This window comes from Heterodontus francisci, unplaced genomic scaffold (genome assembly GCF_036365525.1).
Source record: "Heterodontus francisci isolate sHetFra1 unplaced genomic scaffold, sHetFra1.hap1 HAP1_SCAFFOLD_561, whole genome shotgun sequence".
NCBI lineage: Eukaryota > Metazoa > Chordata > Chondrichthyes > Heterodontiformes > Heterodontidae > Heterodontus > Heterodontus francisci.
Window position 1 is genome coordinate 401,926 of NW_027140389.1, and position 72,089 is coordinate 474,014.

Below are 72,089 nucleotides of genomic sequence, written 5' to 3' on the forward strand. Positions count from 1 at the left end.
ACACTGACACCCAGTAACACAGACACACACTGACACCCAGTAACAAAGACATACACTGATACCAAGTCACAAAGACATACACTGATACCCAGTAACACAGACACACTCTGACACCCAGTAACAAAGACATACAATGATACCCAGTTGCACTGACACACACTTACACCAAGTAACACAGACACACACAGACACCAAGTAACAAAGTCATACACTGACACCATGTAATTTGACATACACTGACACCAAGTAACAAAGACACACACTGACACCCAGTAACAAAGACATACACACACACCAAGTCACAAAGATATACACTGATACCCAGTATCACAGACACACACTGGCACCCAGTAACAAAGACATACACTGATAACAATTCACAAAGACACACACTGATACCCAGGAAAACAGACACAGACTGACACCAAGTAACAAAGACATACAATTACACCAAGTAACAAAGACACACACTTACACCAAGTAACACAGACATACACTGACACCGAGTAACAAAGACATACACTTACACCAAGAAACAAAGACAGACAATTACACCAAGTAGCAAAGACATACACTTACACCAAGTATTTTGACATACACTGACACCAAGTAACAAAGACATACACAGATACCCAGTAACGCAGACACACACTTACACCAAGTAACAAAGACATACACTGACACCAAGTCACAAAGACACAAACTGACTCCCAGTAACAAAGACAAACACTGACACCAAGTCACAAAGACAGACACTGATACCCAGTAACACAGCCACACACGAACACCAAGTAACAAAGACACACACTTACATCAAGTATTTAGACATACACTGATGCCCAGTAACACAGACACACACTGACACCAAGTAACAAAGACATACACTGACACCAATGAACAAAGACGTACACTTACACCAAGTAACAAAGACACACACGTACACCAAGTAACACAGACATACACTGACACCAAGTAACAAAGACAGACAATTACACCAAGTAACAAAGACATCCACTGACACCAAGTATTTTGACATACACTGACACCAAGTAACAAAGACACACACTGACACCCAGTAACAAAGACATACACTGACACCAAGTCACAAAGACATACACTGATACCCAGGAACACAGACACACACTGACACCCAGTAACAAAGACATACACTGATACCAAGTCACAAAGACATACACTGATACCCAGTAACACAGACACACTCTGACACCCAGGAACAAAGACATACACTTATACCAAGTCACAAAGACATACACTGATACCCAGTAACACAGACACACACTGAAACCCAGTAACAAAGACATACACTGATACCAAGTCACAAATACATACACTGATACCCAGTAACACAGACACACACTGACACCACGTAACAAAGACATACACTGACATCAAGTAACAAAGACAGACAATTACACCAAGTAACAAAGACATACACTTACACCAAGTAACAAAGACATACACTTACACCAAGTAACAAAGACAGACAATTACACCAAGTAACAAAGACAAACACTTACACTAAGTAATTTGTCACACACTGACACCAAGTAACAAAGACATACACTGATACCCAGTAACACAGAGACACACTTACACCAAGTAACAAAGACATACACTGACACCAAGTCACAAAGACACAAACTGACACCCAGCAACAAAGACATACTCTGACACCAAGTCACAAAGACATACACTGATACCCAGTAACACAGACACACATTTACAACAAGTAACAAAGACATACACTGACACCAAGTAACAAAGACATCCACTTACACCAAGTAACAAAGACAGACAATTACACCAAGTAACAAAGACAAACACTTACACCAAGTATTTTGACACACACTGACACCAAGTAACAAAGACATACACTGATACCCAGTAACACAGACACACACTTACACCAAGTCACAAAGACACAAACTGACACCCAGTAACAAAGACATACAATGACACCAAGTCACAAAGACATACACTGATACCCAGTAACACAGACACACATTTACACCAAGTAACAAAGACACACACTTACACCAAGTAACAAAGACATACACTTACACCAATTATTTTGACAAACACTGACACCAAGTCACAAAGACACACACTGACACCCAGTAACAAAGACATACACTGACACCAAGTCACAAAGACATACACTGATACCCAGTAACACAGACACACACTTACACCAAGTAACACAGACATACACTGACACCAAGTAACAAAGACATGCACTGATACCCAGTAACACAGACACACACTTACACCAAGTAACAAAGACAGACACTGATACCCAGTAACACAGACACACACTTACACCCAGTAACAAAGACATACACTGATACCAAGTCACAAAGACATACACTGATACCCAGTATCACAGACACACACTGACACCCAGTAACAAAGACATACACTGATAACAAGTCACAAAGACATACACTGATACCCAGTAACACAGACACACACTGACACCAAGTAACAAAGACATACACTGACATCAAGTAACAAAGAAGTACAATGACACCAAGTAACAAAAAAACACACTTACGCCAAGTAACACAGACATACACTGACACCAAGTTACAAAGACATACACTGACACAAAGTAACAAAGACATACACTTACACCAAGTAACAAAGACAGACAATTACACCAAGTAACAAAGACATACACATACACCAAGTATTTTGACATACACTGACACCAAGTAACAAAGACATACACTGATACCCAGTAACACAGACACACACTTACACCAAGTAACAAAGACATACACTGACACCAAGTCACAAATACACAAACTGACACGCAGTAACAAAGACATACACTGACACCAAGTCACAAAGACATACACTGATACCAGTAACACAGACACAGACTTACACCAAGTAACACAGACATACAATGACACCAAGTAAGAAAGACATACACTGATACCCAGTAACACAGACACACACTTACACCAAGTAACACAGACATACACTGACACCAAGTAACAAAGACATGCACTGATACCAAGGAACACAGAAACACAATTACACCAAGTAACACAGACACTCACTTACACCAAGTAACAAAGACATACACTTACACCAAGTAACACAGATACACACTCATACCAAGTCACAAAGACATGCACTGACAACCAGTAACACAGACACACACGGACACCAAGTAACAAAGACACACACTTACACCAAGTAACACAGACATACACTGACACCCATTAACAGAGACCACACTTACACCAAGTAACACAGACATACACTGACACCAAGTCACAAAGACACACACTGACACCCAGTAACAAAGACAAACACTGACACCAAGTCACAAAGACATGAACTGATACACAGGCACACACTTACACCAAGTAACACAGACATACACTGACACCAAGTAACAAAGACATACACTGATACCCAGTATCACAGACACACACTTCCACCAAGTAACAAAGACATACACTGACACCAAGTAACACAGACATACACTGACACCAAGTAACAAAGACAGACAATTACACCAAGTAACAAAGACATACACAGACACCAAGTCACAAAGACATACACTGATACCCAGTAACACAGACACACACTTACACCAAGTAACAAAGGCATACACTGATACCCAGTAACAAAGGCATACACTGACACCCAGTAACACATACATACACGGACACCAAGTAACAAAGACATACACTTACACCAAGTAACAAAGACAGAAAATTACACCAAGTAGCAAAGTCATACACTTACACCAAGTATTTTGACATACACTGACACCAAGTAACAAAGACATACACTGATACCCAGTAACACAGACACACACTTACACCAAGTAACAAAGACATACAATGACACCAAGTCACAAAGACACAAACTGACTCCCAGTAACAAAGACATACACTGACACCAAGTCACAAAGACATACACTGATACCCAGTAACACAGCCACACACGAACACCAAGTAACAAAGACACACACTTACATCAAGTATTTAGACATACACTGACACCAAGTCACAAAGACATACACTGATACCAAGTCACAAAGACATACACTGATGCCCAGTAACACAGACACACACTGACACCAAGTAACAAAGACATACACCGACACCAATGAACAAAGACGTACACTTACACCAAGTAACAAAGACACACACTTACACCAAGTAACACAGACATACACTGACACCAAGTAACAAAGTCAGACAATTACACCAAGTAACAAAGACATCCACTGTCACCAAGTATTTTGACATACACTGACACCAAGTAACAAAGACACACACTGACACCCAGTAACAAAGACATACACAGACACCAAGTCACAAAGACATACACTGATACCCAGTAACACAGACACACACTGACACCCAGTAACAAAGACATACACTGACACCAAGTCACAAAGACATACACTGATACCCAGTATCACAGACACACACTTACACCAAGTAACAAAGACATACACTGGCACCAAGACACAAAGACATACACTGACACCAAGTAACAAAGACAGACAATTACACCAAGTAACAAAGACATACACTGACACCAAGTATTTTGACATACACTGACACCAAGTAACAAAGACACACACTGACACCAGTAACAAAGACATACACAGACACCAAGTCACAAAGACATACACTGATACCCAGTAACACAGACACACACTGACACCCAGTAACAAAGACATACACTGATACCAAGTCACAAAGACATACACTGATACCCAGTAACACAGACACACTCTGACACCCAGTAACAAAGACATACACTGATACCAAGTCACAAAGACATACACTGATACCCAGTATCACAGACACACACTGACACCCAGTAACAAAGACATACACTGATAACAAGTCACAAAGACATACACTGATACCCAGTAACACAGACACACACTGACACCAAGTAACAAAGACATACACTGACATCAAGTAACAAAGAAGTACAATGACACCAAGTAACAAAAAAACACACTTACGCCAAGTAACACAGACATACACTGACACCAAGTTACAAAGACATACACTGACACAAAGTAACAAAGACATACACTTACACCAAGTAACAAAGACAGACAATTACACCAAGTAACAAAGACATACACATACACCAAGTATTTTGACATACACTGACACCAAGTAACAAAGACATACACTGATACCCAGTAACACAGACACACACTTACACCAAGTAACAAAGACATACACTGACACCAAGTCACAAATACACAAACTGACACGCAGTAACAAAGACATACACTGACACCAAGTCACAAAGACATACACTGATACCAGTAACACAGACACAGACTTACACCAAGTAACACAGACATACAATGACACCAAGTAACAAAGACATACACTGATACCCAGTAACACAGACACACACTTACACCAAGTAACACAGACATACACTTACACCAAGTAACAAAGACATACACTTACACCAAGTAACACAGATACACACTCATACCAAGTCACAAAGACATGCACTGACAACCAGTAACACAGACACACACGGACACCAAGTAACAAAGACACACACTTACACCAAGTAACACAGACATACACTGACACCCATTAACAGAGACCACACTTACACCAAGTAACACAGACATACACTGACACCAAGTCACAAAGACACACACTGACACCCAGTAACAAAGACATACACTGACACCAAGTAACAAAGACATACACTGATACCCAGTATCACAGACACACACTTCCACCAAGTAACAAAGACATACACTGACACCAAGTAACACAGACATACACTGACACCAAGTAACAAAGACAGACAATTACACCAAGTAACACAGACATACACAGACACCAAGTCACAAAGACATACACTGATACCCAGGAACACAGACACACACTGACACCCAGTAACAAAGACATACACTGATACCAAGTCACAAAGACATACACTGATACCCAGTAACACAGACACACTCTGACACCCAGTAACAAAGACATCCACTGATACCAAGTCACAAAGACATACACTGATACCCAGTATCACAGACACACACTGACACCCAGTAACAAAGACATACACTGATAGCAAGTCACAAAGACATATACTGATACCCAGGAACACAGACACACACTGACACCAAGTAACAAAGACATACACTGACATCAAGTAACAAAGACGTACAATGACACCAAGTAACAAAAAAACACACTTACAGCAAGTAACACAGACATACACTGACACCAAGTAACAAAGACATACACTGACACCAAGTAACAAAGACATACACTTACACCAAGTAACAAAGGCAGACAATTACACCAAGTAACAAAGACATACACTTACACCAAGTATTTTGACATACACTGACACCAAGTAACAAAGACATACACTGATACCCAGTAACACAGACACACACTTACACCAAGTAACACAGACATACAATGACACCAAGTAACAAAGACATGCACTGATACCCAGGAACACAGAAACACAATTACACCAAGTAACACAGACACTCACTTACACCAAGTAACAAAGACATACACTTACACCAAGTAACACAGATATACACTCACACCAAGTCACAAAGACATGCACTGACAACCAGTAACACAGACACACACGGACACCAAGTAACTAAGACACACACTTACACCAAGTAACACAGACATACACTGACACCAAGTCACAAAGACACACACTGACACCCAGTAACAAAGACATACACTGACACCAAGTCACAAAGACATGCAACGATACACAGGCACACACTTACACCAAGTAACACAGACATACACTGACACCAAGTCACAAAGACATACACTGATACCCAGTAACACAGACACACACTGACACCAAGTAACAAAGACATACACTGACATCAAGTAACAAAGACGTACAATGACACCAAGTAACAAAAAAACACACTTACAGCAAGTAACACAGACATACACTGACACCAAGTAACAAAGACATACACTGACACCAAGTAACAAAGACATACACTTACACCAAGTAACAAATGCAGACAATTACACCAAGTAACAAAGACATACACATACACCAAGTATTTTGACATACAATGACACCAAGTAACAAAGACATACACTGATACCCAGTAACACAGACACAAACTTACACCAAGTAACAAAGACATACACTGACACCAAGTCACAAACACACAAACTGACACGCAGTAACAAAGACATACACTGACACCAAGTCACAAAGACATACACTGATACACAGTAACACAGACACAGACTTACACCAAGTAACACAGACATACACTGACACCAAGTAACAAAGACAGACAATTACACCAAGAAACAAAGACATACACTGACACCAAGTCACAAAGACAAACACTGATACACAGTAACACATACACACACTGACACCCAGTGACACAGACACACACTTACACCAAGTAACACATACACACACTGACACCCAGCAACACAGACACACACTGACACCCAGCAACACAGAAATACACTGACACCAAGTAACAAAGACATACACTGATACCCAGGAACACAGACACACACTTACACCAAGTAACAAAGACATACACTGACGCCAAGTCACAAAGACATACACTGATACCAGTAACACAGACACAGACTTACACCAAGTAACACAGACATACAATTACACCAAGTAACAAAGACATACACTGATACCCAGTAACACAGACACACACTTACACCAAGTAACACAGACATACACTGACACCAAGTAACAAAGACATGCACTGATACCAAGGAACACAGAAACACAATTACACCAAGTAACACAGACACTCACTTACACCAAGTAACAAAGACATACACTGACATCAAGTAACAAAGACGTACAATGACACCAAGTAACAAAAAAACACACTTACAGCAAGTAAAACAGACATACACTGACACCAAGTAACAAAGACATACACTGACACCAAGTAACAAAGACATACACTTACACCAAGTAACAAAGGCAGACAATTACACCAAGTAACAAAGACATACACTTACACCAAGTATTTTGACATACACTGACACCAAGTAACAAAGACATACACTGATACCCAGTAGCACAGACACACACTTACACCAAGTAACACAGACATACAATGACACCAAGTAACAAAGACATGCACTGATACCCAGGAACACAGAAACACAATTACACCAAGTAACACAGACACTCACTTACACCAAGTAACAAAGACATACACTTACACCAAGTAACACAGATATACACTCACACCAAGTCACAAAGACATGCACTGACAACCAGTAACACAGACACACACGGACACCAAGTAACTAAGACACACACTTACACCAAGTAACACAGACATACACTGACACCAAGTCACAAAGACACACACTGACACCCAGTAACAAAGACATACACTGACACCAAGTCACAAAGACATGCAACGATACACAGGCACACACTTACACCAAGTAACACAGACATACACTGACACCAAGTAACAAAGACATACACTGATACCCAGTATCACAGACAAACACTTACACCAAGTAACAAAGACATACACTGACACCAAGTAACACAGACATACACTGACAGCAAGTAACAAAGACAGACAATTACACCAAGTAACAAAGACATACACAGACACCAAGTCACAAAGACATACACTGATACCCAGGAACACAGACACACACTGACAACCAGTAACAAAGACATACACTGATACCAAGTCACAAAGACATACACTGACACCCAGTAACACAGACACACTCTGACACCCAGTAACAAATACATACACTGATACCAAGTCACAAAGACATACACTGATACCCAGTAACACAGACACACACTGACACCAAGTAACAAAGACATACACTGACATCAAGTAACAAAGACGTACAATGACACCAAGTAACAAAAAAACACACTTACAGCAAGTAACACAGACATACACTGACACCAAGTAACAAAGACATACACTGACACCAAGTAACAAAGACATACACTTACACCAAGTAACAAATGCAGACAATTACACCAAGTAACAAAGACATACACATACACCAAGTATTTTGACATACAATGACACCAAGTAACAAAGACATACACTGATACCCAGTAACACAGACACAAACTTACACCAAGTAACAAAGACATACACTGACACCAAGTCACAAACACACAAACTGACACGCAGTAACAAAGACATACACTGACACCAAGTCACAAAGACATACACTGATACACAGTAACACAGACACAGACTTACACCAAGTAACACAGACATACACTGACACCAAGTAACAAAGACAGACAATTACACCAAGAAACAAAGACATACACTGACACCAAGTCACAAAGACAAACACTGATACACAGTAACACATACACACACTGACACCCAGTGACACAGACACACACTTACACCAAGTAACACATACACACACTGACACCCAGCAACACAGACACACACTGACACCCAGCAACACAGAAATACACTGACACCAAGTAACAAAGACATACACTGATACCCAGGAACACAGACACACACTTACACCAAGTAACAAAGACATACACTGACACCAAGTCACAAAGACATACACTGATACCAGTAACACAGACACAGACTTACACCAAGTAACACAGACATACAATTACACCAAGTAACAAAGACATACACTGATACCCAGTAACACAGACACACACTTACACCAAGTAACACAGACACTCACTTACACCAAGTAACAAAGACATACACTTACACCAAGTAACACAGATATACACTCACACCAAGTCACAAAGACATGCACTGACAACCAGTAACACAGACACACACGGACACCAAGTAACAAAGACACACACTTACACCAAGTAACACAGACATACACTGACACCCATTAACAGAGACCACACATACAACAAGTAACACAGACATACACTGACACCAAGTAACAAAGACATACAATTACACCAAGTAACAAAGACACACATTTACACCAAGTAACAAAGACAGACACTGATACCCAGTAACACAGACACACACTTACACCAAGTAACAAAGACATACACTGACACCAAGTAACACAAACAAACACACACTGACACCCAGTAACACAGAGAAACACTACTAAACAGTAGCAAATGCATACACTGACACCAAGTAACACAGACAAACACTTACACCCAGTAACAAAGACATACACTGACACCAAGTCACAAAGACATACACTGATACCAAGTCACAAAGACATGCACTGATAGCCAATAACACAGACACACACTGACACCAAGTAACAAAGACATACACTGACACCAAGTAACAAAGACATACACTTACACCAAGTAACACATACAGACAATTACACCAAGTAACACAGACACTCACTTACACCAAGTAACAAAGACATACACTGACAACAAGTCACAAAGACACACACTGACACCCAGTAACAAAGACATAAACTGACACCAAGTCACAAAGACATACACTGACACCCAGTAACACAGACGCACACTTACACCAAGTAACACAGACATACAATGACACCCATTAGCACAGACACACACTGACACCAAGTAACAAAGACATACACTGACACCAAGTCACAAAGACATACACTGATACCAAGTCACAAAGACATACACTGATGCCCAGTAACACAGACACACACTGACACCAAGTAACAAAGACATACACTGACACCAAGTAACAAAGACATACACTTACACCAAGTAACAAAGACACACACTTACACCAAGTAACAAAGACACACACTTACACCAAGGAACACAGACATACACTGACACCAAGTAACAAAGACAAACAATTACACCAAGTAACAAAGACGTTCACTTACACCAAGTATTTTGGCATGCACTGACACCAGGTCACAAAGACACACACTGACATCCAGTAACAAAGACATACACTGATACCCAGTAACACAGACATACACTGACACCAGGCGACAAAGACATGCACTGATACCCAGTGACACAGACACACACTTACACCAAGTAACAAAGTCAGACACTGATACCCAGTAACACAGACATACACTTACACCAAGAAACACAGACATACACTAACACCAAGTAACAAAGACATACACTGATGCCCAGTAACACAGACACACACTTACACCAAGTAACAAAGACAGACACTGATACCCAGTAACACAGACAAACACTTACACAAAGTTACAAAGACATACACTGACACCCAGTAACAGAGACATACACTGACACCCAGTAACACAGACACACACGGACACCAAGTAACAAAGACACAGACTTACACCAAGTAACACAGACATACACTGACACCCAGTAACACAGACACACACTTACACCAAGTAACACAGACACACACTGACACCAAGTAACACAGACACACACTTACACCAAGTATCAAAGACATACACTTACACCAAGTAACACAGACATACACTGACACCAAGTAACAAAGACATACAATTACACCAAGTAACAAAGACACACACTTACACCAAGTAACACAGATATACACTGAAACCAAGTAACAAAGACATGCACTGACACCCAGTAACACAGAGACACACGGACACGAAGTAACAAAGACACACACTTACACCAAGTAACACATACACACACAAACATCCAGTAACACAGACACACACTTACACCAAGTAACACAGACTTACACTGACACCAAGTAACAAAGACATACACTGATACCCAGTAACACAGACGCACACGGACACCAAGTAACACGAATAAACACAAACTGACACCCATTAACACAGACAAACACTAATAAACAGTAAAAAAGACATCCACTGACACCAAGTACCAAAGACATACACTGACACCCAGTAACAAAGACATACTCTGACTCCCAGTAACACAGACACACACGGACACCAAGTAACACAGACAAACACTGACACCAAGTAACAAAGACATACACTGATAACCAGTAAGACAGGCAAACACTGGGGGTGGGTGGGGGGGGGGGGTGGGGGGGGGCAGTTTGGCGCAGTGGTTAGCACCGCAGCCTCACAGCTCCAGGGAACCGGATTCGATTCTGGGTACTGCCTCTGCGGAGTTTGCAAGGTCTCACTGTGTCCGCGTGGGTTTCCTCCCGGTGCTCCGGTTTCCTCCCACATGCCAAAGACTTGCAGGTTTTTAGGTTAATTGGCCATCATAAATTGCCCCTAGTACAGGTAGGTGGCAGGGAAATATATAGGGATAGGTGGGGATGTGATAGGAATACGGGATTCGTGTAGGATTAGTGTAAATGGGTGGTTGATGGTCGGAACAGACTCGGTGGGCCGAAGGGCCTGAGTAAGTACTGTATCTCTGATATAAACTAAATACTGACACATAGAGTCACAGACACACACTGACACCCAGTACCACAAACAAACACACACTGGCACCCAGTAACACAGAAAAACACTGATAAACAGTAACAAAGACATGCACTGACACCAAGTAACAAAGACACACACTGACACCCAGTAAAAAAGACATACACTGACACCAAGTCACAAAGACATACACTGATACCAAGTCACAAAGACATACACTGATGCCTAGTAACACAGACACACACTGACACCAAGGAACAAAGACATACACTGACACCAAGTAACAAAGACATACACTGATACCAAGTCACAAAGACAGACACTGATGCCCAGTAACACAGACACACACTGACTCCAAGTCTCAAAGACATCACTGATACCAAGTCACAAAGTCAGACACTGATGCCCAGTAACAAAGACACACACTTACACCAAGTAACAAAGACATACACTGACACCAAGTAACAAAGACATACACTTACACCAAGTAACAAAGACATACACTTACACCAAGTAACAAAGACATGCACGGATACCCAGTCACGCAGACATACACTTACACCCAGTAAAAAAGACATACACTGACACCAAGTCACAAAGACATACACTGATACCAAGTCACAAAGACATACACTGATGCCCAGTAACACAGACACACACTGACACCAAGTAACAAAGACATACACTGACACCAAGTAACAAAGACATACACTTACACCAAGTAACAAAGACACACACTTACACCAAGTAACACAGGCATACACTTACACCAAGTATTTTGACATCCACTGACACCAAGTAACAAAGACATACGATACCCAGTAACACAAACAAACACACACTGACACCCAGTAACACAGAGAAACACTGATACACAGTAACAAAGACATACACTGACACCAAGTAACACAGACACACACTGACACCCAGTAAAAAAGACATACACTGACACCAAGTCACAAAGACATACACTGATACCAAGTCACAAAGACATGCACTGATACCCAGTTACACAGACACACACTTACAACAAGTAACAAAGACAGACACTGATACCCAGTAACAGACACACACGGACACCAAGTAACAAAGACACACACTTACACTAAGTAACACAGACACACACTGACACCCAGTAACACAAACAAACACACTGACACGAAGTAACAAAGACATACACTGATACCAAGTCACAAAGACAGACACTGATGCCCAGTAACACAGGCACACACTGACTCCAAGTCTCAAAGACATCACTGATACCAAGTCACAAAGTCAGACACTGATGCCCAGTAACAAAGACATATACTTACACCAAGTATTTTGACATACACTGACAAGAAGTAACAAAGACATACACTGATACCCAGTAACGCAGACACACTCCTACACCCTGTAAAAATGACATACACTGACACCAGGTCACAAAGACATACACTGATACCAAGTCACAAAGACATACACTGATGCCCAGTAACTCAGACACACACTGACACCAAGTAACAAAGACATACACTGACACCAAGTAACAAAGACATACACTGACACCAAGTAACAAAGAAACACACTTACACCAAGTAACACAGACATACACTGACACCAAGTAACAAAGACAGACAATTACACTAAGTAACAAAGACATAAACTTACACCAAGTATTTTGACATCCACTGACACCAAGTAACAAAGACATACACTGATACCAGGTAACACAGACACACACTGACACCCAGTAACACAGACACACACTTACAACAAGTAATACAGACATACACTGACACCAAGTAACAAAGACAGACAATTACACCAAGTAACAAAGACATAAACTTACACCAAGTATTTTGACATCCACTGACACCAAGTAACAAAGACATACACTGACACCAAGTGACAAAGAAACACACTTACACCAAGTAACACAGACATACACTGACACCAAGTAACAAAGACAGACAATTACTCCAAGTGACAAAGACATACACTTACACCAAGTATTTTGACATACACTGACACCAAGTAACAAAGACATACACTGATACCAAGTAACGCAGACACACACTTACACCCAGTAAAAAAGACATACATTGACACAAATTCACAAAGACATACAATGATACCAACTCACAAAGTCATACACTGATCCCCAGTAACACAGACACACACTGACACCAAATCACAAAGACACACACTGACACCAAGTAAAAAAGACATACACTGATACCCAGTATCACAGACACACACTTACACCAAGTAACAAAGAAATACACTGACACCAAGTCACAAAGACACACACTGACACCCAGTAACAAAGACATACACTGACACCAAGTCACAAAGACATACACTGATACCCAGTAACACAGACACACACGGACAACAAGTAACAAAGACACACACTTACACCAAGTAACACAGACACACACTTACACCAAGTAACACAGACACACACTTACACCAAGTAACACAGACACACACTTACACCAAGTAACACAGACATACACTGACACCAAGTAACAAAGACATACACTGATAGCCAGTAACACAGACACACACTTACACCAAGTAACACAGACATACACTGACACCAAGTAACAAAGACATACACTGATACCCAGTAACACAGACACACACTTACACCAAGTAACACAGACACTCACTTACACCAAGTAACAAAGACATACACTTACACCAAGTAACACAGATATACACTGACACCAAGTCACAAAGACATGCACTGACACCCAGTAACACAGACACACACGGACACCAAGTAACAAAGACACACACTTACACCAAGTAACACAGACACACACTGACACCCATTAACAGAGACCACACTTACACCAAGTAACACAGACACACACTGACACCAAGTCACAAAGACACACACTGACACCCAGTAACAAAGACATACACTGACACCAAGTCACAAAGACATGCAGTGAAACAAAGGCACACACTTACACCAAGTAACACAGACATACACTGACACCAAGTAACAAAGACATACACTGATACCCAGTATCACAGACACACACTTACACCAAGTAACAAAGACATACACTGACACCAAGTAACACAGACATACACTGACACCAAGTAACAAAGACAGACAATTACACCAAGTCACAAAGACATACACTGACACCAAGTATTTTGACATACACTGACACCAAGTAACAAAGACACACACTGACACCCAGTAACAAAGACATACACAGACACCAAGTCACAAAGACATACACTGATACCCAGGAACACAGACTCACACTGACACCCAGTAACAAAGACATATGCTTATACCAAGTCACAAAGACATACACTGATACCCAGTAACACAGACACACTCTGACACCCAGTAACAAAGACATACACTGATAGCAAGTCACAAAGACATACACTGACATCAAGTAACAAAGACGTACAATGACACCAAGTCACAAAGACACAAACTGACACGCAGTAACAAAGACATACACTGACACCAAGTCACAAAGACACACACTTACACCAAGTAACGCAGACATACACTGACACCAAGTAACAAAGACAGACAATTACACCAAGTAACAAAGACATACACTTACACCAAGTAACACATACACACACTGACACCCAGTAACACGGACACACACTTACACCAAGTAACACATACACACACTGACACCCAGTAACACAGACACACACTTACACCAATTAACACAGACATATACTGACACCAAGTAACAAAGACATACACTGATACCCAGGAACACAGACACACACTTACACCAAGTAACACAGACACACACTTACACCAAGTAACAAAGACATACATATACAACAGGTAACACAGACATACACTGACACCAAGTAACAAAGACATACAATTACACCAAGTAACAAAGACACACATTTACACCAAGTAACAAAGACAGACACTGATACCCAGTAACACAGACACACACTTACACCAAGTAACAAAGACATACACTGACACCAAGTAACACAAACAAACACACACTGACACCCAGTAACACAGAGAAACACTAATAAACAGTAACAAATGCATGCACAGACACCAAGTAACACAGACAAACACTTACACCCAGTAACAAAGACATACACTGACACCAAGTCACAAAGATATACACTGATAACAAGTCACAAAGATATACACTGATACCCAATAACACAGACACACACTGACACCAAGTAACAAAGACATACACTGACACCAAGTAACAAAGACATACACTTACACCAAGTAACAAATACAGACAATTACACCAAGTAACAAAGACATACACCTACACCAAGTATTTTGACATACACTGACACCAAGTAACAAAGACATACACTGATACCCAGTAACACAGACACTCACTTACACCAAGTAACAAAGACAGACACTGACACCCAGTAACACAGAGAAACACTAATAAACAGTAACAAAGACATACACTGACACCAAGTAACACAGACACACACTGATACCCAGCAGCAAAGACATACACTGAAACCAAGTCACAAAGACATACACTGATACCAAGTAACACAGACATACACTGACACCAAGTAACATAGACATACACTGATATCCAGTAACAAAGGCACACACTGTGGGGGTTGGGGGGTGGGGGTGGGGGGAGGCACATTGGCGCAGTGGTTCGCACCGGTTAGCACCGCAGCCTCACAGCTCCAGGAACCCGGGTTCGATTCTGGGTACTGCCTGTGCGGAGTTTGCCAGTTCTCCCTATGTCTGCGTGGGTTTCCTCCGGGTGCCCCGGTTTCCTCCCACATGCCAAAGACTTGCAGGTTGATAGGCTAATTGGCCATCATAAATTGCCCCTAGCATAGGTAGGTGGGAGGGAAATATATAGGGACAGTAGGGGATGTGATAGGAATACGGGAGTAGAGTAGGATTAGTATAAATGGGTGGTTGTTGGTCGGCACTGACTCCGGAGGCTGAAGGCCCTGTTGAAGTGCTGTTTCTCTAAACTAAACTAATTTCTGACACCTAGTGTCACAGATACACACTGACACCCAGTAACACAAGCAAACACACACTGACACCCAGTTACACAGAGAAACACTAATAAACAGTAACAAAGACATACAGTGACACCAAGTCACAAACACATACAATGACACCAAGTAACAAAGACGTGCACTTACACCAAGTAACAAAGACATACACTGATACCCAGTAACACAGACACACACTGAACCCCAGTAACACAGACACAACCTGACCCCCAGTAACACAGACATACACTGACAGTAAGTCACAAAGATACACACTGACACCCAGTAACAAAGACATACACTGACACCAACTCACAAAGACATACACTGATACACAGACACACACTTACAGTAAGTAACACAGACATAAACTGACACCAAGTAACAAAGACATACACCGATACCCAGTATCACAGACATACACTTACACCAAGTAACAAAGACATCCACTGATACCCAGCAACACAGGCACACACTGGGGGGGGGGGGGGGGGCACATTGGCGCAATGGTTAGCACCGCAGCCTCACAGCTCCAGGAACCCGGGTTCGATTCTGGGTACTGCCTGTGCGGAGTTTGCAAGTTCTCTCTGTGTCTGCGTGAGTTTCCTCCGGGTGCTCCGGTTTCCTCACACATGCCAAAGACCTGCAGGTTGATATGTTAATTGGCCATCATAAATTGCCCCTAGTATAGGTAGGTTGTAGGGAAATATATAGGGACAGGTGGGGATGTGATAGGAATACGGGATGAGTGTAGGATTAGTATAAATGGGTGGTTGATGGTCGGCACAGACTCGGTGGGCCGAAGGGCCTGTTAAAGTGCTGTATCTCTAAACTAAACTGAATACTGACACCTAGTGTCACAGATACACACTGACACCCAGTGACACAAACAAACACACACTGACACATAGTAACACAGAAAAACACTAATATACAGTAAAAAAGACATGCAGTGACACCAAGTCACAAACACATACACTGACACCAAGTAACAAAGACGTACACTTACACCAAGTGACAAAGACATACACTGATACCCAGTAGCACAGAAACACACTGACACCAAGTCACAAAGACACACACTGACACCCAGTAACAAAGACATACACTGACACCAAGTCACAAAGACATACACTGATACCCAGTAACACAGACACACACTTACACCAAGTAACAAAGACATACACTGACACCAAGTAACAAAGACATACACTGATACCCAGTAACACAGACACACACTTACATCAAGTAACACAGACATACACTGACACCAAGTAGCAAAGACATACACTGATACCCAGAAACACAATTACACCAAGTAACACAGAAACTCACTGACACCAAGTAACAAAGACATACACTTACACCAAGTAACACAGACATACACTGACACCAACTAACACAGATATAAACTGACACCAAGTCACAAAGACATGCACTGACACCCAGTAACACAGACACACACGGACACCAAGTAACAAAGACACACACTTACACCAAGTAACACAGACACACACTGACACCCATTAACACAGACCACACTTACACCAAGTAACGCAGACATACACTGACACCAAGTCACAAAGACCCACACTGACACCCAGTAACAAAGACATACACTGCCACCAAGTCACAAAGACATGCACTGATACACAGGCACACACTTACAACAAGTAACACAGACATACACTGACACCAAGTAACAAAGACATACACTGATACCCAGTATCACAGACACACACTTACACCAAGTAACACAGACATACACTGACACCAAGTAACAAAGACATACACTGACACCCAGTAACACAGACACACACTTACACCAAGTAACACAGACATACACTGACACCAAGTAACAAAGACATACACTGCCACCGAGTCACAAAAACATGCACTGATACACAGGCACACACTTACAACAAGTAACACAGACATACACTGACACCAAGTAACAAAGACATACACTGATACCCAGTATCACAGACACACACTTACACCAAGTAACAAAGAAATACACTGAAACCAAGTCACAAAGACACACACTGACACCAAGTAACAAAGACATACACTGACACCCAGTAACACAGACACACACTTACACCAAGTAACACAGACATACACTGACACCAAGTAACAAAGACATACACTGACACCGAGGAACACAGAAACACAATTACACCAAGTAACACAGACACACACTTACACCAAGTAACAAAGACATACACTTACACCTAGTAGCAAAGACACACACTTACACCTAGTAACACAGATATACACTGACACCAAGTCACAAAGACATGCACTGACACCCAGTAACACAGAGACACACGGAAAACCAAGTAACAAAGACACACACTTACACCAAGTAACACAGACACACACTTACACCAAGTAACACAGACACACACTTACACCAAGGAACACAGACATGCACTGACACCAAGTAACAAAGACATACACCGATACCCAGTAACAAAGACACACACTTACACCAAGTAACACAGACACACACTGACACCCATTAACACAGACCACACTTACACCAAGTCACAAAGACACACACTGACACCCAGTAACAAAGACATACACTGCCACCAAGTCACAAAGACATACACTGATACACAGGCACACACTTACAACAAGTAACACAGACATACACTGACACCAAGTAGCAAAGACATACACTGATACCCAGAAACACAATTACACCAAGTAACACAGAAACTCACTTACACCAAGTAACAAATACATACACTTACACCAAGTAACACAGACATACACTGACACCAACTAACACAGATATAAACTGACACCAAGTCACAAAGACATGCACTGACACCCAGTAACACAGACACACACGGACACCAAGTACAAAGACACACACTTACACCAAGTAACACAGACACACACTGACACCCATTAACACAGACCACACTTACACCAAGTAACGCAGGCATACACTGACACCAAGTCACAAAGACATACACTGATACCCAGTAACACAGACACACACGGACACCAAGTAACAAAGACACACACTTACACCAAGTAACACAGACATACACTGACACCAAGTAACAAAGACATACACTGATACCCAGTAACACAGACACACACTTACACCAAGTAACACAGACATACACTGACACCAAGTAACAAAGACATACACTGATACCGAGGAACACAGAAACACAATTACACCAAGTAACACAGACACACACTTACACCAAGTAACAAAGACATACACTTACACCAAGTAACACAGACATACACTGACACCAAGTAACAAAGACATACAATGACACCAAGTAGCAAAGACACACACTTACACCAAGTAACACAGATATACGCTGACACCAAGTCACAAAGACATGCACTGACACCCAGTAACACAGACACAAACGGACACCAAGTAACAAAGACACACACTTACACCAAGTAACACAGACACACACTGACACCCAGTAACACAGACACACACTTGCACCAAGTAACACAGACATACACTGACACCAAGTAACAAAGACATACACTGATACCCAGTAACACAGACACACACTTACACCAAGTAACACAGACACACACTTACACCAAGTAACCAAGACATACACTGATACCCAGGAACACAGACACACACTTACACCAAGTAACACAGACACACACTTACACCAAGTAACAAAGACATACACTTACACCAAGTAACACAGACATACACTGACACCAAGTAACAAAGACATACAATTACACCAAGTTACAAAGAAACACACTTACACCAAGCAACAAAGACAGAAACTGATACCCAGTAACACAGACACACACTTACACCAAGTAACAAAGACATACACTGACACCCAGTAACAAAGACATACACTGACACCAAGTCACAAAGACATACACTGATACCCAGTATCACAGACACACACTTACACCAAGTAACAAAGAAATACACTGAAACCAAGTCACAAAGACACACACTGACACCCAGTAACAAAGACATACACTGACACCAAGTCACAAAGACATACACTGATACCCAGTAACACAGACATACACTTACACCAAGTAACACAGACATACACTGACACCAAGTAACAAAGACATACACTGACACCCAGTAACACAGACACACACTTACACCAAGTAACACAGACATACACTGACACCAAGTAACAAAGACATACACTGACACCGAGGAACACAGAAACACAATTACACCAAGTAACACAGACACACACTTACACCAAGTAACAAAGACATACACTTACACCTAGTAGCAAAGACACACACTTACACCAAGTAACACAGATATACACTGACACCAAGTCACAAAGACATGCACTGACACCCAGTAACACAGAGACACACGGAAAACCAAGTAACAAAGACACACACTTACACCAAGTAACACAGACACACACTTACACCAAGTAACACAGACACACACTTACACCAAGGAACACAGACATGCACTGACACCAAGTAACAAAGACATACACCGATACCCAGTAACAAAGACACACACTTACACCAAGTAACACAGACACACACTGACACCCATTAACACAGACCACACTTACACCAAGTCACAAAGACACACACTGACACCCAGTAACAAAGACATACACTGCCACCAAGTCACAAAGACATACACTGATACACAGGCACACACTTACAACAAGTAACACAGACATACACTGACACCAAGTAGCAAAGACATACACTGATACCCAGAAACACAATTACACCAAGTAACACAGAAACTCACTTACACCAAGTAACAAATACATACACTTACACCAAGTAACACAGACATACACTGACACCAACTAACACAGATATAAACTGACACCAAGTCACAAAGACATGCACTGACACCCAGTAACACAGACACACACGGACACCAAGTACAAAGACACACACTTACACCAAGTAACACAGACACACACTGACACCCATTAACACAGACCACACTTACACCAAGTAACGCAGGCATACACTGACACCAAGTCACAAAGACATACACTGATACCCAGTAACACAGACACACACGGACACCAAGTAACAAAGACACACACTTACACCAAGTAACACAGACATACACTGACACCAAGTAACAAAGACATACACTGATACCCAGTAACACAGACACACACTTACACCAAGTAACACAGACATACACTGACACCAAGTAACAAAGACATACACTGATACCGAGGAACACAGAAACACAATTACACCAAGTAACACAGACACACACTTACACCAAGTAACAAAGACATACACTTACACCAAGTAACACAGACATACACTGACACCAAGTAACAAAGACATACAATGACACCAAGTAGCAAAGACACACACTTACACCAAGTAACACAGATATACGCTGACACCAAGTCACAAAGACATGCACTGACACCCAGTAACACAGACACAAACGGACACCAAGTAACAAAGACACACACTTACACCAAGTAACACAGACACACACTGACACCCAGTAACACAGACACACACTTGCACCAAGTAACACAGACATACACTGACACCAAGTAACAAAGACACACACTTACACCAAGTAACACAGACACACACTTACACCAAGTAACACAGACACACACTTACACCAAGTAACCAAGACATACACTGATACCCAGGAACACAGACACACACTTACACCAAGTAACACAGACACACACTTACACCAAGTAACAAAGACATACACTTACACCAAGTAACACAGACATACACTGACACCAAGTAACAAAGACATACAATTACACCAAGTTACAAAGAAACACACTTACACCAAGCAACAAAGACAGACACTGATACCCAGTAACACAGACACACACTTACACCAAGTAACAAAGACATACACTGACACCCAGTAACACAAACAAACGCACACTGACACCCAGCAACACAGAGAAACACTAATAAACAGTAACAAAGACATACACTGACACCAAGTAACACAGACTCACACTGATACCCAGTAGCAAAGACATACACTGACACCAAGTCACAAAGACATACACTGATGCCAAGTAACACAGACATACACTGACACCAAGTAACAAAGACATACACTGATACCGAGGAACACAGAAACACAATTACACCAAGTAACACAGACACACACTTACACCAAGTAACACAGACATACACTGACACCAAGTAACAAAGACATACAATGACACCAAGTAGCAAAGACACACACTTACACCAAGTAACACAGATATACGCTGACACCAAGTCACAAAGACATGCACTGACACCCAGTTACACAGAGAAACACTAATAAACAGTAACAAAGACATACAGTGACACCATGTCACAAACACATACAATGACACCAAGTAACAAAGACGTGCACTTACACCAAGTAACAAAGACATACACTGATACCCAGTAACACAGACACACACTGAACCCCAGTAACACAGACACAAACTGACCCCCAGTAACACAGACATACACTGACAGTAAGTCACAAAGATACACACTGACACCCAGTAACAAAGACATACACTGACACCAAGTCACAAAGACATACACTGATACACAGACACACACTTACACCAAGTAACACAGACATACACTGACACCAAGTAACAAAGTCATACACCGATACCCAGTATCACAGACATACACTTACACCAAGTAACAAAGACATCCACTGATATCCAGTAACACAGGCACACACTGGGGGGGCACATTGGCGCAATGGTTAGCACCGCAGCCTCACAGCTCCAGGGACCCGGGTTCGATTCTGGGTACTGCCTGTGCGGAGTTTGCAAGTTCTCCCTGTGTCTGCGTGAGTTTCCTCCGGGTGCTCTGGTTTCCTCCCACATGCCAAAGACTTGCAGGTTGATATGTTAATTGGCCATCATAAATTGCCCCTAGTATAGGTTGGTGGTAGGGAAATATATAGGGACAGGTGGGGATGTGATAGGAATACGGGATTAGTGCAGGATTAGTATAAATGGGTGGCTGATGGTCGGCACAGACACGGTGGGCCGAAGGGCCTGTTAAAGTGCTGTATCTCTAAACTAAACTAAATACTGATACCTAGTGTCACAGAAACACACTGACACCCAGTAACACAAACAAACACACACTGACACACAGTAACAGAGAGAAACACTAATAAACAGTAACAAAGACATACAGTGACACCAAGTCACAAACACATACACTGACACCAAGTAACAAAGACGTACACTTACACCAAGTAACAAAGACATACACTGATACCCAGTAACAGACACACACTGACCCCCAGTAACAAAGATACACACTGACCCCCAGTAACACAGACATACACTGACACCAAGTAACAAAGACATACACTGATACCCAGTAACACAGACACACACTTACACCAAGTAACACAGACATACACTGACACCAAGTAACAAAGACATACACTGACACCGAGGAACACAGAAACACACGGACACCAAGTAACAAAGACACACACTTACACCAAGTAACACAGACGCACACTGACACCCATTAACAGAGAGCACACTTACACCAAGTAACACAAACATACACTGACACCAAGTCACAAAGACACACACTGACACCCAGTAACAAAGGCATGCACTGACACCAAGTCACAAAGACATGCACTGATACACAGGCACACACTTACACCAAGTAACACAGTCATACACTGACACTAAGGAACAAAGACATACACTGATACCCAGTATCACAGACACACACTTACACCAAGTAACAAAGACATACACTGACACCAAGTCACAAAGACACACACTGACACCCAGTAACAAAGACATACACTGACACCAAGTCACAAAGACATACACTGATACCCAGTAACACAGGCACACACTGTGGGGTGGGGGGGGGGGCACATTGGCGCAGTGGTTGGCCCCGCAGCCTCACAGCTCCAGGGACCCGGGTTCAAAGAACAAAGATAATTACAGCACAGGAACAGGCCCTTCGGCCCTCCAAGCCTGCGCCGATCCAGATCCTCTCTCTAAACATGTCGCCTATTTTCTCAGGTTCTGTATCTCTTTTCTTCCTGCCCATTCATGTATCTGTCTAGATACATCTTAAAAGACTCCATCGTGCCCGCATCTACCACCTCCGCTGGCAATGCGTTCCAGGTGCCCACCACCCTCTGCGTTCAGAACTTTCCACGCATATCCCCCCTAAACATTTCCCCTTTCACTTTGAACTCGTGTCCTCCAGTAATTGAAACCCCCACTCTGGGAAAAAGCCTCTTGCTGTCCACCCTGTCTATACCTCTCATGATTTTGTACACCTCAACCAGGTCCCCCCTCAACCTCCGACTTTATAATGAAAATAATCCTAATCTGCTCAACCTCTCTTCATAGCTAGCGCCCTCCATACCAGGCAACATCCTGGTGAACCTCCTCTGCACCCTCTCCAAAGCATCCACATCCTTTTGATAATGTGGCGACCAGAACTGTACGCAGTATTCCAAATGTGGCCGAACCAAAGTCCTATACAACTGTAACATGACCTGCCAACTCTTGTACTCAATGCCCCGTCCGATGAAGGAAAGCATGCCGTATGCCTTCTTGACCACTCTATTTACCTGCGTTGCCACCTTCAGGGAACAGTGGACCAGAACACCCATATCTCTCTGGACATCAATTTTCCCCAGGACTTTTCCATTTACTGTATAGTTCACTCTTGAATTGGATCTTCCAAAATGCATCACCTCGCATTTGCCCTGATTGAACTCCATCTGCCATTTCTCTGCCCAACTCTCTAACCTATCTATATTTTGCTGTATTCCCTGACAGTCCCCTTCACTATCTGCTACTCCACCAATCTTAGTGTCGTCTGCAAACTTGCTAATCAGTCCACCTATACTTTCCTCCAAATCATTAATGTATATCACAAACAACAGTGGTCCCAGCACGGATCCCTGTGGAACACCACTGGTCACACGTCTCCATTTTGAGAAACTCCCTTCTACTGCTACTCTCTGTCTCCTGTTGCCCAGCCAATTCTTTATCCATCTAGCTAGTACACCTTGGACCCCAAGCGTTTTCACTTTCTCCATCAGCCTGCCATGGGGAACCTTATCAAACGCCTGACTGAAGTCCATGTATATGACATCGACAGCCCTTCCCTCATCAATCAACTTTGTCACTTCCACAAAGAATTCTATTAAGTTGGTAAGACATGACCTTCCCTGCACAAAACCATGTTGCCTATCACTGATGAGCCCATTTTCTTCCAAATGGGAATAGATCCTATCCCTCAGTATCTTCTCCAGCAGCTTCCCTACCACTGACGTCAGGCTCACCGGTCTATAATTACCTGGATTATCCCTGCTACCCTTCTTAAACAAGGGGACAACATTAGCAATTCTCCAGTCCTCCGGGACCTCACCCGTGTTTAAGGATGCCGCAAAGATATCTGTTAAGGCCCCAGCTATTTCCTCTCTCGCTTCCCTCAGTAGCCTGCGATAGATCCCATCCGGACCTGGGGACCTGTCCACCTTAATGCCCTTTAGAATACCCAACACTTCCTCCCTCCTTATGCCGACTTGACTTAGAGTAATCAAACATCTGTTCCTAACCTCAACATCCGTCATGTCCCTCTCCTCGGTGAATACCAATGCAAAGTACTCATTTAAAATCTCACCCATTTTCTCTGAGTCCAAGCATAACATTCCTCCTTTGTCCTTTAGTGGGCCAATCCTTTCTCTAGTTACCCTCTTTCTCCTTATATATGAATAAAAGGCTTTGGGATTTTCCTTAACCCTGTTTGCTAAAGATATTTCATGACCCCTTTTAGCCCTCTTAATTCCTCGTTTCAGATTGGTCCTACATTCCCGATATTCTTTCAAAGCTTCGTCTTTCATCAGCCGCCTGGACCTTATGTATGCTTCCTTTTTCCTCTCAGCTAGTCTCACAATTTCACCTGTCATCCATGGTTCCCTAATCTTGCCATTTCTATCCCTCATTTTCACAGGAACATGTCTCTCCTGCACGCTAATCAACCTCTCTTGAAAAGCCTCCCACATATCACATGTGGATTAACCTTCAAACAGCTGCTCCCAATCTACATTTCCCAGCTCCTGACGAATTTTGGTATAGTTGGCCTTCCCCCAATTTAGCACTCTTCCTTTAGGACCACTCTCGTCTTTGTCCATGAGTATTTTAAAGCTTACGGAATTGTGATCACTATTCCCAAAGTAGTCCCCTACTGAAACTTCAACGACCATTCTGGGTACTGCCTGTGCGGAGTTTGCAAGTTCTCTCTGTGTCTGCGTGAGTTTCCTCCGGGTGCTCCGGTTTCCTCCCACATGCCAAAGACTTGCAGGTTGATAGGTTAATTGGCCATCATAAATTGCCACTAGTAGAGGTAGGTGGTAGGGAAATATATAGGGACAGGTGGGGATGTGATAGGAATACGGGATTAGTGTAGGATTAGTATAAATGGGTGGTTGATGGTCGGCACAGACTCGGTGGGATGAAGGGCCTGTGAAAGTGCTGTGTCTTGAAACTAAACTAAATACTGACAACTAGTGTCACAGATACACACTGACACACAGTAACACAAACAAACACACACTGACACCCAGTAACACAGAGAAACACTAATAAACAGCAACAAAGACATCCACTGACACCAAGTCACAAACACATACACTGACACCAAGTAACAAAGACATACACTGACACCCACTAACACAGACACACACTGACACCCAGTTAGAAACACACACTGACCCCCAGTAACACAGACACACACTGACACCCAGTAACACAGACATACACTGACACCCAGTAACAAAGAAATACACTGACACCAAATCACAAAGAGATGCACTGATACACAGACACACACTTATACCAAGAAACACAGACATGCACTGTAACCCAGTATCACAGACACACACTTATACCAAGTAACAAAGACATACACTGACACCAAGTCACAAAGACATACACTGATACCCAGGAACACAGACACACACTGACACCCAGTAACAAAGACATACACTGATACCAAGTCACAAAGACATACACTGATACCCAGTAACACAGACACACACAGACACCCAGTAACAAAGACGTACACTGATACCAAGGCACAAAAACATACACTGATACCCAGTAACACAGACACACACTGACACCCAGTAACAAAGACATACACTGATACCAAGTCATAAAGACATACACTGATACCCAGTAACACAGACACACACTGACACCAAGTAACAAAGATATACACTGACACCAAGTAACAAAGACATACACTTACACCAAGTAACAAAGACGCACACTTACACCAAGTAACACAGACATACAATGACACCAAGTAACAAAGACATACCCTGACACCAAGTAACAAAGACATACACTTGCACCAAGTATTTTGACATACACTGACACCAAGTAACAAAGACATTCACTGATACCCAGTAACACGGACACACAATTACACCAAGTAACAAAGACATACACTGACACCAAGTCACACAGACACACACTTACACAAAGTAACACAGACATACACTGACACCAAGTAACAAAGACATGCACTGATACCCAGTAACACAGACACACATTTACACCAAGTAACAAAGACAGACATTGATACCCAGTAACACAGACACACACTGACACCAAGTAACAAAGACATACACTGACACCAAGTAAGAAGAACATACACTGACACACAGTAACACAGACACACACGGACACCACGTAACAAAGACACACACATACACCAAGTAACACAGACACAAACTGACACCCAGTAACACAGACGCACACTTACACCAATTAACACATACATACACTGATACCCAGTAACACAGACACACACTTACACTAAGTAACACAGACATACAATGACACCAAGTAACAAAGACATGCACTGATACCCAGTAACACAGACACACACTTACACCACGTAACAAAGACATACACTGACACCAAGTAACAAAGACATACACTGACAGCCAGTAACACAGACACACAATTACACCAATTAACACAGACATACACTGACACCAAGTAACAAAGACATACACTGATACCCAGTAACACAGACACACACTTACACTAAGTAACACAGACATACACTGACACTAAGTAACAAAGACATACACTGACACCCAGGAACACAGACACACACTTACACCAAGTAACAGAGTCACACACTTACACCAAGTAACAAAGACATACACTGACACCAAGTAACAAAGACATACAATTACACCAAGTGACAAAGACACACACTTACACCAAGTAACACAGATATACACTGACACCAAGTCACAAAGACATGCACTGACACCCAGTAACACAGACACACACGGACACCAAGTAACAAAGACACACACTTACACCAAGTAACACAGACACACACTGACACCCAGTAACACAGACACACACTTACACCAAGTAACACAGACATACACTGACACCAAGTAACAAAGACATCCACTGATACCCAGTAATACAGACACACACTTACACCAAGTAACACAGACATACACTGACACCAAGTAACAAAGACATGAACTTACACCAAGTAACAAAGACATACACTGACACCAAGTCACATAGACACACATTGACACCCAGAAACAAAGACATACACTGACAGCAAGTCACAAAGACATACACTGATACCCAGTAACACAGACACACACTTACACCAAGTAACACAGACATACACTGACACCAAGTCACAAAGACATACACTGATACCCAGTCACACATACTCACACTTACACCAAGTAACAAAGACATACACTGATACCCAATAACACAAACACACACTTACACCAACTAACACAGTCATACACTGACACCCAGTAACAAAGACATGCACTGACTCCCAGTAACAAAGACACACACTGACACCAAGTAACAAAGACATACACTGATACCCAGTAACACAGACACACACTTACACCAAGTAACAAAGACATACACTGACACCAATTAACAAAGACATACACTGATACCCAGTAACAGAGACACACACTTCCACCAAGTAACAAAGACAGACACTGACACCAAGTAACAAAAACATACACTGACACCAATTAAAAAAGTCATACTCTGACACCAAGTAACAAAGACATACACTGATACCCAATAACACAGACTCAAACTTACACCAAGTAACAAAGACATACACTTACACCAAGTAACAAAGACATACACTTACACCAATTAAAAAAGTCATACTCTGACAACAAGTAACAAAGACATTCACTGATACCCAATAACACAGACTCACACTTACACCAAGTAACAAAGACATACACTGATACCCAGTTACACACACACACACACTTATACCAAGTAACACAGACACACACAGACACCAAGTAACAAAGACGGACACTGACACCCAGTAACACAGACACACACTTACACCAAGTAACAAAGACATACACTGATACCCAGCAACACAGACACACACGTACACCAAGTAACAAAGACAGACACTGATACCCAGTAACACAGACGTACACTTACACCAAGTATCAAAGACATACACTGACACCAAGTAGCAAGGACATACACTTACACCAAGTAACAAAGACATTCACTGACACCAAGTAACAAAGACATACACTTACACAAAGTAACAAAGACATACACTGACCCCAAGTAACAAAGACATACACTGATACCCAGTAACACAGACACACTCTTCCACCAGGTAACACAGACAGACACTTACACCAAGTAACAAAGACATACACTGATACCCAGTAACACAGACACACAATTACACCAAGTAACAGAGACATGCACTGACACCAAGTAACAAAGACATACACTTACACCAAGTAACAAAGACAGGCACTGACACCAAGTAACAAAGACATACACTTACACCAAGTAACACAGACAAACACTGACACCAAGTAACAAAGACACAGGCATACACCAAATACACAGACATACACTGACACCAAGTAACAAAGACATTCACTGATACCCAGTAACACAGACACACACTAACACCAAGTCACAAAGACATGCACTGACACTCAGTAACAAAGACAAACACTGACACCCAGTAACAAAGACACACACTGACACCAAGTGACAAAGACATACACTGACACCAAGCAACAAAGACATACAATGATACCCAGTATCACAGACACGCACTGACACCCAGAAATAAAGACATTCGTTGACACCAAGTAACAAAGACAGACACTGATAACCAGTAACACAGACACACACTTAAACCAAGTAGCAAAGACATACACTGATACCCAGTAACACAGACACACACTTACACCAAGTAACAAAGACATACTCTGACACAAAGTAACAAAGACATACATATACACCAAGTAACAAAGACATACACTGACACCAAGTAACAAAGACATACACTGATACCCAGTCACACATACTCACACTTACACCAAGTAACAAAGACATACACTGATACCCAATAACACAGACACACACTTACACCAACTAACACAGTCATACACTGACACCCAGTAACAAAGACATGCACTGACTCCCAGTAACAAAGACACACATTGACACCAAGTAACAAAGACATACACTGATACCCAGTAACACAGACACACACTTACACCAAGTAACAAAGACATACACTGACACCAATTAACAAAGACATACACTGATACCCAGTAACAGAGACACACACTTCCACCAAGTAACAAAGACAGACACTGACACCAAGTAACAAAAACATACACTGACACCAATTAAAAAAGTCATACTCTGACACCAAGTAACAAAGACATACACTGATACCCAATAACACAGACTCAAACTTACACCAAGTAACAAAGACATACACTTACACCAAGTAACAAAGACATACACTTACACCAATTAAAAAAGTCATACTCTGACAACAAGTAACAAAGACAGACACTGATACCCAGTAACACAGACACGCACTTACACCAAGAATCAAAGACATACACTGACACCAAGTAACAAAGGCATACACTTACACCAAGTAACAAAGACATACACTGACACCAAGTAACAAAGACATACACTTACACCAAGTAACAAAGACATACATTGACACCAAGTAACAAAGACATACACTGTTTCGAAGTAACAAAGACATACACTGATACCCAGTAACAAAGACACACACTTACACCAAGTAACAAAGACACACACTTACACCAAGTAACAAAGACACACACTGATACCCAGTAATACAGACACACACTTACACCAAGTCACAAAGACACACACTGACACCCATAACAAAGACAGACACTGATCCCCAGTAACACAGACCCACTCTTACGCCAAGTAAGAAAGATAGACACTGACATCCAGTAACACAGACATACAATTACACCAAGTCACAAAGACACACACTGACACCAAGTAACAAAGACATACACTGATACCCAGTAACACAGACACACACTTACACCAAGTAACAAAGACATAAACTGATACCCAGTAACATAGACACACACTGACACCAAGTATCACGAACATACACTGACACCAAGTATCAAAGACACCCACTTTGACCAATTAACAAAGACATATACTGACACCCAGGAACACAGATGCACAGTGACACCCAGTAACACAGAGAAACACTGACACCTAGTAACAAAGGCACACACTGACACCAAGTAACACAGACATACACTGACACCAAGTAACAAACACACCCACTTTGACCAAGTACAAAGACATACACTGACACCAAGCAACAAAGACATACAATGATACCCAGTATCACAGACACGCACTGACACCCAAAAATAAAGACATTCGTTGACACCAAGTAACAAAGACAGACACTGATAACCAGTAACACAGACACACACTTACACCAAGTAGCAAAGACATACACTGATACCCAGTAACACAGACACACACTTACACCAAGTAACAAAGACATACTCTGACACAAAGTAACAAAGACATACACATACACCAAGTAACAAAGACATACACTGACACCAAGTAACAAAGACATACACTGATACCCAGTCACACATACTCACACTTACACCAAGTAACAAAGACATACACTGATACCCAATAACACAGACACACACTTACACCAACTAACACAGTCATACACTGACACCCAGTAACAAAGACATGCACTGACTCCCAGTAACAAAGACACACACTGACACCAAGTAACAAAGACATACACTGATACCCAGTAACACAGACACACACTTACACCAAGTAACAAAGACATACACTGACACCAATTAACAAAGACATACACTGATACCCAGTAACAGAGACACACACTTCCACCAAGTAACAAAGACAGACACTGACACCAAGTAACAAAAACATACACTGACACCAATTAAAAAAGTCATACTCTGACACCAAGTAACAAAGACATACACTGATACCCAATAACACAGACTCAAACTTACACCAAGTAACAAAGACATACACTTACACCAAGTAACAAAGACATACACTTATACCAAGTAACACAGACACACACAGACACCAAGTAACAAAGACGGACACTGACACCCAGTAACACAGACACACACTTACACCAAGTAACAAAGACATACACTGATACCCAGCAACACAGACACACACGTACACCAAGTAACAAAGACAGACACTGATACCCAGTAACACAGACATACACTTACACCAAGTATCAAAGACATACACTGACACCAAGTAGCAAGGACATACACTTACACCAAGTAACAAAGACATTCACTGACACCAAGTAACAAAGACATACACTTACACAAAGTAACAAAGACATACACTGACCCCAAGTAACAAAGACATACACTGATACCCAGTAACAGAGACACACACTTCCACCAAGTAACAAAGACAGACACTGACACCAAGTAACAAAAACATACACTGACACCAATTAAAAAAGTCATACTCTGACACCAAGTAACAAAGACATACACTGATACCCAATAACACAGACTCAAACTTACACCAAGTAACAAAGACATACACTTACACCAAGTAACAAAGACATACACTTACACCAATTAAAAAAGTCATACTCTGACAACAAGTAACAAAGACATACACTGATACCCAATAACACAGACTCACACTTACACCAAGTAACAAAGACATACACTGATACACAGTTACACACACACACACTTATACCAAGTAACACAGACACACACAGACACCAAGTAACAAAGACGGACACTGACACCCAGTAACACAGACACACAATTACACCAAGTAACAAAGACATACACTGATGCCCAGCAACACAGACACACACGTACACCAAGGAACAAAGACAGACACTGATACCCAGTAACACAGACATACACTTACACCAAGTATCAAAGCATACACTGACACCAAGTAGCAAGGACATACACTTACACCAAGTAACAAAGACATTCACTGACACCAAGTAACAAAGACATACACTTACACAAAGTAACAAAGACATACACTGACCCCAAGTAACAAAGACATACAGTTGCACCAAGTAACACAGACATACACTGACACCAAGTAACAAAGACATACACTTACACCAAGTAACAAAGACATACGCTGACACCAAGTAACAAAGACAAACACTGATACCCAGTAACACAGACACACTCTTCCACCAGGTAACACAGACAGACACTTACACCAAGTAACAAAGACATACACTGATACCCAGTAACACAGACACACAATTGCACCAAGTAACAGAGACATGCACTGACACCAAGTAACAAAGACATACACTTACACCAAGTAACAAAGACAGGCACTGACAAGAAGTAACAAAGACATACACTTACACCAAGTAACAAAGACATACACTGACACCAAGTAACAAAGACATACACTGACACCAAGTAACAAAGACATACACTTACACCAAGTAACACAGACAAACACTGACACCAAGTAACAAAGACACAGGCATACACCAAATACACAGACATACACTGACACCAAGTAACAAACACATTCACTGATACCCAGTAACACAGACACACACTAACACCAAGTCACAAAGACATGCACTGACACTCAGTAACAAAGACAAACACTGACACCCAGTAACAAAGACAGACACTGATACCCAGTAACACAGACACACACGTACACCAAGTAACAAAGACATACACTGATATCCAGCAACACAGGCACACACTTACACCAAGTAACAAAGACAGACTCTGATACCCAGTAACACAGACATACACTTACACCAAGTATCAAAGACAGACACTGACACCAAGTAGCAAAGACATACACTTACATCAAGTAACAAAGACGTCCACTGACACCAAGTAACAAAGACATACACTTACAACAAGTAACAAAGACATACACTGACACCAAGTAACAAAGACATACAGTTACACCAATAACACAGACATACATTGACACCAAGTAACAAAGACATACACTTACACCAAGTAACAAAGACATACACTGACACCAAGTAACATAGACATACACAGATACCCAGTAACACAGACACACATATACACCAAGTAACACAGACACACACTTACACCAAATAACAAAGACAGAGAATGACACCAAGGAACAAAGACAGACACTGATACCCATTAACACAGACACACAATTACACCAACTAACAGAGACATACACTGACACGTGGTAAAAAAGACATACACTTACACCAAGTAACAAAGATATACACTGACACCAAGTAACAAAGACATACAGTTACACCAAGTAACACAGACATACACTGACACCAAGTAACAAATACATACACTTACACCAAGTAACAAAGACATACACTTACACCAAGTAACACGGACATTCAGTGACACCAAGTAACAAAGACGTCCACTGACACCAAGTAACAAAGACATACACTTACAACAAGTAACAAAGACATACACTGACACCAAGTAACAAAGACATACAGTTACACCAATAACACAGACATACATTGACACCAAGTAACAAAGACATGCACTTACACCAAGTAACAAAGACATGCACTTACACCAAGTAACACAGACATACACTGACACCAAGTAACAAAGACATCCACTTACATCAAGTACAAAGACATACACTGACACCAAGCAACAAAGACATACAATGATACCCAGTATCGCAGACACGCACTGACACAAAGTAACAAAGGCAGACACTGAAACCCAGTAACACAGACACACAATTACACCAAGTAACAAAGACATACACTGATACCCAGTAACACAGACACACACTTACACCAAGTAACAAAGACATACACTGACACAAAGTAACAAAGACATACACTTACAACAAGTAACAAAGACATTCACTGACACGATGTAACAAAGACATACACTGATACCCAGAAACACAGACACACACTTACACCAAGTAACAAAGGCATACACTGACACCCAGGAACACAGATACACACTGACACCCAGTAACACCGAGAAACACTTACTCCAAGTAACAAAGACATACACTGAAACCCAGTAACACAGACACGCACTTACACCATGTCACAAAGACATACACTGACACCCAGTAACAAAGACATGCACTGACACCCAGTAACACAGACACACACTGACACCATGTAACAAAGACATACAATGATACCCAGTAACACAGACACACAATTACACCAAGTAACAAAGACATACACTGACACCAATTAACAAAGACATACACTGATACCCAGGAACACAGACACACACTTACACCAAGTAACAAAGACATACACTGACACCAAGTAACAAAGACATACATTTACACCAATTAAAAAAGACATACATTGACACCAGATAACAAAGACATACACTGATACCCAATAACACAGACACACACTTACACCAAGTAACAAATACATACACTGATACCCAGTTACACAGACATACACTTACACCAAGTAACAAAGACACACACAGACACCAAGTAACAAAGACGTACACTGATACCCAGTAACACAGAGACACACTTACACCAAGTAACAAAGACATACACTGATACCCAGTTCCACAGACACACACTTACACCAAGTAACAAAGACAGACACTGATACCCAGTAACACAGACATACACTTACACCAAGTATCAAAGACATACACTGACACCAAGTAGCAAAGACATACACTTACAGCAAGTAACAAAGACATACACTGACACCAAGTAACAAAGACATACACTTACACCAAGTATCAAAGACATACACTGACACCAAGTAGCAAAGACATACACTTACAGCAAGTAACAAAGACATACACTGACACCAAGTAACAAAGACATACACTTACACCAAGTAACAAAGACATACACTGACACCTAGTAACAAAGACATACACATACACCAGGTAACACAGACATACACTGACACCAAGTAACACAGACATACACTGACACCTAGTAACAAATACATACACTTACACCGAGTAACAAAGACACACACATACACCAGGTACACAGACATACACTGACACCAAGTAACAAAGACATACACAGACACCAAGTAACAAAGACGTACACTGATACCCAGTAACACAGCCACACGCAGACACCAAGTAACAAAGACAGACACTGACACCAAGTAACAAAGACAGACACTGATACCAAGTAACAAAGACAGACACTGATACCCAGTAACACAGACATACACTTACACCAAGTATCAAAGACATACACTGACACCAAGTAGCAAAGACATATACTTACACCAAGTAACAAAGACATACACTGGCACCAAGTAGCAAAGACATACACTGACACCAAGTAACAAAGACATACATTTACACCAAGTAGCAAATACATACACTTACACCAAGTAACAAAGACATACACTGACACCAAGTAACAAAGAAACACACTTACACCAAGTACACAGACGTACACTGACACCAAGTAACAAAGACATACACTGATACCCAGGAACACAGACAAACACTTACAGCAAGTAACAAAGACATACACTGACACCAAGTAACAAAGACATACACTGACACCAATTAACAAAGACATTCACTTACACCAAGTAAGAAAGACACACACTTACACCAAGTAACACAGACCTGCACTGACACCAATTAACAAAGACATACCCTTACACCAAGTAACAAAGACATACACTGACACCAAGTAACAAAGACATACACTTCCACCAAGTAAGCCAGACATACACTTACACCAAGTAACAAAGACATACACTGACACCAATTAACAAAGACATACACTGATACCCAGTAACACAGACACACACGTACACCCAGTAACACAGACTCACACTTACACCAAGTAACAGAGACATACACTGATACCCAGTAACACAGACTCACACTGACACAAAGTAACAAAGACATACACTGATACCCAGTAACACAGACACGCACTTACACCAAGTCACAAAGACATACACTGACACCCAGTAACAAAGACATGCACTGACACCCAGTAACAAAGACACACACTGACACCAAGTAACAATGACATACACTGATACCCAGTAACACAGACACACACTTACACCAAGTAACAAAGACATACACTGACACCAATTAACAAAGACATACACTGATACCCAGTAACACAGAAACACACTTACACCAAGTAACAAAGACATACACTGATACCCAGTAACACAGACACACACTTACACCAAGTATCACGGACATACACTGACACCAAGTAACAAAGACATACACTGACACCCAGGAACACAGATACATAGTGACACCCAATAACACAGAGAAACACTGACACCAAGTAACAAAGACAGACACTGGCACCAAGTAACAGAGACATGCACTGACACCAAGTAACAAAGACACCCACTTAGACCAAGTACAAAGACATACACTGACACCAAGCAACAAAGACATACAATGAAACCCAGTATCACAGACACGCACTGACAACCAGTAACAAAGACATACATTGACAACAAGTAACAAAGACAGACACTGATTCCCAGTAACACAGACAAACACTTACAGCAAGTTGCAAAGACATACACTGATACCCAGTAACACAGACACACACTTACACCAAATAACAAAGACATGCACTGATACCCAGTTACACAGACACACACTTACACCAAGTAACACAGACACACACAGACACCAAGTAACAAAGACATACTCTGACACAAAGTAACAAAGACATACACATACACCAAGTAACAAAGACATACACTGACACCAAGTAACAAAGACATACACTGATACCCAATAACACAGACACACACTTGCACCAAGTAACAAAGACATACACTGATACCCAGTTACACAGACACACACTTACACCAAGTAACACAGACACACACAGACACCAAGTAATAAAGACATACACTGATACCCAGTAACACAGACACGCACTTACACCAAATAACAAAGACATACACTGACACCAAGTAACAAAGACAGACACTGATACCCAGTAACACAGACACACACGTACACCATGTAACAAAGACAGACACTGATACCCAGCAACACAGGCACACACTTACACCAAGTAACAATGACAGACTCTGATACCCAGTAACACAGACATACACTTACACCAAGTATCAAAGACATACACTGACACCAAGTAGCAAAGACATACACTTACACCAAGTAACAAAGACGTCCACTGACACCAAGTAACAAAGACATACACTTACAACCAGTAACAAAGACTTACACTGACACCAAGTAACAAAGACATACAGTTACACCAAGTAACACAGACATACATTGACAACAAGTAACAAAGACATACACTTACACCAAGTAACAAAGACATACACTGACACCAAGTAACATAGACATACACAGATACCTAGTAACACAGACACACATATACACCAAGTAACACAGACACACACTTACACCAAGTAGCAAAGACAGACAATGAAACCAAGTAACAAAGACAGACACTGATACCCAGTAACACAGACACACAATTACACCAAGTAACAGAGACATACACTGACAAGTGGTAAAAAAGACATACACTTACACCAAGTAACAAAGACATGCACTGACACCAAGTAACAAAGACATACACTTACACCAAGTAACAAAGACATACACTGACACCAAGTAACAAAGACATACACTGACACCAAGTAACAAAGACATACACTTACACCAAGTAACACAGAATAAAACTGTCACCAAGTAACAAAGACACACACTGATACCCAGTAACACAGACACACACTTACACCAAGTAACAAAGACAGACACTGATACCCAGTAACACAGACACACACTAACACCAAGTCACAAAGACATACACTGACACCCAGTAACAAAGACAAACACTGAAACCCAGTAACAAAGACACACACTGACACCAAGTAACAAAGACACACACTGACACCAAGTAACAAAGACATACACAGACACCAAGTAACGAAGACAGACACTGATACGCAGTAACACAGACACACACTTACACCAAGTAACAAAGACATACACTGATACCCAGCAACACAGACACACACTTACACCAAGTATCAAAGACATACACAGACACCAAGTAGCAAAGACATACACTTACACCAAGTAACAAAGACATACACTGACACCAATTAACAAAGACATACACTTACACCAAGTAACAAAGACATACACTGACACCAAGTAACAAAGACATAGACTTACACCAAGAAACACAGACATACACTGACACCAAGTAACAAAGACATACACTTACAGCAAGTAACAGAGACATACACTGACACCAAGTAACAAAGACATACACTGATACCCAGTAACACAGACACACACTTACACCAAGTAACACAGACATACACTGACACCAAGTAACAAAGACATACTCTGACACCAAGTAACAAAGACATACACTGATACCCAGTAACACAGACACAAACTTACACCAAGTAACAAAGACAGACAATGACACCAAATAACAAAGACATACACTGATACCCAGTAACACAGAGACACACTTACACCAAGTAACAGAGACATACACTGACACCCAGTAACAAAGACATACACTTACACCAAGTAACAAAGACATACACTTACACCAAGTAACAAAGGCATACACTTACACCAAGTAACACAGACATACACTGACACCAAGTAACAAAGACACACGCTTACACCAAGTACACAGACATACACTGACACCAAGTAACAGAGACATACACTGACACCCAGTAACAAAGACATACACTTACACCAAGTAACAAAGACATACACTTACACCAAGTAACAAAGACATACACTTACACCAAGTAACAAAGGCATACACTTACAGCAAGTAACAAAGACATACACTGACACCAAGTAACAAAGACATACACTTACAACAAATAACACAGGCATACACTGACACCAAGTAACAAAGACATACACTTACACCAACTAACAAAGACACACACTTACACCAAGTAACACAGACATACACTGACACCAATTAATAAATACATTCACTTACACCAAGTAAGAAAGACACACACTTACACCAAGTAACACAGACCTACACTGGCACCAAGTCACAAAGACATACACTGATACCCAGCAACACAGACACACTCTTACACCAAGTAACAAAGACAGACACTGATTCCCAGTAACACAGACACACACTTACACCAAGAATCAAAGACACATACTTACACCAAGTACACAGACATACACTGACATCAAGTAACAAAGACATGCACTGATACCCAGTAACACAGACAAACACTTACAGCAAGTAACAAAGACATACACTTACAACAAATAACACAGACGTACACTGACACCAAGTAACAAAGACATACACTTGCACCAACTAACAAAGACACACACTTACACCAAGTAACACAGACATACACTGACACCAATTAACAAATACATTCACTTACACCAAGTAGAAAGACACACACTTACACCAAGTAACACAGACCTACACTGACAACAAGTCACAAAGACATACACTGATACCCAGCAACACAGACACACTCTTACACCAAGTAACAAAGACAGACACTGATACCCAGTAACACAGACACACACTTACACCAAGAATCAAAGACATACACTGATACCCAATAACACAGACACACACTGACACCAAATAACACAGTCATACACCGACACAAAGTAACAAAGGCATACACTGACACCCAGGAACACAGATACACAGTGACACCCAGTAACACCGAGAAACACTTACTCCAAGTAACAAAGACATACACTGAAACCCAGTAACACAGACACGCACTTACACCATGTCACAAAGACATACACTGACACCAAGTAACAAAGACATACACTTACAACAAGTAACAAAGACATACACTGACACCAAGTAACAAAGACATACAGTTACACCAATAACACAGACATACATTGACACCAAGTAACAAAGACATACACTTACACCAAGTAACACAGACATACACTGACACCAAGTAACAAAGACATCCACTTACATCAAGTACAAAGACATACACTGACACCAACAAATACATACAATGATACCCAGTATCACAGACACGCACTGACACAAAGTAACAAAGGCAGACACTGAAACCCAGTAACACAGACACACAATTACACCAAGTAACAAAGACATACACTGATACCCAGTAACACAGACACACACTTACACCAAGTAACAAAGACATACACTGACACAAAGTAACAAAGACATACACTTACAACAAGTAACAAAGACATTCACTGACACGATGTAACAAAGACATACACTGATACCCAGAAACACAGACACACACTTACACCAAGTAACAAAGGCATACACTGACACCCAGGAACACAGATACACACTGACACCCAGTAACACCGAGAAACACTTACTCCAAGTAACAAAGACATACACTGAAACCCAGTAACACAGACACGCACTTACACCATGTCACAAAGACATACACTGACACCCAGTAACAAAGACATGCACTTACACCCAGTAACACAGACACACACTGACACCATGTAACAAAGACATACAATGATACCCAGTAACACAGACACACAATTACACCAAGTAACAAAGACATACACTGACACCAATTAACAAAGACATACACTGATACCCAGGAACACAGACACACACTTACACCAAGTAACAAAGACATACACTGACACCAAGTAACAAAGACATACATTTACACCAATCAAAAAAGACATACATTGACACCAGGTAACAAAGACATACACTGATACCCAATAACACAGACACACACTTACACCAAGTAACAAATACATACACTGATACCCAGTTACACAGACATACACTTACACCAAGTAACAAAGACACACACAGACACCAAGTAACAAAGACGTACACTGATACCCAGTAACACAGAGACACACTTACACCAAGTAACAAAGACATACACTGATACCCAGTTCCACAGACACACACTTACACCAAGTAACAAAGACAGACACTGATACCCAGTAACACAGACATACACTTACACCAAGTATCAAAGACATACACTGACACCAAGTAGCAAAGACATACACTTACAGCAAGTAACAAAGACATACACTGACACCAAGTAACAAAGACATACACTTACACCAAGTAACAAAGACATACACTGACACCTAGTAACAAAGACATACACATACACCAGGTAACACAGACATACACTGACACCAAGTAACACAGACATACACTGACACCTAGTAACAAATACATACACTTACACCGAGTAACAAATACATGCACTGACACCAAGTAACAAAGACATACACTGATACCCAGTAACACAGACACACACTTACACCAAGTAACACAGACACACACTTACACCAAGTAACAGAGACATACACTGACACCAAGTAACAAAGACATACACTTGCACCAAGTAACAAAGACATGCACGGACACCAAGAAGAAAAGACATACACTTACACCAAGTAACAAAGACATACACTGACACCAAGTAACAAAGACATGCACTTACACCAAGTAGCTCAGACATACACTGACACCAAGTAACAAAGACACACACATACACCAGGTACACAGACATACACTGACACCAAGTAACAAAGACATACACAGACACCAAGTAACAAAGACGTACACTGATACCCAGTAACACAGCCACACACAGACACCAAGTAACAAAGACAGACACTGACACCAAGTAACAAAGACAGACACTGATACCCAGCAACACAGACACACACTTACACCAAGTTACAAAGACAGACACTGACACCAAGTAACAAAGACAGACACTGATACCCAGTAACACAGACATACACTTACACCAAGTATCAAAGACATACACTGACACCAAGTAGCAAAGACATATACTTACACCAAGTAACAAAGACATACACTTACACCAAGTAGCAAATACATACACATACACCAAGTAACAAAGACATACACTGACACCAAGTAACAAAGAAACACACTTACACCAAGTACACAGACGTACACTGGCACCAAGTAACAAAGACATACACTGATACCCAGGAACACAGACAAACACTTACAGCAAGTAACAAAGGCATACACTGACACCAAGTAACAAAGACATACACTTACAACAAATAACACAGACATACACTGACACCAAGTAACAAAGACATACACTTACACCAACTAACAAAGACACACACTTACACCAAGTAACACAGACATACACTGACACCAATTAACAAAGACATTCACTTACACCAAGTAAGAAAGACACACACTTACACCAAGTAACACAGACCTGCACTGACACCAATTAACAAAGACATACCCTTACACCAAGTAACAAAGACATACACTGACACCAAGTAACAAAGACATACACTTCCACCAAGTAACAAAGACATACACTTCCACCAAGTAACAAAGACATACACTTACACCAAGTAACAAAGACATACACTGACACCAATTAACAAAGACATACACTGATACCCAGTAACACAGACACACACGTACACCCAGTAACACAGACACACTTACACCAAGTAACAGAGACATACACTGATACCCAGTAACACAGACTCACACTGACACAAAGTAACAAAGACATGCACTGACACCCAGTAACAAAGACACACACTGACACCAAGTAACAAAGACATACACTGATACCCAGTAACACAGACACACACTTACACCAAGTAACAAAGACATACACTGACACCAATTAACAAAGACATACACTGATACCCAGTAACACAGACACACACTTACACCAAGTAACAAAGGCATACACTGACACCAAGTAACAAAGACATGCACTTACACCAATTGAAAAAGACATACTCTGGCACCAAGTAACACAGACACACATTTACACCAAGTAACAAAGACATACACTGATACCCAGTAACACAGACACACACTTACACCAAGTATCACGGACATACACTGACACCAAGTAACAAAGACATACACTGACACCCAGGAACACAGATACATAGTGACACCCAATAACACAGAGAAACACTGACACCAAGTAACACAGACATGCACTGACACCAAGTAACAAAGACACCCACTTAGACCAAGTACAAAGACATACACTGACACCAAGCAACAAAGACATACAATGAAACCCAGTATCACAGACACGCACTGACACCCAGTAACACAGACAAACACTTACACCAAATAACAAAGACATACACTGATACCCAGTAACACAGACACACACTTACACCAAATAACAAAGACATGCACTGATACCCAGTTACACAGACACACACTTACACCAAGTAACACAGACACACACAGACACCAAGTAACAAAGACATACTCTGACACAAAGTAACAAAGACATACACATACACCAAGTAACAAAGACATACACTGACACCAAGTAACAAAGACATACACTGATACCCAATAACACAGACACACACTTGCACCAAGTAACAAAGACATACACTGATACCCAGTTACACAGACACACACTTACACCAAGTAACACAGACACACACAGACACCAAGTAATAAAGACATACACTGATACCCAGTAACACAGACACGCACTTACACCAAATAACAAAGACATACACTGACACCAAGTAACAAAGACAGACACTGATACCCAGTAACACAGACACACACGTACACCAAGTAACAAAGTCAGACACTGATACCCAGCAACACAGGCACACACTTACACCAAGTAACAATGACAGACTCTGATACCCAGTAACACAGACATACACTTACACCAAGTATCAAAGACATACACTGACACCAAGTAGCAAAGACATACACTGACACCAAGTAGCAAAGACATACACTTACACCAAGTAACAAAGACGTCCACTGACACCAAGTAACAAAGACATACACTTACAACCAGTAACAAAGACTTACACTGACACCAAGTAACAAAGACATACAGTTACACCAAGTAACACAGACATACATTGACAACAAGTAACAAAGACATACACTTACACCAAGTAACAAAGACATACACTGACACCAAGTAACATAGACATACACAGACACCTAGTAACACAGACACACATATACACCAAGTAACACAGACACACACTTACACCAAGTAGCAAAGACAGACAATGAAACCAAGTAACAAAGACAGACACTGATACCCAGTAACACAGACACACAATTACACCAAGTAACAGAGACATACACTGACAAGTGGTAAAAAAGACATACACTTACACCAAGTAACAAAGACATGCACTGACACCAAGTAACAAAGACATACACTTACACCAAGTAACAAAGACATACACTGACACCAAGTAACAAAGACATACACTTACACCAAGTAACACATACACACACTGACACCCAGTAACACGGACACACACTTACACCAAGTAACACATACACACACTGACACCCAGTAACACAGACACACACTTACACCAAGTAACACAGACATATTCTGACACCAAGTAACAAAGACATACACTGATACCCAGTAACATAGACACACACTTACACCAATTAACACAGACATACACTGACACCAAGTAACAAAGACATACACTGATACCCAGGAACACAGACACACACTTACACCAAGTAACACAGACACACACTTACACCAAGTAACAAAGACATACACATACAACAGGTAACACAGACATACACTGACACCAAGTAACAAAGACATGCAATTACACCAAGTAACAAAGACACACATTTACACCAAGTAACAAAGACAGACACTGATACCCAGTAACACAGACACACACTTACACCAAGTAACAAAGACATACACTGACACCAAGTAACACAAACAAACACACACTGACACCCAGTAACACAGAGAAACACTAATAAACAGTAACAAATGCATGCACAGACACCAAGTAACACAGACAAACACTTACACCCAGTAACAAAGACATACACTGACACCAAGTCACAAAGATATACACTGATAACAAGTCACAAAGATATACACTGATACCCAATAACACAGACACACACTGACACCAAGTAACAAAGACATACACTGACACCAAGTAACAAAGACATACACTTACACCAAGTAACAAATACAGACAATTACACCAAGTAACAAAGACATACACCTACACCAAGTATTTTGACATACACTGACACCAAGTAACAAAGACATACACTGATACCCAGTAACACAGACACTCACTTACACCAAGTAACAAAGACATACACTGATACCCAGTAACACAGACAGTCACTTACACCAAGTAACAAAGACAGACACTGACACCCAGTAACACAGAGAAACACTAATAAACAGTAACAAAGACATACACTGACACCAAGTAACACAGACACACACTGATACCCAGCAGCAAAGACATACACTGACACCAAGTCACAAAGACATACACTGATACCAAGTAACACAGACATACACTGACACCAAGTAACATAGACATACACTGATACCCAGTAACAAAGGCACACACTGTGGGGGTTGGGGGGTGGGGGTGGGGGTGGGGGGAGGCACATTGGCGCAGTGGTTCGCACCGGTTAGCACCGCAGCCTCACAGCTCCAGGAACCCGGGTTCGATTCTGGGTACTGCCTGTGCGGAGTTTGCCAGTTCTCCCTATGTCTGCGTGGGTTTCCTCCGGGTGCTCAGGTTTCCTCCCACATGCCAAAGACTTGCAGGTTGATAGGCTAATTGGCCATTAAAAATTGCCCCTAGCATAGGTAGGTGGGAGGGAAATATATAGGGACAGTAGGGGATGTGATAGGAATACGGGAGTAGAGTAGGATTAGTATAAATGGGTGGTTGTTGGTCGGCACTGCCTCCGGAGGCTGAAGGCCCTGTTGAAGTGCTGTTTCTCTAAACTAAACTAATTTCTGACACCTAGTGTCACAGATACACACTGACACCCAGTAACACAAGCAAACACACACTGACACCCAGTTACACAGAGAAACACTAATAAACAGTAACAAAGACATACAGTGACACCAAGTCACAAACACATACAATGACACCAAGTAACAAAGACGTGCACTTACACCAAGTAACAAAGACATACACTGATACCCAGTAACACAGACACACACTGAACCCCAGTAACACAGACACAAACTGACCCCCAGTAACACAGACATACACTGACAGTAAGTCACAAAGATACACACTGACACCCAGTAACAAAGACATACACTGACACCAACTCACAAAGACATACACTGATACACAGACACACACTTACAGCAAGTAACACAGACATAAACTGACACCAAGTAACAAAGACATACACCGATACCCAGTATCACAGACATACACTTACACCAAGTAACAAAGACATCCACTGATACCCAGCAACACAGGCACACACTGGGGGGCACATTGGCGCAATGGTTAGCACCGCAGCCTCACAGCTCCAGGAACCCGGGTTCGATTCTGGGTACTGCCTGTGCGGAGTTTGCAAGTTCTCTCTGTGTCTGCGTGAGTTTCCTCCGGGTGCTCCGGTTTCCTCACACATGCCAAAGACCTGCAGGTTGATATGTTAATTGGCCATCATAAATTGCCCCTAGTATAGGTAGGTTGTAGGGAAATATATAGGGACAGGTGGGGATGTGATAGGAATACGGGATGAGTGTAGGATTAGTATAAATGGGTGGTTGATGGTCGGCACAGACTCGGTGGGCCGAAGGGCCTGTTAAAGTGCAGTATCTCTAAACTAAACTGAATACTGACACCTAGTGTCACAGATACACACTGACACCCAGTGACACAAACAAACACACACTGACACATAGTAACACAGAAAAACACTAATATACAGTAAAAAAGACATGCAGTGACACCAAGTCACAAACACATACACTGACACCAAGTAACAAAGACGTACACTTACACCAAGTGACAAAGACATACACTGATACCCAGTAGCACAGAAACACACTGACACCCAGTAACAAAGACACACACTGACACCAAGTCACAAAGACACACACTGACACCCAGTAACAAAGACATACACTGACACCAAGTCACAAAGACATACACTGATACCCAGTAACACAGACACACACTTACACCAAGTAACAAAGACATACACTGACACCAAGTAACAAAGACATACACTGATACCCAGTAACACAGACACACACTTACATCAAGTAACACAGACATACACTGACACCAAGTAGCAAAGACATACACTGATACCCAGAAACACAATTACACCAAGTAACACAGAAACTCACTGACACCAAGTAACAAAGACATACACTTACACCAAGTAACACAGACATACACTGACACCAACTAACACAGATATAAACTGACACCAAGTCACAAAGACATGCACTGACACCCAGTAACACAGACACACACGGACACCAAGTAACAAAGACACACACTTACACCAAGTAACACAGACACACACTGACACCCATTAACACAGACCACACTTACACCAAGTAACGCAGACATACACTGACACCAAGTCACAAAGACACACACTGACACCCAGTAACAAAGACATACACTGCCACCAAGTCACAAAGACATGCACTGATACACAGGCACACACTTACAACAAGTAACACAGACATACACTGACACCAAGTAACAAAGACATACACTGATACCCAGTATCACAGACACACACTTACACCAAGTAACAAAGAAATACACTGAAACCAAGTCACAAAGACACACACTGACACCCAGTAACAAAGACATACACTGACACCAAGTCACAAAGACATACACTGATACCCAGTAACACAGACATACACTTACACCAAGTAACACAGACATACACTGACACCAAGTAACAAAGACATACACTGACACCAAGTAACAAAGACATACACTGACACCCAGTAACACAGACACACACTTACACCAAGTAACACAGACATACACTGACACCAAGTAACAAAGACATACACTGCCACCAAGTCACAAAGACATGCACTGATACACAGGCACACACTTACAACAAGTAACACAGACATACATTGACACCAAGTAACAAAGACATACACTGATACCCAGTATCACAGACACACACTTACACCAAGTAACAAAGAAATACACTGAAACCAAGTCACAAAGACACACACTGACACCCAGTAACAAAGACATACACTGACACCAAGTCACAAAGACATACACTGATACCCAGTAACACAGACATACACTTACACCAAGTAACACAGACATACACTGACACCAAGTAACAAAGACATACACTGACACCCAGTAACACAGACACACACTTACACCAAGTAACACAGACATACACTGACACCAAGTAACAAAGACATACACTGACACCGAGGAACACAGAAACACAATTACACCAAGTAACACAGACACACACTTACACCAAGTAACAAAGACATACACTTACACCAAGTAGCAAAGACACACACTTACACCAAGTAACACAGATATACACTGACACCAAGTCACAAAGACATGCACTGACACCCAGTAACACAGAGACACACGGAAAACCAAGTAACAAAGACACACACTTACACCAAGTAACACAGACACACACTTACACCAAGTAACACAGACACACACTGACACCCAGTAACACAGACACACACTTACACCAAGGAACACAGACATGCACTGACACCAAGTAACAAAGACATACACCGATACCCAGTAACAAAGACACACACTTACACCAAGTCACAAAGACACACACTGACACCCAGTAACAAAGACTTACACTGCCACCAAGTCACAAAGACATACACTGATACACAGGCACACACTTACAACAAGTAACACAGACATACACTGACACCAAGTAGCAAAGACATACACTGATACCCAGAAACACAATTACACCAAGTAACACAGAAACTCACTTACACCAAGTAACAAAGACATACACTTACACCAAGTAACACAGACATACACTGACACCAACTAACACAGATATAAACTGACACCAAGTCACAAAGACATGCACTGACACCCAGTAACACAGACACACACGGACACCAAGTACAAAGACACACACTTACACCAAGTAACACAGACACACACTGACACCCATTAACACAGACCACACTTACACCAAGTAACGCAGGCATACACTGACACCAAGTCACAAAGACATACACTGATACCCAGTAACACAGACACACACGGACACCAAGTAACAAAGACACACACTTACACCAAGTAACACAGACATACACTGACACCAAGTAACAAAGACATACACTGATACCCAGTAACACAGACACACACTTACACCAAGTAACACAGACATACACTGACACCAAGTAACAAATACATACACTGATACCGAGGAACACAGAAACACAATTACACCAAGTAACACAGACACACACTTACACCAAGTAACAAAGACATACACTTACACCAAGTAACACAGACATACACTGACACCAAGTAACAAAGACATACAATTACACCAAGTAGCAAAGACACACACTTACACCAAGTAACACAGATATACGCTGACACCAAGTCACAAAGACATGCACTGACACCCAGTAACACAGACACAAACGGACACCAAGTAACAAAGACACACACTTACACCAAGTAACACAGACACACACTGACACCCAGTAACACAGACACACACTGACACTCAGTAACACAGACACACACTTGCACCAAGTAACACAGACATACACTGACACCAAGTAACAAAGACATACACTGATACCCAGTAACACAGACACACACTTACACCAAGTAACACAGACACACACTTACACCAAGTAACCAAGACATACACTGATACCCAGGAACACAGACACACACTTACACCAAGTAACACAGACACACACTTACACCAAGTAACAAAGACATACACTTACACCAAGTAACACAGACATACACTGACACCAAGTAACAAAGACATACAATTACACCAAGTTACAAAGAAACACACTTACACCAAGCAACAAAGACAGACACTGATACCCAGTAACACAGACACACACTTACACCAAGTAACAAAGACATACACTGACACCCAGTAACACAAACAAACGCACACTGACACCCAGCAACACAGAGAAACACTAATAAACAGTAACAAAGACATACACTGACACCAAGTAACACAGACTCACACTGATACCCAGTAGCAAAGACATACACTGACACCAAGTCACAAAGACATACACTGATGCCAAGTAACACAGACATACACTGACACCAAGTAACAAAGACATACACTGATACCCAGGAACACAGGCACACACTGTGGGGGGGGGGGGGGGGGGTGGTGGGGGGAGGCACATTAGCGCAGTGGTTAGCACCGGTTAGCACCGCAGCCTCACAGCTCCAGGAACCCCGGTTCGATTCTGGGTACTGCCTGTGCGGAGTTTGCCAGTTCTCCCTATGTCTGCGTGGGTTTCCTCCGGGTGCTCCGGTTTCCTCCCACATGCCAAAGACTTGCAGGTTGATACGCTAATTGGCCATCATAAATTGCCCCTAGCATAGGTAGGTGGGAGGGAAATATATAGGGACAGTAGGGGATGTGATAGGAATACGGGAGTAGTGTAGGATTAGTATAAATGGGTGGTTGTTGGTCGGCACTGACTCCGTAGGCTGAAGGGCCTGTTGAAGTGCTGTTTCTCTAAACTAAACTAAATACTGACACCTAGTGTCACAGATACACACTGACACCCAGTAACACAAACAAACACACACTGACACCCAGTTACACAGAGAAACACTAATAAACAGTAACAAAGACATACAGTGACACCAAGTCACAAACACATACAATGACACCAAGTAACAAAGACGTGCACTTACACCAAGTAACAAAGACATACACTGATACCCAGTAACACAGACACACACTGAACCCCAGTAACACAGACACAAAATGACCCCCAGTAACACAGACATACACTGACAGTAAGTCACAAAGAAACACACTGACACCCAGTAACAAAGACATACACTGACACCAAGTCACAAAGACATACACTGATACACAGACACACACTTACACCAAGTAACACAGACATACACTGACACCAAGTAACAAAGACATACACCGATACCCAGTATCACAGACATACACTTACACCAAGTAACAAAGACATCCACTGATATCCAGTAACACAGGCACACACTGGGGGGGGCACATTGGCGCAATGGTTAGCACCGCAGCCTCACAGCTCCAGGGACACGGGTTCGATTCTGGGTACTGCCTGTGCGGAGTTTGCAAGTTCTCCCTGTGTCTGCGTGAGTTTCCTCCGGGTGCTCTGGTTTCCTCCCACATGCCAAAGACTTGCAGGTTGATATGTTAATTGGCCATCATAAATTGCCCCTAGTATAGGTTGGTGGTAGGGAAATATATAGGGACAGGTGGGGATGTGATAGGAATACGGGATTAGTGCAGGATTAGTATAAATGGGTGGCTGATGGTCGGCACAGACACGGTGGGCCGAAGGGCCTGTTAAAGTGCTGTATCTCTAAACTAAACTAAATACTGATACCTAGTGTCACAGACACACACTTACACCAAGTAACACAGACATACAGTGACACCAAGTCACAAACACATACACTGACACCAAGTAACAAAGACGTACACTTACACCAAGTAACAAAGACATACACTGATACCCAGTAACAGACACACACTGACCCCCAGTAACAAAGATACACACTGACCCCCAGTAACACAGACATGCACTGACACCAAGTCACAAAGACACACACTGACACCCAGTAACAAAGACATACACTGACACCAAGTCACAAAGACATACACTGATACCCAGTAACACAGACACACACTGACACCAAGTAACACAGACATACACTGACACCAAGTAACAAAGACATACACTGATACCCAGTAACACAGACACACACTTACACCAAGTAACACAGACATACACTGACACCAAGTAACAAAGACATGCACTGATACCCAGGAACACAGAAACACAATTACACCAAGTAACACAGACACTCACTTACACCAAGTAACAAAGACACACACTTACACCAAGTAACACAGATATACACTCACACCAAGTCACAAAGACATGCACTGACACCCAGTAACACAGACACACACGGACACCAAGTAACAAAGACACACACTTACACCAAGTAACACAGACACACACTGACACCCATTAACAGAGAGCACACTTACACCAAGTAACACAGCCATACACTGACACCAAGTCACAAAGACACACACTGACACCCAGTAACAAAGGCATGCACTGACACCAAGTCACAAGGACATGCACTGATACACAGGCACACACTTACACCAAGTAACACAGTCATACACTGACACCAACTAACAAAGACATACACTGATACCCAGTATCACAGACACACACTTACACCAAGTAACAAAGACATACACTGACACCAAGTCACAAAGACACACACTGACACCCAGTAACAAAGACATACACTGACACCAAGTCACAAAGACATACACTGATACCCAGTAACACAGGCACACACTGTGGGGTGGGGGGGGGGGCACATTGGCGCAGTGGTTGGCCCCGCAGCCTCACAGCTCCAGGGACCCGGGTTCAAAGAACAAAGATAATTACAGCACAGGAACAGGCCCTTCGGCCCTCCAAGCCTGCGCCGATCCAGATCCTCTCTCTAAACATGTCGCCTATTTTCTCAGGTTCTGTATCTCTTTTCTTCCTGCCCATTCATGTATCTGTCTAGATACATCTTAAAAGACTCCATCGTGCCCGCATCTACCACCTCCGCTGGCAATGCGTTCCAGGTGCCCACCTCCCTCTGCGTTAAGAACTTTCCACGCATATCCCCCCTAAACATTTCCCCTTTCACTTTGAACTCGTGTCCTCCAGTAATTGAAACCCCCACTCTGGGAAAAAGCCTCTTGCTGTCCACCCTGTCTATACCTCTCATGATTTTGTACACCTCAACCAGGTCCCCCCTCAACCTCCGACTTTATAATGAAAATAATCCTAATCTGCTCAACCTCTCTTCATAGCTAGCGCCCTCCATACCAGGCAACATCCTGGTGAACCTCCTCTGCACCCTCTCCAAAGCATCCACATCCTTTTGATAATGTGGCGACCAGAACTGTACGCAGTATTCCAAATGTGGCCGAACCAAAGTCCTATACAACTGTAACATGACCTGCCAACTCTTGTACTCAATGCCCCGTCCGATGAAGGAAAGCATGCCGTATGCCTTCTTGACCACTCTATTTACCTGCGTTGCCACCTTCAGGGAACAGTGGACCAGAACACCCATATCTCTCTGGACATCAATTTTCCCCAGGACTTTTCCATTTACTGTATAGTTCACTCTTGAATTGGATCTTCCAAAATGCATCACCTCGCATTTGCCCTGATTGAACTCCATCTGCCATTTCTCTGCCCAACTCTCTAACCTATCTATATTCTGCTGTATTCCCTGACAGTCCCCTTCACTATCTGCTACTCCACCAATCTTAGTGTCGTCTGCAAACTTGCTAATCAGTCCACCTATACTTTCCTCCAAATCATTAATGTATATCACAAACAACAGTGGTCCCAGCACGGATCCCTGTGGAACACCACTGGTCACACGTCTCCATTTTGAGAAACTCCCTTCTACTGCTACTCTCTGTCTCCTGTTGCCCAGCCAATTCTTTATCCATCTAGCTAGTACACCTTGGACCCCAAGCGTTTTCACTTTCTCCATCAGCCTGCCATGGGGAACCTTATCAAACGCCTGACTGAAGTCCATGTATATGACATCGACAGCCCTTCCCTCATCAATCAACTTTGTCACTTCCACAAAGAATTCTATTAAGTTGGTAAGACATGACCTTCCCTGCACAAAACCATGTTGCCTATCACTGATGAGCCCATTTTCTTCCAAATGGGAATAGATCCTATCCCTCAGTATCTTCTCCAGCAGCTTCCCTACCACTGACGTCAGGCTCACCGGTCTATAATTACCTGGATTATCCCTGCTACCCTTCTTAAACAAGGGGACAACATTAGCAATTCTCCAGTCCTCCGGGACCTCACCCGTGTTTAAGGATGCCGCAAAGATATCTGTTAAGGCCCCAGCTATTTCCTCTCTCGCTTCCCTCAGTAGCCTGCGATAGATCCCATCCGGACCTGGGGACCTGTCCACCTTAATGCCCTTTAGAATACCCAACACTTCCTCCCTCCTTATGCCGACTTGACTTAGAGTAATCAAACATCTGTTCCTAACCTCAACATCCGTCATGTCCCTCTCCTCGGTGAATACCAATGCAAAGTACTCATTTAAAATCTCACCCATTTTCTCTGAGTCCAAGCATAACATTCCTCCTTTGTCCTTTAGTGGGCCAATCCTTTCTCTAGTTACCCTCTTTCTCCTTATATATGAATAAAAGGCTTTGGGATTTTCCTTAACCCTGTTTGCTAAAGATATTTCATGACCCCTTTTAGCCCTCTTAATTCCTCGTTTCAGATTGGTCCTACATTCCCGATATTCTTTCAAAGCTTCGTCTTTCATCAGCCGCCTGGACCTTATGTATGCTTCCTTTTTCCTCTCAGCTAGTCTCACAATTTCACCTGTCATCCATGGTTCCCTAATCTTGCCATTTCTATCCCTCATTTTCACAGGAACATGTCTCTCCTGCACGCTAATCAACCTCTCTTGAAAAGCCTCCCACATATCACATGTGGATTAAACTTCAAACAGCTGCTCCCAATCTACATTTCCCAGCTCCTGCCGAATTTTGGTATAGTTGGCCTTCCCCCAATTTAGCACTCTTCCTTTAGGACCACTCTCGTCTTTGTCCATGAGTATTTTAAAGCTTACGGAATTGTGATCACTATTCCCAAAGTAGTCCCCTACTGAAACTTCAACGACCATTCTGGGTACTGCCTGTGCGGAGTTTGCAAGTTCTCTCTGTGTCTGCGTGAGTTTCCTCCGGGTGCTCCGGTTTCCTCCCACATGCCAAAGACTTGCAGGTTGATAGGTTAATTGGCCATCATAAATTGCCACTAGTATAGGTAGGTGGTAGGGAAATATATAGGGACAGGTGGGGATGTGATAGGAATACGGGATTAGTGTAGGATTAGTATAAATGGGTGGTTGATGGTCGGCACAGACTCGGTGGGACGAAGGGCCTGTGAAAGTGCTGTGTCTTGAAACTAAACTAAATACTGACAACTAGTGTCACAGATACACACTGACACACAGTAACACAAACAAACACACACTGACACCCAGTAACACAGAGAAACACTAATAAACAGCAACAAAGACATCCACTGACACCAAGTCAGAAACACATACACTGACACCAAGTAACAAAGACATACACTGACACCCACTAACACAGACACACACTGACACCCAGTTAGAAACACACACTGACCCCCAGTAACACAGACACACACTGACACCCAGTAACACAGACATACACTGACACCCAGTAACAAAGAAATACACTGACACCAAATCACAAAGAGATGCACTGATACACAGACACACACTTATACCAAGAAACACAGACATACACTGTAACCCAGTATCACAGACACACACTTATACCAAGTAACAAAGACATACACTGACACCAAGTCACAAAGACATACACTGATACCCAGGAACACAGAAACACACTGACACCCAGTAACAAAGACATACACTGATACCAAGTCACAAAGACATACACTGATACCCAGTAACACAGACACACACAGACACCCAGTAACAAAGACGTACACTGATACCAAGGCACAAAGACATACACTGATACCCAGTAACACAGACACACACTGACACCCAGTAACAAAGACATACACTGATACCAAGTCATAAAGACATACACTGATACCCAGTAACACAGACACACACTGACACCAAGTAACAAAGATATACACTGACACCAAGTAACAAAGACATACACTTACACCAAGTAACAAAGACGCACACTTACACCAAGTAACACAGACATACAATGACACCAAGTAACAAAGACATACCCTGACACCAAGTAACAAAGACATACACTTGCACCAAGTATTTTGACATACACTGACACCAAGTAACAAAGACATTCACTGATACCCAGTAACACGGACACACAATTACACCAAGTAACAAAGACATACACTGACACCAAGTCACACAGACACACACTTACACAAAGTAACACAGACATACACTGACACCAAGTAACAAAGACATGCACTGATACCCAGTAACACAGACACACATTTACACCAAGTAACAAAGACAGACATTGATACCCAGTAACACAGACACACACTGACACCAAGTAACAAAGACATACACTGACACCAAGTAAGAAGAACATACACTGACACACAGTAACACAGACACACACGGACACCACGTAACAAAGACACACACATACACCAAGTAACACAGACACACACTGACACCCAGTAACACAGACGCACACTTACACCAATTAACACATACATACACTGATACCCAGTAACACAGACACACACTTACACTAAGTAACACAGACATACAATGACACCAAGTAACAAAGACATGCACTGATACCCAGTAACACAGACACACATTTACACCAAGTAACAAAGACAGACACTGATACCCAGTAACACAGACACACACTTACACCACGTAACAAAGACATACACTGACACCAAGTAACAAAGACATACACTGATACCCAGTAACACAGACACACATTTACACCAAGTAACAAAGACATACACTGACAGCCAGTAACACAGACACACAATTACACCAATTAACACAGACATACACTGACACCAAGTAACAAAGACATACACTGATACCCAGTAACACAGACACACACTTACACTAAGTAACACAGACATACACTGACACCAAGTAACAAAGACATACACTGACACCCAGGAACACAGACACACACTTACACCAAGTAACAGAGTCACACACTTACACCAAGTAACAAAGACATACACTTACACCAAGTAACAGACAAACACTGACACCAAGTAACAAAGACATACAATTACACCAAGTGACAAAGACACACACTTACACCAAGTAACACAGATATACACTGACACCAAGTCACAAAGACATGCACTGACACCCAGTAACACAGACACACACGGACACCAAGTAACAAAGACACACACTTACACCAAGTAACACAGACACACACTGACACCCAGTAACACAGACACACACTTACACCAAGTAACACAGACATACACTGACACCAAGTAACAAAGACATCCACTGATACCCAGTAATACAGACACACACTTACACCAAGTAACACAGACATACACTGACACCAAGTAACAAAGACATGAACTTACACCAAGTAACAAAGACATACACTGACACCAAGTCACATAGACACACATTGACACCCAGAAACAAAGACATACACTGACAGCAAGTCACAAAGACATACACTGATACCCAGTAACACAGACACACACTTACACCAAGTAACACAGACATACACTGACACCAAGTCACAAAGACATGCACTGATACCCAGTAACGCAGACACACATTTACACCAAGTAACAAAGACATACACTGACACCAAGTAACAAAGACAGACATTGATACCCAGTAACGCAGACACACACGGACACCACGTAACAAAGACACACACATACACCAAGTAACACAGACACACACTGAATCCCAGTAACACAGACGCACACTTACACCAATTAAGACAGACATACACTGATACCCAGTAACACAGACACACACTTACACCAGGTAACACAGACATACACTGACACCAAGTAACAAAGACATGCACTGATATCCAGTAACACAGACACACATTTACACCAAGTAACAAAGACAGACACTGATACCCAGTAACACAGACACACACTTACACCACGGAACAAGGCCATAAACTGACACCAAGTAACAAAGACATACACTGACACCCAGTAACACAGACACACACGGACACCACGTAACAAAGACACACACTTACACCAAGTAACACAGACACACACTGACACCCAGTAACACAGACACACACTTACACCAATTAACACAGACATACACTGACACCAAGTAACAAAGACATACACTGATAGCCAGTAACACAGACACACACTTACACTAAGTAACACAGACATACACTGACACCGAGTAACAAAAACATACACTGATACCCAGGAACACAGACACACACTTACACCAAGTAACACAGTCACACACTTACACCAAGTAACAAAGACATACACTTACACCAAGTAACACAGACATACACTGACACCAAGTAACAAAGACATACAATTACACCAAGTAACAAAGACACACACTTACACCAAGTAACACAGATATACACTGACACCAAGTCACAAAGACATGCACTGACACCCAGTAACACAGACACACACAGACACTAAGTAACAAAGACACACACTTACACCAAGTAACACAGACACACACTTACACCAAGTAACACAGACACACACTTACACCAAGTAACACAGACATACACTGACACCAAGTAACAAAGACATACACTGATACCCAGGAACACAGACACCCACTTACATCAAGTAACACAGACACACACATACACCAAGTAACAAAGACATACACTGACACCCAGTAACACAAACAAACACTCACTGACACCCGGTAACACAGAGAAACACTAATAAACAGTAACAAAGACTTACACTGACACCAAGTAACACAGACATACACTTACACCCAGTAACAAAGACATACACTGACACCAAGTCACAAAGACATACACTGATACAATGTCACAAAGACATACACTGATACCCAGTAACACAGACACACACTGACACCAAGTAACAAAGACATACACTGACACCAAGTAACAATGACATACACTTACACCAAGTACCAAAGACAGACAATTACACCAAGTAACAAAGACATACACTTACACCAAGTATTTTGACATACACTGACACCAAGTCACAAAGACATACACTGATACCCAGTAACACAGATACACACTTACACCAAGTTACACAGACATACACGGACACCCAGCAACACAGACACAAAATTACACCAAGTAACAAAGACATACACTGACACCCATCAACAAAGACATACACTGACACCCAGTAACACAGACACACACTTACACCAAGTAACAAAGACACTCACTTACACCATTAACACAGACAAACACTGACACCCAGTAACACAGACACACACTTACACCAAGTAACACAGACATGCACTGACACCGAGTAACAAAGACATACACTGATACCAAGTAATTCAGGCACACACTGTGAGGGTGGGGGAGGGGGGGAGCACATTGGCGCAGTGGTTAGCACCGCAGCCTCACAGCTCCAGGGACCCGGGTTCGATTCTGGGTACTGCCTGTGCGGAGTTTGCAAGTTCTCTCTGTGTCTGCGTGGGTTTCCTCCGGGTGCTTCGGTTTCCTCCCACATGCCAAAGACTTGCAGGTTGATAGGTTAATTGGCCATCATAAATTGCCCCTAGTATATGTAGGTGGGAGGGAAATATATAGGGACAGGTGGGGATGTGATCGGAATACGGGATTCGTATAGGATTAGTATGAATGGGTGGTTGATGGTCGGCACTGACTCAGTGGGCGGAAGGGCCTGTTAAAGTGCTGTGTCTCGAAACTAAACTAAATACTGACACCTAGTGTCACAGATACACACTGACACCCAGTAACACAAACAAACACACACTGACACCCAGTAACACAGAGAAACACTAATAAACAGTAACAAAGACACACACTGACACCAAGTCACAAACACGTACACTGAATCCCAGTAACACAGACACACACTTACACCAAGTAACAAAGACATACACTGACACCAAGTAACAAAGACACACACTGACACCAAGTAACAAAGACATACACTGATACCCAGTAACACAGACACAAACTTACACCAAGTAACAAAGAAAAACACTGATACTCAGTAACACAGACACACACGTACACCAACTAACAAAGACATACACTGATACCCAGTGACACAGACACACACTTCCAGCAAGTAACAAAGACATACACTGACACCAAGTAACAAAGACATACACTTACACCAAATAACACAGACATACACTGACACCAAGTAACAAAGACATGCACTTACACCAAGTAAGAAAGTCACACACTTACAGCAAGTAACACCGACCTACACTGACACCAAGTAACAAAGACATACACTGATACCCAGCAACACAGATACACACTTACACCAAGAATCAAAGACATACACTGACACCAATTAACAAAGACATACACTTACACCAAGTAACAAAGACATACACTGACACCAAGTAAAAAAGGCATACACTTACACCAAGTAACAAAGACATACACTGACACCAAGTAACAAAGACATACACTTACACCAATTAACAAATACACACACTTGCACCAAGTAACACGGTCATACACTGACACCAAGTAACTAAGACAGACGCTGATACCCGGTAACACAGACACACACTAACACCAAGTAACAAAGACAGACACTGACACCCAGTAATACAGACACACACTTACACCAAGTCACAAAGAAACACACTGACACCCAGTACCAAAGACAGACACTGATACCCAGTAACAAAGACACACACTGACACCAAGTCACAAAGACACACACTGACACCCAGTAACAAAGACATGCAAAGACACCCAGTAACACAGACACACACTTACACCAAGTAACACGCACATACACTGACACCAAGTAACAAAGACACACACTGACACCAAGTAACACAGACATACACTGACATCAACTAACAAAGACATACACTGATACCCAGTGACACAGACAAACTCTTCCAGCAAGTAACAAAGACATACACTGACACCAAGCAACAAAGACATACACTTACACCAAATAACACAGACATACAGTGACACCAAGTAACAAAGACATACACTTATACCAACTAACAAAGACACACAATTACACCAAGTAACACAGACATACACTGACACCAATTAACAAAGACATGCACTTACATCAAGTAAGAGAGACACACAATTACACCAAGTAACACATACCTACACTGACACCAAGTAACAGAGACATACACTGATATCCAGAAACACAGACACACTCTGACACCAAGTAACAAAGACAGACACTGATACCCAGTAACACAGACACGCACTTACACCAAGAATCAAAGACATACACTGACACCAAGTAACAAAGGCATACACTTACACCAAGTAACAAAGACATACACTGACACCAAGTAACAAAGACATACACTTACACCAAGTAACAAAGACATACATTGACACCAAGTAACAAAGACATACACTGTTTCGAAGTAACAAAGACATACACTGATACCCAGTAACAAAGACACACACTTACACCAAGTAACAAAGACAGACACTGATACCCAGTAATACAGACACACACTTACACCAAGTCACAAAGACACAAACTGACACCCATAACAAAGAAAGACACTGATTCCCAGTAACACAGACCCACTCTTACGCCAAGTAAGAAAGATAGACACTGACATCCAGTAACACAGACATACAATTACACCAAGTCACAAAGACACACACTGACACCAAGTAACAAAGACATACACTGATACCCAGTAACACAGACACACACTTACACCAAGTAACAAAGACATAAACTGATACCCAGTAACATAGACACACACTGACACCAAGTATCACGAACATACACTGACACCAAGTATCAAAGACACCCACTTTGACCAATTAACAAAGACATATACTGACACCCAGGAACACAGATGCACAGTGACACCCAGTAACACAGAGAAACACTGACACCTAGTAACAAAGGCACACACTGACACCAAGTAACACAGACATACACTGACACCAAGTAACAAACACACCCACTTTGACCAAGTACAAAGACATACACTGACACCAAGCAACAAAGACATACAATGATACCCAGTATCACAGACACGCACTGACACCCAGAAATAAAGACATTCGTTGACACCAAGTAACAAAGACAGACACTGATAACCAGTAACACAGACACACACTTACACCAAGTAGCAAAGACATACACTGATACCCAGTAACACAGACACACACTTACACCAAGTAACAAAGACATACTCTGACACAAAGTAACAAAGACATACACATACACCAAGTAACAAAGACATACACTGACACCAAGTAACAAAGACATACACTGATACCCAGTCACACATACTCACACTTACACCAAGTAACAAAGACATACACTGATACCCAATAACACAGACACACACTTACACCAACTAACACAGTCATACACTGACACCCAGTAACAAAGACATGCACTGACTCCCAGTAACAAAGACACACACTGACACCAAGTAACAAAGACATACACTGATACCCAGTAACACAGACACACACTTACACCAAGTAACAAAGACATACACTGACACCAATTAACAAAGACATACACTGATACCCAGTAACAGAGACACACACTTCCACCAAGTAACAAAGACAGACACTGACACCAAGTAACAAAAACATACACTGACACCAATTAAAAAAGTCATACACTGACACCAAGTAACAAAGACATACAGTTACACCAATAACACAGACATACATTGACACCAAGTAACAAAGACATACACTTACACCAAGTAACAAAGACATACACTGACACCAAGTAACATAGACATACACAGATACCCAGTAACACAGACACACATATACACCAAGTAACACAGACACACACTTACACCAAATAACAAAGACAGAGAATGACACCAAGGAACAAAGACAGACACTGATACCCATTAACACAGACACACAATTACACCAAGTAACAGAGACATACACTGACACGTGGTAAAAAAGACATACACTTACACCAAGTAACAAAGATATACACTGACACCAAGTAACAAAGACATACAGTTACACCAAGTAACACAGACATACACTGACACCAAGTACAAATACATACACTTACACCAAGTAACAAAGACATACACTTACACCAAGTAACAAAGACATACACTTACACCAAGTAACAAAGACATACACTTACACCAAGTAACACGGACATTCAGTGACACCAAGTAACAAAGACGTCCACTGACACCAAGTAACAAAGACATACACTTACAACAAGTAACAAAGACATACACTGACACCAAGTAACAAAGACATACAGTTACACCAATAACACAGACATACATTGACACCAAGTAACAAAGACATGCACTTACACCAAGTAACACAGACATACACTGACACCAAGTAACAAAGACATCCACTTACATCAAGTACAAAGACATGCACTTACACCAAGTAACACAGACAGGCACTGACACCAAGCAACAAAGACATACAATGATACCCAGTATCACAGACACGCACTGACACAAAGTAACAAAGGCAGACACTGAAACCCAGTAACACAGACACACAATTACACCAAGTAACAAAGACATACACTGATACCCAGTAACACAGACACACACTTACACCAAGTAACAAAGACATACACTGACACAAAGTAACAAAGACATACACTTACAACAAGTAACAAAGACATTCACTGACACGATGTAACAAAGACATACACTGATACCCAGAAACACAGACACACACTTACAGCAAGTAACAAAGACATACACTGATACCCAATAACACAGACACACACTTACACCAACTAACACAGTCATACACCGACACAAAGTAACAAAGGCATACACTGACACCCAGGAACACAGATACACACTGACACCCAGTAACACCGAGAAACACTTACTCCAAGTAACAAAGACATACACTGAAACCCAGTAACACAGACACGCACTTACACCATGTCACAAAGACATACACTGACACCCAGTAACAAAGACATGCACTGACACCCAGTAACACAGACACACACTGACACCATGTAACAAAGACATACAATGATACCCAGTAACACAGACACACAATTACACCAAGTAACAAAGACATACACTGACACCAATTAACAAAGACATACACTGATACCCAGGAACACAGACACACACTTACACCAAGTAACAAAGACATACACTGACACCAAGTAACAAAGACATACATTTACACCAATTAAAAAAGACATACATTGACACCAGGTAACAAAGACATACACTGATACCCAATAACACAGACACACACTTACACCAAGTAACAAATACATACACTGATACCCAGTTACACAGACATACACTTACACCAAGTAACAAAGACACACACAGATACCAAGTAACAAAGACGTACACTGATACCCAGTAACACAGAGACACACTTACACCAAGTAACAAAGACATACACTGATACCCAGTTCCACAGACACACACTTACACCAAGTAACAAAGACAGACACTGATACCCAGTAACACAGACATACACTTACACCAAGTATCAAAGACATACACTGACACCAAGTAGCAAAGACATACACTTACAGCAAGTAACAAAGACATACACTGACACCAAGTAACAAAGACATACACTTACACCAAGTAGCTCAGACATACACTGACACCAAGTAACAAAGACACACACATACACCAGGTACACAGACATACACTGACACCAAGTAACAAAGACATACACAGACACCAAGTAACAAAGACAGACACTGATACCCAGTAACACAGACATACACTTACACCAAGTATCAAAGACATACACTGACACCAAGTAGCAAAGACATATACTTACACCAAGTAACAAAGACATACACTGGCACCAAGTAGCAAAGACATACACTGACACCAAGTAACAAAGACATACACTTACACCAAGTAGCAAATACATACACTTACACCAAGTAACAAAGACATACACTGACACCAAGTAACAAAGACATACACTGACACCAAGTAACAAAGAAACACACTTACACCAAGTACACAGACGTACACTGACACCAAGTAACAAAGACATACACTGATACCCAGGAACACAGACAAACACTTACAGCAAGTAACAAAGACATACACTGACACCAAGTAACAAAGACATACACTTACAACAAATAACACAGACATACACTGACACCAAGTAACAAAGACATACACTTACACCAACTAACAAAGACACACACTTACACCAAGTAACACAGACATACACTGACACCAATTAACAAAGACATTCACTTACACCAAGTAAGAAAGACACACACTTACACCAAGTAACACAGACCTGCACTGACACCAATTAACAAAGACATACCCTTACACCAAGTAACAAAGACATACACTGACACCAGGTAACAAAGACATACACTTCCACCAAGTAAGCCAGACATACACTTACACCAAGTAACAAAGACATACACTGACACCAATTAACAAAGACATACACAGATACCCAGTAACACAGACACACACGTACACCCAGTAACACAGACTCACACTTACACCAAGTAACAGAGACATACACTGATACCCAGTAACACAGACTCACACTGACACAAAGTAACAAAGACACACACTGACACCAAGTAACAATGACATACACTGATACCCAGTAACACAGACACACACTTACACCAAGTAAGCCAGACATACACTTACACCAAGTAACAAAGACATACACTGACACCAATTAACAAAGACATACACTGATACCCAGTAACACAGACACACACGTACACCCAGTAACACAGACACGCACTTACACCAAGTCACAAAGACATACACTGACACCCAGTAACAAAGACATGCACTGACACCCAGTAACAAAGACACACACTGACACCAAGTAACAATGACATACACTGATACCCAGTAACACAGACACACACTTACACCAAGTAACAAAGACATACACTGACACCAATTAACAAAGACATACACTGATACCCAGTAACACAGAAACACACTTACACCAAGTAACAAAGGCATACACTGACACCAAGTAACAAAGACATGCACTTACACCAATTGAAAAAGACATACTCTGGCACCAAGTAACACAGACACACATTTACACCAAGTAACAAAGACATACACTGATACCCAGTAACACAGACACACACTTACACCAAGTATCACGGACATACACTGACACCAAGTAACAAAGACATACACTGACACCCAGGAACACAGATACATAGTGACACCCAATAACACAGAGAAACACTGACACCAAGTAACAAAGACAGACACTGGCACCAAGTAACACAGACATGCACTGACACCAAGTAACAAAGACACCCACTTAGACCAAGTACAAAGACATACAATGACACCAAGCAACAAAGACATACAATGAAACCCAGTATCACAGACACGCACTGACAACCAGTAACAAAGACATACATTGACAACAAGTAACAAAGACAGACACTGATTCCCAGTAACACAGACAAACACTTACAGCAAGTTGCAAAGACATACACTGATACCCAGTAACACAGACACACACTTACACCAAATAACAAAGACATGCACTGATACCCAGTTACACAGACACACACTTACACCAAGTAACACAGACACACACAGACACCAAGTAACAAAGACATACTCTGACACAAAGTAACAAAGACATACACATACACCAAGTAACAAAGACATACACTGACACCAAGTAACAAAGACATACACTGATACCCAATAACACAGACACACACTTGCACCAAGTAACAAAGACATACACTGATACCCAGTTACACAGACACACACTTACACCAAGTAACACAGACACACACAGACACCAAGTAATAAAGACATACACTGATACCCAGTAACACAGACACGCACTTACACCAAATAACAAAGACATACACTGACACCAAGTAACAAAGACATACACTGACACCAAGTAACAAAGACAGACACTGATACCCAGTAACACAGACACACACGTACACCATGTAACAAAGACAGACACTGATACCCAGTAACACAGACATACACTTACACCAAGTATCAAAGACATACACTGACACCAAGTAGCAAAGACATACACTTACACCAAGTAACAAAGACGTCCACTGACACCAAGTAACAAAGACATACACTTACAACCAGTAACAAAGACTTACACTGACACCAAGTAACAGAGACATACAGTTACACCAAGTAACACAGACATACATTGACAACAAGTAACAAAGACATACACTTACACCAAGTAACAAAGACATACACTGACACCAAGTAACATAGACATACACAGATACCTAGTAACACAGACACACATATACACCAAGTAACACAGACACACACTTACACCAAGTAGCAAAGACAGACAATGAAACCAAGTAACAAAGACAGACACTGATACCCAGTAACACAGACACACAATTACACCAAGTAACAGAGACATACACTGACAAGTGGTAAAAAGACATACACTTACACCAAGTAACAAAGACATGCACTGACACCAAGTAACAAAGACATACACTTACACCAAGTAACACAGAATAAAACTGACACCAAGTAACAAAGACACACACTGATACCCAGTAACACAGACACACACTTACACCAAGTCACAAAGACATACACTGACACCCCGTAACAAAGACAAACACTGAAACCCAGTAACAAAGACACACACTGACACCAAGTAACAAAGACACACACTGACACCAAGTAACAAAGACATACACAGACACCAAGTAACGAAGACAGACACTGATACGCAGTAACACAGACACACACTTACACCAAGTAACAAAGACATACACTGATACCCAGCAACACAGACACACACTTACACCAAGTATCAAAGACATACACAGACACCAAGTAGCAAAGACATACACTTACACCAAGTAACAAAGACATACACTGACACCAATTAACAAAGACATACACTTACACCAAGTAACAAAGACATACACTGACACCAAGTAACAAAGACATACACTTACACCAAGAAACACAGACATACACTGACACCAAGTAACAAAGACATACACTTACAGCAAGTAACAGAGACATACACTGACACCAAGTAACAAAGACATACACTGATACCCAGTAACACAGACACACACTTACACCAAGTAACACAGACATACACTGACACCAAGTAACAAAGACATACTCTGACACCAAGTAACAAAGACATACACTGATACCCAGTAACACAGACACAAACTTACACCAAGTAACAAAGACAGACAATGACACCAAATAACAAAGACATACACTGATACCCAGTAACACAGAGACACACTTACACCAAGTAACAGAGACATACACTGACACCCAGTAACAAAGACATACACTTACACCAAGTAACAAAGACATACACTTACACCAAGTAACAAAGGCATACACTTACACCAAGTAACACAGACATACACTGACACCAAGTAACAAAGACACACACTTACACCAAGTACACAGACATACACTGACACCAAGTAACAAAGACATACACTGATACCCAGTAACACAGACAAACACTTACAGCAAGTAACAAAGACATACACTGACACCAAGTAACAAAGACATACACTTACAACAAATAACACAGGCATACACTGACACCAAGTAACAAAGACATACACTTACACCAACTAACAAAGACACACACTTACACCAAGTAACACAGACATACACTGACACCAATTAATAAATACATTCACTTACACCAAGTAAGAAAGACACACACTTACACCAAGTAACACAGACCTACACTGGCACCAAGTCACAAAGACATACACTGATACCCAGCAACACAGACACACTCTTACACCAAGTAACAAAGACAGACACTGATTCCCAGTAACACAGACACACACTTACACCAAGAATCAAAGACACATACTTACACCAAGTACACAGACATACACTGACATCAAGTAACAAAGACATGCACTGATACCCAGTAACACAGACAAACACTTACAGCAAGTAACAAAGACATACACTTACAACAAATAACACAGACGTACACTGACACCAAGTAACAAAGACATACACTTGCACCAACTAACAAAGACACACACTTACACCAAGTAACACAGACATACACTGACACCAATTAATAAATACATTCACTTACACCAAGTAGAAAGACACACACTTACACCAAGTAACAGAGACCTACACTGACAACAAGTCACAAAGACATACACTGATACCCAGCAACACAGACACACTCTTACACCAAGTAACAAAGACAGACACTGATACCCAGTAACACAGACACACACTTACACCAAGAATCAAAGACATACACTGATACCCAATAACACAGACACACACTTACACCAAATAACACAGTCATACACCGACACAAAGTAACAAAGGCATACACTGACACCCAGGAACACAGATACACACTG